The following is a 58,162-nucleotide window of genomic DNA, read 5'->3' on the forward strand; positions in this document are numbered from 1 at the left end:
AACATATGTGGTTCAAGCAATATGTGCATACACAGCAAAATCCCCAGAGTTAAATCAACTCTGCTCACATCACATATGGTCCCTCTATATAGTGTTAAAGTAACACTGAAGCAGAGTGAAAGTTAATGAGATAAATAAGTGATCAAGCTACGATTGAGCATTAATTATGAACACCAAATGTTAACAAGCATAATAATTAAAAAGAAACACAATAACTACAAAGGACTTCCAGCTACAGCCTTAGATGAAATCAACTGAAGATAAAAGTTGTTTAATCTCTCAAGATCTGATTAAACAACTCCACAAACAGCATTATCTTATTGACTTTAACTCTGCTTTGGTGTTATTTTAACTCTATGTACAGAGGGACCATATGTTTTCTGAGCAGAGTTGATTTAACTGTATATAGTCTGCAAACATAAAACACAACCCTGACTCTTTTTGTTAAATGTAAATTTTAATGATCAATAATAGCCATATAAAAGTATAAGCAAAAGGTATAAAAAGCTACAATAAGAAACAAAGCAAAAAATTCAGTCAAATTCGATCACCCATTATACATACAAAAGACTAATTTTATCTCATGTTTAACCACTACAGATACATCAGATCCAGTGGCAAATGTCAGAAGAACTAGCCAAGGTAAGGCTGTTCTCGGTATGGTAGATGAGCGTTGAGCATCCAGTGATTGCCTGGATCTCACAACTCCAAAAACGTCAGATCAAATTTTCAAATAGGCACTATTTCTTTATCAAACCACAGATTTGATCTTTAAACTAGTACATTCTTGTCTTGAAACTATATATCATGATGTACTGTATGTAATATCATAACATATATATAATAACGGTAATATGTTTAAATTATGCAAGTTTTCTAATCTGCTATTGACACTTGCTGGTTAGTGTGAGATGCATTCTGGGATACCTGGCCGTCTCAAGTCCGCAAAAGTCCTTGATAAAAGGGGCGGATCAAGAACACATCCTGGGATTTGAACTGTACTTGGCTAGATGTGAACTTTGAATTGGATCAGTACTCGGCAGCGACTGATGACGTTTTACAAGAACAGACAAGAACGCATATTAAGAAATGGATAACTAATAAATGAATGAATGAGGCAATTATATAGCACTTTACTATGTTCTACTGTATGTACACAATCACATCAGGGGTCGCTTCTCATTCACAACCTGGATAATTCAACAGCGCCAACTATAGGTGGAGAGGAGAGATTTTGCTGTGACTAATTTTCACAGAAGGGATTTTCTTGTTAAGCACATGAAGATGAACTACTTATTGTGGTTTCAGACTGGTGATGTGGTCTCTGCACTGCATGGATCTTCATGTGTATCTTCAGGTGACTTTTAGTAGTGAAACTCTTTCCACACTGATCACACGTGTGCGGCTTCTCTCCAGTGTGGATCCTCTCATGTGTTTTCAGAGATGATGATGTATTGAATCTCTTGTCACACTGTGAACACTTGTAAGGTTTTTCTCCAGTGTGGATCCTCTCATGTGTTTTCAGAGATGCTAACTGAGTGAATCTCTTGTCACAGTGTGAACACTTGTAAGGTTTTTCTCCAGTGTGGATCCTCTGGTGTGTTTTCAGAGATGATGACTGAGTGAATCTCTTGTCACAGTGTGAACACTTGTAAGGTTTTTCTCCAGTGTGAATTCTCTGGTGCTTTTTTAATTGGTCTGCTGTAGTATAAGTCTTCTCACACTCAAAGCACACATGATCTTTTACAGCATTGTGAACTTGCTGATGCGCATGTAAATTTTGCAGCAGTGAAAAACTCTTTCCACACACAGAACATGAATGTGGCTTCTCCTTCGTATGAACTCTCAGGTGTCTCTTCAGGTCTGATGACCCAACAAATGTTTTGCCGCACTGATCACATGTGAACGGCTTCTCTCCGGTGTGGATCCTCATGTGTTCTTTAAGGTGCGATGATTGACTGAAACTCTTTCCACACTGATCACATGAGAACGGCTTCTCTCCAGTGTGAACTTTCATGTGACGCTCAAGACTTTGTTTGGTTGAGAAACTCTTTCCACACTGAGTGCAGGTTGTAGATTTCTCAGCTCTTCTTTCCTTTAAAAATGTATTTTCAGTCTTTGAGCAACTCAGAGGTTTTTCTCCAGGTTTGTCATGATGTTTCTCCTCCACTTCACTCAGTTCTTCATTCTCTTCCTTCACTTCCATCAGCTCTGAAATAATAATAAAAAAAAAGGTTTTCAGTACATCAATATAATTTAAATAGAGAAATATAAAGTTAAAGGTCATAAAATTGAGACTTGCTGTGATAGACAACTGCTATAAAATATCCTGATCATTTTGATGCGTTTGTATTTTCATAAATTAATTGCATAAGTCCCTGAAACATTAACATTAATCTTCCAATTGTACAGACTCACCGGTCATCTCAACGACACAATCCAGGTGAAGATATAATGTGTGCTCCTGTGAAGTTCACTTAAATTGTTTTGAAATTTGTCTCAATTTTACTTTAGCTGCGCGTTTAACACGCTGAAAGTTCACTAAGAATGTCTGTAGACCACATATGATGTTTCTTCTGAATCTCTTTCCACTTACATGTTGAGGGAGAGAGGAGGGGTGCACAGATAAACGAGGAGAAAAGTTTGGGCAAGGTATATCCTGTGTTCTTTGGCAAATATCACTTTTTTAAAAAGACCAGGCTTCTGTGCACATACACACTCAAACATGCAAACCTATAGACTAAACATGTAAAAGAACAGCAAGAGTGCATTAAAGGGGGGTTAATGCCAGTTCATGTATTCTGACTTATTTACACTGTTAAAGAGCTGGATTCTCATGCTAAACGTGGCCAAAGTTTCAAAACACGAGTATTTCTGTGCCAAAAATTCTCTTCCAAATCCTTACAGGATTCGGGGTCTTTTTTCCAAGTATGGGCCTTAGTGACATAAACGGGGGCAGAATATTTTGTACGGGCATTTTATGTTAACTCATTTACGAGTGTTCCTTTAATACCACGTGCTTTAATGCATGTTGCTCTGATTGGTGGTTGTGTCAAAAATTCAGCCCAAACAAGAGAAACGCATCTCAAACCCTTGCACACCGTTTCCAGGAAACATGTTGTTTAACCTGGAAACCGTAGCAAAATGGTCACAGTTTGAGCTTGAACGTGCCCCTGGTTAGAGATGAGTAACTTCCTGGAAGTGATGTCACTGGAATGTACCATTATTTATAGAGGATTCTTTAATGAGGGTAACAGGGCTGACATTATTTAAATTGGGGACACCGGTATACTTATGAAAAAACATTGCTGAACAATAGACTATAGTAACACTTTATGATGACATAACCTTCTTCCTCCAACAGAAGGTCAGAAGTGAATTTCATAAAAAAGTCACTGTTATAAAATAATGGTAACACTTTATTTTAGGGTCTTTTACTAGTTGCATACTATAGCATTATAGCTAAAATATTGGCTGTTTATTAGTACTTATAAAGCACATATTAAGCCTTATTCTGCATGACCTTATTCTACATTCTTAATCCTACCCAATACCTAAACCTAACAATTAACTATAATAAGCAGTAAATTAAGAGTTTATTGACATAGTTAATCGTTTAAATTGTTCCCTATACTGGGACAAATAATGTAATGTAATGTTAACATAAAGCTAAGTAGTTTTTTAAGTTTGATAATCTGCTATGTCATGTTTTATTTATGTTTTGCTATCACGTTTATGACAAAGAAAAGGTTAATGTGTTGGTTTATAATGTCGTAACAAAGACTTTGGTAAAAATGGCATTTGAGCGAATACTTATGTCATAAACATTCATAAAACCTCCTTCAAAAACGTGTCACATTGCTGTCTTATGACCCCTTCAATAGTTACCGACTATACTTAGGACAATATGCAAGTGATTTTTGTATCATTGTGCATTCAATTTGCAAATTAAAAGTCCTGCTGAAAAAGAACAATCATAGCAAGGGAGAGGCCAAAAACCTTACCCTTATGAGAATAAATGCAATTTTAGTTATTTAAAATAATATTTAATTGACTTTACTTTGGTGTAATATTGATTAAACTATACACAGTATTGATATTTTTTTTTAAATCATATATTTATTTGTTGTTATAGCACTTCTATGTCTGGTTATATCTTAGGGACGCAAAAGGCACCGATTTCATGGATCGACCCTTAAATGTCACATGCTCACTGTCAGCCTGCCCATGTCAAAAAATACTATAGTAAAAGTGTTTTTGAACCAATGAATTTCCCAGAGTAAATTGATGCATACTATATAAATTAGAGTATTTACCACCCTTTGTTAATGAATGCTACAGCATACTGTAGTATTAACTATAGTGAACTGATAAACTGTTATAAATACTGTAGTATACTTTAGTTTTTACTACAGTAAACTGTAGTGTATATTGTAGTATAATACCCTATAGTTGTAGAAAATATTGTACAGTATTGGGTAATTTGTTTATATTACTACAGGAACTACAGCAACTATAGAATTACACATTAGTTCAAGTACAAATATGGTTTTAAAAGAAACTATAGTATAAATTACTATAGTATTTTTTCACCTGGGCATGTTTACCCCTCAATATGTTATGAGCATGTTTATTTTACTTGAGTTATTATATTATGCTAGTCACAAATAATTACTCAACATTCAGCTCTTAGCAACCAGGTTGTAAGAATAAAAGTAGTATTTGGGCGTTATAAAGCTTAAAAAAAAAAAAAAACTCTAATTAGTTAGAATTGGGTGGAAATACTGCCTTGGTGGCACTTTTTTCGTTTCTCCAATACTAGGGTCCTGCGGTCCTGGCACTGCTGTTCTCCGATTCGGTAGGTGGCGCTGTCACAAAAAAATAGGGTCCTAGGAATGCGGTCCTGAGCAGTGTTGCCAAGTCCGTGGTTTTCCCGCGGAATTGGGCTACTTTTACACTGTTGCCGCAGGTTGTTTTTCATGTCCGCGGGTTGAATCGACCCCAAATAACATGATATTTAGCCCCTCGAATGCGAATTTTACCAGGGGAGCCCCGCCAAAAAGGCGGACCCCCCTGAAATGCGATTGGGCTAGTTTTGAGGAGCAATTGGGCGGGTTTTGTTGTGAAAACCTGGCAACCCTGGTCCTGAAAGTGCAGCCTGCGGTATTGCAGACGGATAATATTGGGGATACAGCTGCATCTGAGCACAAAGAGGAGAGATCTGAGGAAGATCAGGCTCGACAACAGTGTTCAAAGGTAAAATAACTCGCCTACCGTTTGTAACGCGGTGTTTACGGAGCAAACAGGGATATCAGTTCAGCTCACTTGATGTCAGACCGACTTCACTGAGGCGATTGGCATTTCACAACCGGCGAATGTTGTGCCGTCCACAGCGTTACTTAATAAATAAAATAACTTAAAAGGAGCAACAGAAAAGACAGAAATAACCCGCATATATTCGGTGCTCGAATCACAGGTACAATACAGATCAACCGTTCAACGGGAGCGCGCAGCTCTTAAAGGGGCCACACCATATTTCTTCTCGTTACACGTCAGTGCTTCCCACAGGTTTGAAATATACTTGCGGTGGTAGCCGGGCAAAAAATCCTCCTATTACCCACGGCACAAAAATGGTCTACTACATGTGACAAACAAATAATGTGTGATTTTTAACAGCATTTTTATTTATTGAAATTAATTTTAATTAATAACATATTACATTTAATTACATACTAATATTATGCATTATTATGCATTGTAAATTATGCAAAATTACAGCATTTAAATGGTTTACATTTTCCTATGTTCTCCTAGTAAAATTTATTGTTGTCATATAGTGTCTCTCTCAGTGAATGTATTCAATAGGACACAGATTTTACTAGTAAACTTGCCTATTTATAAAATGAATAATCGTTGGTTGTAAATGTGTCAAATAATGCACATTTATTTCTGAATTTATTAGTGTTTTCTTCCTGTGGGGGAGACTACAATAATTCACTATGAATTAAATGGAAATCAAATTAAATACAATTTATTGTGTAATCAAAATACCAATAATGCCCAAAAGAAAAAGAAAAAAACTTAGCGTGTGACTTTTAATTATAAACAAGCCCGAAATACACCAGGACTCTTATTTTGAAATGTCTGTACTATTGCAGGCAGATCCTTCAGATTCTTACAATCGTCTAAAACATTTTATATAAAGGCCATAAAGTAGACATTGTAATAATTCATCAACTTGAGTTCATTAGCAATCGCTTGGCATAAATCTGCACTTTTCATTGATTGAGAATCACTTTGAAGCAGTCTGAAGCGCTGTTGCGTGAGCTTGTAGAACTCGCAACAGCGCCCCCTTGTGACTTTGCAAAATGCAGTGCCCGTTTGGATGTTAGCGGGAGTAAACAGTTCTGATGCACACATAACGAGCAGGTTCGAAACGACTAGTTAATCGATCGTGGATGGTTTCATTATCTTGCGCGGGTATAAAAGTATAAGAGGATAAAAATAATAAAAGCAAAAATGTGTCTCCGAATATACTTGGGCGGCCGTTATTATATGTGGGCGGCCCACCCAAGTAAAGGCTATGTGTGGGAAGCACTGCAGGTTATTATTAAACTTTATTTAACATACTCATTAATGTACTGAGATATTGTTACATAAACGCTTGATATGTAGTTTAAACTTCGTGCTAAGAAATAAAGATGAAATCACGGAGTCACCCATCAAGTCATGTCCCAATAAAGATATGCTAACTTTAAATTAATTAAACAATAGACGAATGAGTTTATGTTGAAATAAAACTATTGAGTTTGTCTGGGCTCACATTCTGTTCCCGCATGATAACAATATGCAAGATCCACTCATTTCAAACTCCCTAAATTATATTAACATCTACTATACCACCTTTATTTCACTGTTAAACATCTAAATTATTATAGACATGTAGAGATTATAATCTCGTGAGGGAATCGTAAATAAACCCTGTTAGGAAATTCTAATAGAATAAATAGTATTTAATACATATAGCAGTATGTAACTCTATAAATATGTATATATTATATTATATACATTATTTATTTATTAAAATTTTAACATTCAAATTGTAATAATAATATAAAGATACTGAATAATGAAAATAAACTGCACAGTTCTTTTTGGAACCTTATAAAAAGGGGCTCTATTCAGCACCAAAAAGAATTCTACTATTGTTACAAGCCAAAGACCCTAATTTGGTACTGTTTAGAACCATTTTTCTTAAGTTAAAAGTTATTTTTAAAGTCTAATACAGTAAATGTTGAAATTGATCACAGTTATACTGTAATGTGAATGTCTATAATGTAAAAATATAAATTTCATTATTTTTATAGAAACATCAGAACGAGTATTAGTATCAGTGATACTGGCCTTCATTTATATATAAAAAAGATGCAATTAAACAAATATTTAAAATATACTGTCGTTATTCGCAAAAGGGCATTCTCTAGCCATCTGAGCAGAGAATTATTTTGCCACCATGATTGATTGTGATAAGAAACCACATATCTATTTTTTGTGTTCCTCTCCCAAAGGAAATCTGGATTATTTTATTTTTTATTGTTTTGAAACAATATTATGTAGGTGCAGTTCCACACATTAAAGATGGCAAACCATGCAGGACAATGACGGAAAGCTCATCCACCGTTAGAACCTGTTAACACTGGTGTTCCACCCTGTTATGCTACTTTCCACCCTGTTAGACAAGTAATTTTAAATAATAATTTGACAGCAACGTTAAATATTTGGCATACTTTTGTCTTATTTTGTGAGGTGAGGAGCACTAACAGCATATATATGTTTTTGAGCAAAAAAAATATTTGCCATCCTATTGGCAAAAATGGGCACAAAAAAGTACCTGATTTTCATGGCCAGTGTCTGAACAATCTACCTGTCACTATTTTGGTAGAATGCTAAAAACATGAAAATCATGAACCGTTTTTTCACTTATGAAGCCAAAATGTTACCGCATACCAGGAATGACCCTTATGCAAAATTAATAGACTCCTTTTATTTAAGTTCTCCATTTGACCATGCATTTTATTTATTATTTTCACTCTTTTAGACTCCAATTTATTGTTTTGTTTTGAATGCAAGTGAAATTCCAGAAATTACAGCATTGAAAACAAGTTTTAACCCATTTGTTTAGTTCAGTGCTGTTGTTACTTAGTCAAAAACCGAAATAAAACAGTAAATAAATATCAGTTCTGTGTATCAGTTATATCAGTCTGAGACAGGGAGAGTTCTCTATATATCCTAATTATTGTTAATATGTAATTCATTTTTCCAGGAGCTCATTGCTTCTACCTTCAGTTAAACTGCTAACAGTGATTGTAAATGAATTGCCTAAATTATTACATTATTTGCTAACTGCATTTCTTTAAATTGTAATGTTAATCATGCATTCTCTGTAAAGCTGCTTTGAAATATGTATCGTGAAAAGCGCTATACAAATAAATGTGAATTGAATTGAAGTTTTCAGTTTCTGCACATAAAAATATCTAATTACTTGATTACAATGAATGTTGTTATCATAAAATCAAACCATGTTTCATAGTTATAGTTAATTTAGTTATTTAGCAGTAGTGGTTGATAAAGATGAGTGTCATTAGTGTTTGTTTTTGTGTTATTGATGTTTAATCCATGTCATATTGTGAGAAATAACAGTATTGTCTTTCAATAGAGCAGTTTTATAGTCTTTCCTCATCTATCCTGACTCAAATAATCAGTTTCTAACAGCAAACACTCAGAATAAAGTGAGATGATCTGAATGTCTTGTTGAATGAGTGTTGATAGTCTGAAGATCATCAATATTAACAGAGAAACTGCTGAAAACACTCTTTATTTCATGCCAATAGTTCCTGTTTTCACCTCATTTATTATGCTGATCCAGGGCTCCAGACTGTGCCTAAAACGGTCGCATTTGCGACTAAAAATATTAATTTGCGAGTGATATTTTTGCTGAGGTCGCCATTGGCGACAAATTCACACATTATGACTGTAAAATTTGCATGTTATATGCGTCTTCCGTGACCAGTAGCCTATCACATCATTTGCTGCGTTGACGTAATTAAATGGTAGGGAAAAACTTCACACACCAAACAGACGCCAGAGAACTAGAGCTGATAAAGCCAACTGTGTTATTGCCTCGCATCGCCTGCATCGGTGCAAAACAGCTGCATTTGATCACACTATCTACTCCTGCGTAAAGGAGACAACTGCCTATTTCTTCAAATAAATCTGTCTATATTCATCATTCAAAAGGGGAAGCCAGCTCTACAGACTGCAGAGACACACACAATGCAGTGCGTGTTTACCATTTGAATATCACTGATGCTGATCACTTTCATTATTCCACTCTGCTCATGCTCATCAGATAAATTTAAGGTTCATTAAAAGTCTTCAGTACCTTAAACAGTATAACAAGAGGATGAACAATCATTTTAAGGCGTCTTAAAATGAAATCGCGATATTCCCTAATGTGATTATTATTAATTTCATTAAATAAATGCGAGCGCTGCATGTTTTAAAGTCAAAAGATGGCACTGTTGCGCATTCTTCAGAGCAGCTCACATCCAATGATTAGCGCACATTTGTCAACCCATTGCTTATGAACTAATGCTGATCAATTATCACAAAGTTTACTTTATATTATTATAATGTAATGTATTGTAAACGTTTGTAGCATCGTAATTTCTAATCCTCATCTGAATTTGAATGAGCAGCAAAAGTAAAGTACAGACATTTCAAAATAAGAGTCCCGCAGTATTTCAAAGTAATCAAAGTCAATTAGCCTATATCAATTGCCCCTTTAATATGTTTATATATTTATTTCCATTTGATTCAAAGTAAACTGCTGTAGCTTCAGGACGGAAGGACTAAGAACATTATTTGACACACATTATTCAATATAAAGATTTCACTCGCATCAGGGTTATTATAGTTAAAACCATTAAAAAAAAGTATTGCTTGAAATAAATAATGCTAAAATAAAAATCTATACAAACTAAACAGACATGTTTAAAAACAACAAAACAAAACGTATAGATATAAAGTATAGATATTTAATAGTTCTCACCACAGAAACATGGGATTTGTGCCTAAAATGTTTTAAAACCATAATTGAAAGATCAGTGTACCTCATTCATTTTTTTTATAGCAGTTGTTTATTACACTTTCCTGTTCATACTATATTTCTCTCTTTGAATTATTTTGATTTACTGAAAATGAAATTATAGTTCCCTTTCAGTTGGTCACATTCGACGTATGTTAGTAGTGACCGACGATTTAGGATATCGCCAGAGAGACCTATCAGCTTCGAGTGAAACGAAACAAGCCAATGGAATTGGCATGCGATATTTGCATAATGCGCACCGCCCCTGCCAGCTGGGTATAAATACGGAAGCGGATGCAATCGCACTCTGTCTTTCGCTTCGGAGCCAACCTGTGTGTTCCTGATATCAGACTGAGAGTGACTTCTCAAGCCTTTAAAGAGCTTTTTTTGTGCAGTGCTGGTGTTGCCGCAAGCTTTACCAGAGTGAGCTTTTCGAGCTATTTATACAGCTCTCAACTGCTGTATTCACAGCATTGTTGTCCCATTTAGTTTGCGATTTGGGCCGATTCCTTTGCACGTGTGAAACAGGGAGTGGTTTACCTGCAGTCACATCGCAGCTGTTCCCTGTGTGCTTCAGCACAAAGAGCAAGAGCTGAATTTCCCCCTTCTAAAAGAGCTTCACAGATGAATCCTGCATCTTTTTCAAGATGTCATTTCATCTCTGTGTTACTGGATGCGGTCGTTCCCTGGTCCCCGCTGATTGTCACAATCGTTGCGTCACATGTGTGGGCATTCAGCATGCTGAAGCAGTTTTTGTGGATAGTTCATGTTCTCACTGCGGGAACATGACTATCTCAGTGTTGAGGTCTAGACTCTCGTTCCTTGGTTCTCAGGGGGCGGGGGTCCCCTCCCCTATGCCCCGTATGGCCGTTTTCTCCGGCTCCAGCCAGGGGAGCGGCACGTCGGCGTGTAGGCAGGTTCAGCGGGCCCCTATCCCCTCTACAACACTGCAGCCTGTGGTGTTGCCGGAGGATCGTGGTGGTCCCTCTCTCGAGCGACCATCCGTTTCCTTCGGTACGCCGGCGGACGAGCAGATGTACATTGCAGCATCGGAAGGTGAGCTTGAGTCCTCGGGAGATGAAGACTCGGCTGCACTACCTCCCCCCGGGACCGTAGCATTGTCTGAGGCCAATCCCGAGTTGACGGCTATGCTTTCCCGGGCCACCGAGAAGGTCAGGCTCATCTGGAATCTGGACGATTAGTATCTCGGGGCGGCCTGCGGCCTGTGCCCCGCCCCGGTACCTTTCTTTCCGGAGGTGCATGAGGAGGTGACCAAGTCATGGAGAACACCGTATAGCATTCGTGCCAGGACTGGTTCCTCTACCGCCTGGCGAATGATGCAATTGAGCACGGTATGAAGTCAGGGTTCTACAGCCCCTACTTCATTGTACCCAAGAAGGGCTGTGGGCTACGGCCAATCCTTGATTTGCATGTCCTGAATTGGTCCCTTCACAGGCTGTCGTTTAAGATGCTTATGCAGAAATGCATTTTCAAATGCATCTGTCTCCAGGATTGGTTTGCAGCGATTGCATAATTCCATGTCTCGATTCTGCCTCGACACACCCTTTCTACGGTTTGCGTTCGAGGGTTGGGCATATCAGTACAAGGTCCTACCCTTCAGGCTGGCCCTGTCGCCCCGCATCTTTATGAAGGTTGCGGAGGTGGCCATTATTCCGCTCAAGGAACAGGGCGTTCGCATTCTCAACTACCTCGATGACTGGCTCATTCTGGCCAGCTCACAAGAGCAGTTGTGCGAACACAGGGACCTGGTGTTAGTTCACCTCAGCCGGTTGGGTCTTTGGGTCGACTGGGACAAGAGCAAACTCACCACCATGCCGAGGATCTCTTATCTCGGTATGGAACTGGACTCGGTCGCCCAGACAGCGCACCTCAAGCGGATCAGCAGTAGACTCTCTTTGTGTAAGCTGGGTGGCTGGAGCGAGGGTATTTATACCCACCTGGCAGGGGCAGTGCGCATTATGCAAATATCGCATGCCAATTCCATTGGCTTGTTTAGTTTCACGCAAAGCTGATAGGGCTCTCTGGCGATATACTGACGTACGTCTCCATTCCCTCCCCTAGGGAACGAGGGTTCCCTTTCAGTCGGTCACGTTCGACGTACGTCAGTAGTGACCGACGAATTGGGATATCGCTAGAGAGCCCCTATCAGCTTCGAGAGAACTAAAACAAGCCAATGGACATTGGCGTGCGATATTTGCATAATGCGCACCTCCCCTAACAGGTGGATATAAAAAGGGGGGCAGATGCAATCGCACTCTGTCTTTCGCTTCGGAGCCTACCTGGTGTCCTGCGGCTGTGAGAACTTCAAGCCTCTGAAGAAGTTTCGGCGCTTGTGTTGGTGTGACGACGCCTGCAGCGAGGTCGCGAGTTGGAGTGAGCCGGGTGGAAACATCTGCTGTTTCTCAGCGTTCCGCTGTAATTCCACTGGTTGGTCTGCGATTTGGTCCGGTTCCTCCCGTGTTTTTCTAAACACGTCGTGACGCTCCCTGTGTGTCTCGACACAAAAGAGCTGAAGTTTCCCCTTCTAAAAGAGCTTCACAGACAGACACTGCGTCTTTTTCAAGATGTCATTCTGTCTGTGCATTTCTGGAGGCGGTCGTTTCCTATCCTCTCTGACGGCCACGATCACTTTCTCTCATGTCTGCTTAGCGTGCTGAGACTGTGTTTGTGGGTGGTCATATTTTCTTATGAGAATATGTCCACGTCGGCGCGTTGTTTGCTCGCCTTTCTCGTAAGGGCTTGAGCGCTCAGCGCGCCGTGTGCCGTCGAGTTGCCGGCTGACAGCGCGCGTTGCCACGGCAACCCTGCGCGCTGTCTGGCGCTCTAGATGCACGGTCGAGACTCGGCTGCCTTAATGAGGTGGAGTCCCCTCACTTATTCCCCGATCTAGTTATTTTTCTGAATCAGAAAAGTGCTACTTTGGTTAATAAGCCTGGGTGACCAGAGGATCACAGTGGGGCAATACCCGCCGAGCCATTCTCCGTGGGCCCCCCACTCCTCTAGTGCATCGCAAACATGTTGTGACTGTGTTCGTGGGTGGATCATGTTTAGAAACAACATGGCCACGTCGGTGCCCAGTGCGCCGTGTGTCGTCCAGTTGGGCGGCCACGTTCACTGTCCAACATGGCTGGTAGCTTCTGCATGGGTTGCTGGTCCTCCTTAAAAATAAATAAATAAATAAATGGAGGACCTAACATCTTAGTCAGGGCTCCAGCAGAGGATCAGATGTCGACTGCTACATTGGAGAGAGTATTGTTGGGCTCTGAACATGAAGATGAGGCTGAGCGTCCCACGGTTGTGGCGTGCTCATGCCGAATCGGATTCAGACTTGGCAACCATGCTTTCCCGGGCCCCTGGGGGTGTCGTGCGACGCGTACTCGCCTTGCCCCGCCCCCTGGCTTAGCCCGGATGTGCATGAGGAAACTTGGCAGTTTGTGGCCTTTTTTGGTGTCAGTATGGAACGCCAAAAGGGTCATAATCTGCACCACAAGTTTTTTCTCTCTCACTACCCCCTAGGGTGGGGTGGCAGTGCTACAGGCACACCACCTCTGCCCTGCATGAGTCTTGGCCCCCGGAAAGTCTGTGGTAGGTGAAAGCACTCATTGCATGGGGGTAGTTCTGAGTCGGGGTTGAGCTACGCAGGGTGCAAATCATAGCGCAGGCCCCTGGCCAGACAATGTCCACCATGGTGGTCCAGAAACACCCCTGGCGAGTCTTGCTGGGATGTGCCGTCGTCAAAGTATGCTTTCTCGATGCGCTCATCTTACAAACTGGCCTTAAACCCAGCCCGCTCAGCCCGCAGTCACTTGACTAGCGGGAGACGGTCCTGGAGATATGGCGACCTGGAGCTGACGTAAACGGTTCTTTGGGGGACGATGCTCGCATCACTCCCTCCCCCGGAGGAGGGCCGGGTGGAGAATTTGGTCTGTTCCGCCGCTGGCTCTCCGGAGTCCAACGGTACCCACTAAGAACTGTTTTCCGATCCTCTACGTCCCAAGAGTGTGGCTGGCGGTGTGCAGCGCCTCGCGTTGCTACTCCCAGCCCCCTCTCACCTCGCCAGCAGGTGTCAGTGTGTCGGTGCAGGCCGCGCCCCGTGTGCCGTCTCCCATACGCACTGCTACCTCACAGAGTCTGATCACACTCTGGGCCGCTACCATGCCGCCCGAGTCGGGTCCCCGTACTCTGGTTCGCTGCCCCACCCCCGGTACGTCTGTGGTGCGTTTGGTTCTGCTGGCTCGGTGTCTGGAAGCCTGGTTAGTGCCCCCAGCCCGTCCCGCTGGCTCATTCATACTATCAGACTCGGCTATGCGATTCAGTTCGCCCGGTGTCCTCCGGCGTTCAGGGGTGTTCACTTCACTTAGGTGTCGTTGGACATTGCTCCTGTTCTCCGAGTGGAGATTGCTGTCCTCCTGGCGAGGGATACAATCAAGCCGGTCCCTCCAGCCGATTTGAAGTCAGGTTCAGCCCAACTTCATTGTACCCTTAAGGGCGGTGGGTTATGGCCAATCCTGGATCTGCGCGTCTTGAACCGGTACCTTCAGGCTGCCGTTTAAGGCGCTCATGCAGAAGCGCATTTTCGAGTGCGTCCGTCCCGGGGTTTGGTTTGCAGCGTTTGACCTGAAGGATGCGTACTTTCATGTCTCGATTCTGCCTCGCTCGGGTCGAGCGTGTCAGTACAAATTCCTACCCTTCGGGCTGGCCCTGTCGCCCCGCGCCTTTACAAGGTTGCGGAGGTGGCCATTGTTCCCCTCAAGGAACAGGGCGTTCGCATCCTCAACTGCCTCGACGTCTGGTTGTTCCTGGCCAGCTTGCGAAAGCAGTTGTGCGTACACAGGGAGATGGTTTAGCTCACCTCAGCCTGTTGGGTCTTTGGGTCAGCTGGGACAAGAGCAAACTCGCCCCCGGGCAGAGGATCTCTTTTCTCAGTCTCGAGCTAGACTCGGTCGCCTGGATTGTGCGCCTCTCTGAGGAGCGCGTCCAGTCGGTGTTGAACTGCCTGAGTTCGCTCAAGCGCAGGATGGCGGTCCCACTGAAGGACTTTTGAGGCTTCTGGGGCATATGGCATCTGCAGCCGCGTTCCGCCGCTCAGGTTGCTCCATATGAGGCCGCTTCAACACCGGCTCCGCGGCTGGGTCCCGAGATGGCCGTGGCAGCGCAGCACGCTCAGTGTCCTCGTGACACGGAGCTGCCGCCCTACCCTCATCCGGTGGTTGGACCCTTTGTTCCTGCGGGCGGGAGTGCCCCTTGGACGCTGTGGTCCACACAGATGCCTCTACCACCGGATGGGGGGGGGCCACGTACAATGGGCATGCAGTTTCGGGTCTTGGACGGGGCCTCGACTGCATTGGCATATCAATTGCCTCGAGTTGCTAGCAGTATGTCTTGCACTGGGCCGCTTCAAGGAGCTGCTGTCAGGCAAGCACGTACTGGTCCGCTCGGACAAGCACTGCGGCAGTTGCGTACATCAACCATCAGGCTGGTCTACGCTCCCGTCGCATGTCGCAACTCGCCTGCCATCTCTTGCTTGGAGTCAGAAGCATCTGAGGTCGCTTCAGGCCACTCATGTCCCAGGTGTGCTTAACCGTGCAGCCTACGAGCTCTTACGGCAGCCTCCACTTGCGGGCGAGTGGCGGCTCCATCCCCAGGCGGCCCAGCTGGTCTGGCAGTACTTCGGTGAGGCCCAGGTAGTCCTGTTGCCTCCCCAGGAACTGCCCTCGGCCAGTGGTTTTCCCTGACCGGCGACTCGCTCGGCACGGATGCCCTGGCACTCAGCTGGCCCCGTGGCCTACGCAATATGCGTTTTCCCCTAGTGAGCCTTCTCGCACAGTTCCTGTGCTAGGTCAGGGAGGATGAGGAGCAGGTCTTGTTAGTGGCTCCGTATTGGTCACTCGGACCCGGGTTTCGGACCTAATGCTCCTCACGACAGCCCCTCCTTGGCCGATTCCTCTGAGGAAGGACCTCCTGACTCAGAGACGGGGCTTCCTATGGCACCCGCGTCCCGACCTGTGGAAACCTCCACGTGTGGTCCCTGGACGGGATGCGGAGGTTCTGGGTGATCTCCCGCAGGCGGTCGTAGACACCATCACTTCCGCTAGAGCTCCTTTCACGAGAAGCCTCTATGCGTTGAAGTGGAACCTATTCGTTGAATGGTGCTCCTCTCGCAAGACGAGAGGACCCCCGATCATGCTTGGTCAGATCTATGCTTCCTTCCTGCAAGAGGGTTTGGAGCGAAGGCTGTCTCCCTCCACCCTCAAGGTGTATGTTGCCACTTCGCTGCACATCACCATGCAGTTGATGGCAAGCCCTGGGGAAACACGATCTGATCATCAGGTTCCTGAGGGGGGCGAGGGGACTGAATCCTCCTCGCCCACCCTCCTTACCCTCTAGGGATCTCTCCTTAGTTCTTAGCTAACTTCGGCGTCATCCCTTGAGCCTTTGCAATTAGTCGAGTTAAAAGTACTGTCTCTTAGACCGTCCTCCTGGTTGCATTGGCCTTATTTAAGAGGGTAGGGGACCTGCACGCATTTTCGGTCGACGAATCGTGCCTGGAATTTGGGCCTGGGGATTCTCACGTCATCCTGAGACCCCGGCCTGGATATGTGCCCAAGGTTCCTACCACTCCCTTCAGTGATCAGGTAGTGAACCTGCAAGCGCTGCCTTCGGAGGAGGCAGACCCAGCCCTGGCTTCGCTCTGTCCAGTTCGCGCCCTGTGTGTTTTACGTGGATAGAACTTGAAGCTTAGGACCTCAGATCAGCTCTTTGTCTGTTACGGAGACCAGCAGAAGGGAAAGGCTGTCTCCAAGCAGAGGATGGCCCACTGGTTAGTGGATGCCATCGCCCTGGCTTACGTTTCCCAGGGCGTGCCTTGCCCGTTCGGGTTGAGAGCCCACTCCACCTAAAAAAGAGGAGTGGCCTCTTCCTGGGCGCTGGCTCATGGCGCCTCGCTGACAGATCTGTAGAGCTGTGGGCTGGGCGACACCCAACACGTTGGCTAGGGTTTTTAGCTTACGTGTAGAGCCGGTTTCTTCCCGTGTACTCGCTTCCACCAGCCGGTAGACGCGTTGAACCTGTTCTATGTGTCGGCTTGCAATGCCACTCCCGCCCCCTGGGCCGGATATGTGCATCTGTTGACTCCAGTCGTGTTCCCCGTTCGGTGAACCCTGTTGAGTTCCTCCGCCTCCCCCTTCGGCTCGGACATTGCGGAGTGTCTGATGCCAGACCATCATCCATCTTCGATGTTGTCTGTTGGTTGGGGTCCATATGTTGCAATCCCTCTACGTGAGTGATTCCATATGTGTATTGTCCACGGTTACTCCCTACGGTGAGCCTGTGTCTTTCCCTTAGCAGAGCTTCTGCTTCACCTGTCAGATGAGTCTCCCCCTACTCAGGTGGAGCCATCCCAGGGACTCATATGCGTTCTGCCCTGCGGGCCAGTCCATATGTTTCCATGTAAATTCCTTCTCCTCTGGGTAGGTAGTGGTTTCCGCAGCGTTCCTTACGGGTTCGCTTCCCCAGTGTAGTCTAGTTTACTTAGTGGGTATATCGGAACAGCAGTAGACTTCCCGGCGTAAGCTCGCCCCCTTCTCCGTCCCCTTGGTGCGACGGGCGGCTAGAGCCTGCGCTGGGCACTGGAAGGGGTTTCGTAACTGTGGCGTTTTAGTTGGGATCCCAATTCGTCGGTCACTACTGACGTACGTCGAACGTGACCGACTGAAAGGGAACGTCTCGGTTACGTATGTAACCCTCGTTCCCTGAAGGAGGGAACGGAGACGTACGTCCCGTCGCCACAGTTTCTGTACCCTCGCTGCAGTGCGGACACCGGTTGTCTCCTCAGCGAAAAACAGAGTGCGATTGCATCTGCCCCCCTTTTATATCCACCTGTTAGGGGAGGTGCGCATTATGCAAATATCGCACGCCAATGTCCATTGGCTTGTTTTAGTTCTCTCGAAGCTGATAGGGGCTCTCTAGCGATATCCCAATTCGTCGGTCACTACTGACGTACGTCTCCGTTCCCTCCTTCAGGGAACGAGGGTTACATACGTAACCGAGACGTTACATACATAACCAAGATGTTTTTTCTTCTTTCATTTCAGACCTGATGGAAGTGAAGGAGGAGAGTGAAGAACTGAGTGAAGTGGAGGAGGAACATCTTGTCAAATCTGGAGAAAAACCTTTGAGTCGCTCAAAGACTAAAAAGACATTTTTAAAGAATAGAAGAGCCAATAAATCTTTCACTTGCACTAAGTGTGAAAAGAGTTTCACAACCAAACAAAGTCTTGATCGTCACATGAGAGTTCATACTGGAGAGAAGCTGTTCACATGTGATCAGTGTGGAAAGAGATTCAGAACAAAGCAAAGTCTTGAGTATCACATGAGGATCCACACTGGAGAAAGACCATTCTCATGTGATCAGTGTGGGAAAAGTTTCATGAAATCATCTGGCCTCAAAGAACACATGAGAATCCACACCGGAGAAAAGCCGTTCACATGTTATCAATGTGGAAAGAGTATGACAAAATCATCACACCTTAAGAGTCACATGAGGATCCACACCGGAGAGAAGCCATTCACATGTGATCAAGTGTTGCAAATCATTTCTTAGGGCATCACATCTGAAGAGACACCTGATCGTTCATATTAAGGAGAAGCCACATTCATGTTCTGTGTGTGGAAAGAGATTTTCACTGCTGTGCAGTTTAGAAGTACATCAGAAAATACATACTGGTGTAAGAGAGTATGTGTGCTTTGAGTGTGAGAAGACGTTTACTACAGCAAAGTGTTTAAAACTGCACCAGATGATTCACACTGGAGAAAAACCTTACAAATGTTCACACTGTGACAATAGATTCAGTCGGTCATCATCTCTGAAAACACATGAGAGGATTCACACTGGAGAAAAACCTTACAAGTGTTCATACTGTGACAAGAGATTCAGTCGGTCAGGACATCTGAAAAGACATGAGATGATCCACAGCAGAGAGAAGCCACACACTGTGATCAGTGTGGAGTTTCTCTATTAAAAGTCACGAAAATTCACATAAAGATCTCACATGTAATTCTAATATGTATCTATAATTCTCTATTATGCCAGACAAGTAATTTGGTGATGTCACTTTTGTAAAAAAAACATTCAAACGCACATACCTAAAGACTAAACATGTAAATGAATAAAAAAGTACATTAAAAGTCAGTAGGAAAAGAGTCGTTTAAGCATTCAAGATGACTTGACTTGTATTATTACTCCCTGAGGCTGTAACTGTCTGTCACTAACTGTCCAGAGCTGAAGCTCATCATTGAAAGTGTGCTGCAGAGACCGATCCATATAAGAGAGCAGAAGAAACAGTAATGGAGAGAGGTTCACTTCTCCCCTGCTCCAGACTTGTGCTTTAAGAACTCCTTAATTCTGTTGAAATTGCGAACTTGTGTGTTCTTCTGCTGTGAGTTGTGTTACCCAGTATTCATGTTGATTGCCAGTGTTGAAAGATCTTTAATCCTGTTGAATCGGAAAACCTGTGTGTTATCCTGTTAAAAGTAAACTCTGAATTCCCTGTTGTCTGCTGTGATACAGCTAGTGAGTTTCTACCCAAGTCTCTTTCTTTGTTACAGTATATTAAGCCATTGTATCTTTGTTTAATGGTTGGAAGCTGTAGGAAGAGGGTGCCAATTTATTTTCTATCTAATGTTTGTCCCTGTTTTTAGTTGGTCAGGGAGTTGAGGAAAACTTGTGTTGTATATTTCTTTGTTACCTGATTAGGTAATTTATTCCTATCTCTCTATTAGTAAGCTGATGTTTTGTTTGTTGTTTTGGTCTGGCTTTCTCTTGAAGACATTCAATGCTTCCCTTTTCTTGTGTACATTTATTTTATGAAATTCAATAAACTGTTTACTTTTGGCAACTCATGCAATTGTTTTATTTCTGGGGCAGAGGACTGAAGTGAACCCTCCATATTTATTTTTACTTATGTTATCATTTTCAACGCTGCTCGTCCTGTGCTCTGTGTGGTCCCAAAGCTCCAGTATAGTGTAACAAGCACCGTCCTCTGGATGAGACCTTAAGATGAGGTCCAGACTGTCTGTATCAGTAAAAATCCCATGGCACTTCTTGTAAAGTGTAGGGGTGTAACCCGGTGTCCTGGCCTAATTCCCTCCATTGGCCCTTATCAATCATGGTTTTCTAATTATTCCTGTAGTTTTCAAGTAGGGCTGAATGATTCAGAAAAATAATCAAATTTTATTATTATTTTTTTAACCAATATTGCAATTGCGATTTAATATGTGATTGTATTTTAAGCCTTTTATCTTCTCTATTATTCAACAATCGTTTTTGTGAATTGTGGGGTCATTCCATAGGCGTAATGGTTTTTATACTGTACAAACCATATTTTCTCTCCCCCTACCCCTAAACCTACCCATCACAGGAAACTGTGCACGCTTTTACTTTCCCACAAAAACTCATTCTGTATGATTGATAAACCTTTTGAAAAGTGGGGACATGGGTAATGTCCTCATAAGTCACCCTCTCCTTGTAATACCTATGTCATACCCATGTCATTATACACATTTGTGTCCTGATATGTCACAAAAACGTGCGCGCACACACACACACACACACACACACACACACACACACTCTATCTTCCAACTCTCACTCTAAAAACACAGTCACACTCACTCACACATACACACAAGAAACAAACTTACCAATGGCAAGATGTAATCTGTGCCCAAAGCACTGAAGCCTGGTCCATTCATTAAGTTGAGCTGCCTTCACCATATGTGATGCGTTTTCGGTTGCAGAACCTGATTTTGCTGAGTTCAACATGTTCCTCGGTCAACATTTTTGTTGATCCTGGAAGAACATTCAAATCAACCAATCGGATTTGAGGGACAAGTTTAAAGATTATGTCAAGTTTAGGCTTAAAATCATGAATTGGTGCTTCTACATCAGTGCTATTCATCTATCATTTACCTCAGATTTTTGGGATAACTTATGGGTAGGGTTAGAATTAGGGGTAGGAATAGGGTTAAGACTAAATTTTTAGACTAGAATGTTGTTTCAGGATCAACAAAATATGTTGACCCAGGAACGCATCTAACTCAGCAAAATCAGGACATGCGTTTTCGGTTGTAACGCTGACGAGGCTCTCTTCATTGAGATTCCAGTTGGTAAACCCCTCTCTCAGAGACCGTAGAAATCTGGTGAGGCTTGAGAATTACACAACCACATTGATTATCAGGGAAAAGATATGGCAGCGTAGATGAGAAATGACATCCCTTGCTTTAACTTTAAAGATCTCCTTGTTTGCCTACGCAACAAAAGATGAAACCTAAATTGGAATAACATCCCAATTTTATTCTGGTACTCAACAAAGAGCTGTAAATTAATCCTGAATTCTGAGGTAAAGAATTTGCTTTGCTGCAGCAATGTTGCTGAAAAAAACACTGAAAATGGGCAAAGCAAATGGTCATGTTAACTTGTGAATAAATCTTGTGATTTATAAGATGATAAATCTTATATACAACTAAAAGATGACAAGGAAAAAATCCTTTGTGTGTGAAATGTGAAGTTGGACAAAACAAGTGCTGTGAAATGAGATTTTCAAAAGAAATGATCTGTCTAAACTCTCTCTCAGCCCTAGAGAACTGCTGTCATAGAAGAATCTGCAATTAGGAAAATACACTAAATGTTAAAACTACATAATGATAGTGATGATGTCACTGAGAGGTAGCCGAGCCTGAGGGTTTCACCCATTCAGAGGACATGAACAGCTTGTCTTTGTTTCATTAAAGACATGTAACCAATGAACAATGAGAACTAAATCAAATTAATCACTCTGCTCTGAAAATCTTTCAAGATTACTACATTTTATTAAATGCTGAAATAAAATAATTTCAGTACATGCTGTAACGAAGCTGGAGTCAGGCAGGGATCCATGTGCAAAGCTTTTATTAAAAGTGAGCGTGGTCGTACAGGCAGGGTCAAACAGGAACAGCAAGGGACAGGCAGAGTCGCAGTTGGGATACAGGCAAAGATCAGGACAGGCAGATATCTCTCACAGGTCGGGAAACAATATACAGTCCAAAGGCAGGCAGCAGGGAATCGTAAACGGGTAACAGGCAAGATCAATAACAGACAGGCAGACATGATACAAACGCTCAGAATTCCAACACAGGGTAAATAAGACTTTGCAATGAGGTGGTGTGTGAGTGAGTCTTAAATAGTCCAGATAATAGGCTACAGGTGTATGTGGCAAAGGATGATAGGTGTGGAGTGTGCATGTGACAAGGCAGGGAGGATTATGGGAAGTGTAGTCTAGGAACTGACGGTGATCGTGACACATGCATTGATCAATGAGAGTTTTATGTTTTGTTCATGCTTTTATTAAACTGATGAATGGTGATCAGTATTTGCTTTAGCTGGACTCTTGACCCTTGAATTTTTACATTACATTACTTTTGCTCTGGATGCTGTCGCTGTGTGTCTGTACATTTTCTATGGCAAAGGAAGCCACAATCAATATTTGCATTTGCATTGTACACAACGTGTTCAGCTCATGCAGGTCACATGTTAGTGTCTGAAGATGTTTGTTGAGTGTTGTTGGTGAATCAGGCTCCTCCTTCTATTGCAGGTTTAACAGGAAAAATTTAACTAGGGAACAGGAACTAAATACAGTAAATCAACAGCTTCTGTTCTCTCCAGTTTTTCATTTGACCAAATCCTTAACGTTTCATTTAAAGAGTGGTTTATTAACGTTTTGTACTGTATTTGTTTTCTAAGAAGCATTATTCTTTATTTAATTCACTAAAGATGGCAGAAAAACCTTCTTCACCCACAGGTAAGAAAATATCTTCACACAGACTCACCAACTGTATGTTGTTGCCAAATTGATTGTATTCCATGACTATCTGAGATGTTTTAGTTTTGTAGACAATGCAAGTTTATTTATATAATACATTTGGGTAACACTTTAGAATACTGTTTCTTACTTACTGCATAACTAATAAGGAATTACTGAGGAACTAATAGGTAATTCTTCATTAACACTTAAGTCACAACTGTTAACTATTACGGAAGATGTGTTAACTAATCAGTATGTAATATAATTTTATGATTTTGTTACAAGTAACAGTTAGCTAATCAATAACTAATGCATTCTGTCATATCCCCTGAAGAACTAGTATTAATTATCTACTAATTAATGTTCAAGAAAAATAACTATGAAGTAACTACTAATGAACAAACACAATTACATTGAGTTGTGGCCCTTTCTTGTTTACTAAGTTATCTGTAGTAGTATTATGAAAATGCAATATTAATAAAATATACGAGGTTTTTGCCTGTGTGTAAATAATTGTTTTGTGAATGTGTTCTGTAAGAAATCAAGTTTGGAAAGGAACCCAACCCCCACTCTAAATGCCTTCACAGCCAACTTACCTCATATTAGTTTTTATATTGCATAAACAGTACTGTAAGTGTGTCTGTTTTCCTTAGCATATCACATTACCTTTGAGTAAATAAATTCCAGTATGTAAGGCAATGACTGAAGGAAAGTGAACATACAGGGAACCCATTAGTAATTAATATAGAATTATCAAATAATTCTGCAGGACTTACTTAGTATTCCAAAGTGAACAGACAGGGAACCCATTAGTAATTAATGAAGAATTATTAGATAATTCTGCTTTCTTCTGAAGTGAATATTTAAGGAACCCATTAGTAATTACTCAATAATTAATAATTATTTAGTAAAAAAATAATTCTGACTCAAATCAAACTTATACTCTGAAAAAAAAACACTATTAACGTAATAATCTTAAAACCTTTGTAAAATACATGACACAACCACTAGTTTACACAATATTATTTCAGATAAAAAAAAACATCTCTTAATATAATATTTTATTCCATTTTAATTTTAACATGTACACAATACTTACATTTAAACTTAAACATTTGTAACCTTCTTACAATTATGTTCTTTCGCACCAAATATGGCTATAATAAAGATAAACAAATAGCAGACGAAATATCATTTTACACCAAAAGTGCAAGCAGCATCCATTGGACTGAAGAAATGCAAATTTACACCATTCGTGATGACCGAGTGTACCTTCAGCTGCTGTCATCAGGCTGTCAGAAAAACAAGCAGAGCAAGTTCAGCAGTCAAACACAGAAAAAAAAAAAAGAAATACAGCTGTAACATATGTTTATTTAATGAATTATTCATATTCCATAATTTAACCATTGTAGATCAGCTGTGGAAAAACATTAAGTCTGTAACTATATTTGTATTTTAATGTATTACATAATTTTATTGCAAGACTGCATAAAGTTTAGTGTTTGCATTTGACGTTTAGATTAATTCTGTTGAATATGGATTCTGATTTTCTGTGCAAGTGAGATGAGCTGCTGCAATAATCTAGCTGTGTGCGCTCTGAAAATGAAAGCTAAAATAAGAGGAAATAAAATAAAAAGTAAACTTTACATTTTAATTTGAATTGTGCCAGTTTTATTGCATGAGCATTAATAAAAATAAATAAATAAATAAAAAACATTGTAAAATTTACATTCATTTTGGAAAATTGGTACTTAAATGTGGGTACTTTTACTTTAACTTGAGTATATTTCTAATGAAAAATCTGTACTTTTACTTCGCTACGTTAATTTCAATTCATACAGTAAATAGCCTACATTTTACAACAAAACAGGTTATTATTACTCCATGAAAACACCAAAGTATGTAGCATTTCTTTACTGTTTTTTTGGACATATACCTTAAAGTTGGCATGAAATCAAAATTGACCCTATTTACTTTGTTAGTTAGTGCATATTACTACACTGGGGGTTTTGCTGTGGCTGTTTTTTTTTTTTTTTTTTTTTTTTGTCTAATACTTTACTTGCAATAAGAATGACTTGACTGCCTTTTTTATAATATGCATAAATATAATTTTTTTAAGCGTTATACTCCATATGTTCTGTCTCTTTCAGAGATATTTAAGTGTACCTTTAATTCAGATGATCCAGTGATCCGGATTCTTCTGATGGGCAGGAAGGGTTCTGGGAAAAGTTCATCTGGAAACAATATACTGGGAGAAAGAAAGTTTGAAGTGAAGAAACATGAGTCTGAAGTGTGTGAGGGTAAAACACAGATCGGAGAGAAGCAGGTTCATGTGATTGACTGTCCAGATCTACTGGATCCAGATCTGAATAAAGAGAAGCTGGAGATGATGAAAGAGCAGCTGGTCTCTGGATGTTCAGCAGGTCTCAGTTCAGTCCTGCTCACCGTTCCTCTAGAGGAACCTGTGGGAAATGAGGAAGAGATCCTGGATTCCATTAAGAATTTATTTGGTCCTGAAGTTCAGAAGTACATCATGATTCTGTTCACACATGAAGATGAGCTGGAGGATCTTGATGAACCACAGACCATTGATGAATATCTACAAAACCATCCAGATCTACAGAGACTGGTGACAGAATGTGGAGGAAAGTTTCACTGTTTCAATAACAAATGTGAATCAGATGGTCAGAGACAAGAACTACTGCAGAAGATTGAAGAAATAATGGAGAAGGGCAGGACATTTCTCAAGGAACAAATTATAAGGAGTGACAGCATGGAGACTGGTGTTAATTGTAAGATGATTGGTGGTTGTTGTTGTAAATTAATTCAGTAAAGGCTGATTTATAGTTCTGCGTCGAGTGTACCCTGTAGCAAGTGTAAATGAAAAGAGATGCATAGCATACGGAGCAGAGGCTCTAGTGTAGGTCCGACACAAGAATATAAATCAGCCTTGATACATGTAAGCTATTTGTTAAATGCAAGGTACTTATATTTGTCATGATTAATTAATCTACAAATGTATTTAATGTAATAGTATTTTATTGAGACTATTGACATATAAGTAAACAGCACATTGATCTAAGCATCTTGATGGTCATGTTCCCACAGTGAGAACATGAACCAACCACGAAAGCCGCCTCAGCTTGCTGGAAGCCCAAACACATGAGACAGCGATCATGGCCGTCGAGAGGAGCCATATAACGACTGCACCCAGAAACACACGGGCGGTATGACATCTTTAAAAATACGTGACCTTTAAAACCCGTAAGCTCTTTTAGGAAACACTATTTTAGTACTGAAGCGCTCAGGAGAAGCAGGCAAGGCAGGACACTGGAATCCGCTGAAACGCGCCGTCACACCAGTACTGAAGAAACTCGTCTTCAAGAACACTCCGGTGAAGGCAACGATGTGCTTGGCTCCGAAGCGAAAGCTTGAATGCAAGTTGCTTGCGCTGCTACTTATATACCCACAGAGTGGGGTGGAGCTTGCGCATGCAAATTCCGCAGACCAAGATACTCTTCGTATCATTGGCTCGTTTTGTTAACACTCGAAGGTGATTGGGCTCTCGGGCGAGACCCCATTTTGTCAGTCTCTGACGTAATGTCAAAGTGACTGACTGAAAGGGAACTTTAAATTTAACACCCTGCTGGTGCTAACCATATAAACACAGAGTGGTGTTAATTTAACACTGGGGATTTTGCAGTGAGCATAATGCAACACAACATGAAATAAAACAACACACTGGAATGTACTACAAATATATCAGAAACACTGCAGATTAAATAAACTGCTAAACCAAAATGACTACAAGTAGCATCAACTACAAGTAATTTGATCCTGCTTCAATCTGACCTGGACTGAGATGTCTTAATTCCCAGATTCCCAGTTCGTCGGTTCACTTGACATGACGGGAACTAGTAAAACACACTGCTCTTTGAAAAATGCATTTGATTTTACAGCAAAAATAATTTGTTAGATTTTTAAAATAATGTTTTGTTTATTTTTTTATTTTGATACCAGATGCCCTTTTTCCCCTTTAAGGGAATTTATTTGTTCTACAACAGACCAAACTAGCCTTAAAGGTGCCCTTGATTCAAAAATTGAATTTATCTTGGCATAGTTAAATAACAAGAGTTCAGTACATGGAAAAGACATACAGTGAGTTTCAAACCCCATTGTTTCCTCCTTCTTATATAAATCTCGTTTGTTTAAAAGATCTCAGAAGAACAGGCGAATATCAACATAACACCGACTGTTACGCAACAGTCGGGGTGTACGCCCCAATATTTGCATATGCCAGCCCATGTTCCCAACATTATGAAAGGCATTAGACAAGGACAGCCAGTATTAACGTCTGGAGCTGCACACAGCCGAATCATCAGACTAGGTAAGCAAGAACAACAGCGAAAAATGGCAGATGGAGCAATAATAACTGACATAATCCATGATATCATGATATTTTTACTGATATTTGTAAATTGTCTTTCTAAATGTTTCGTTAGCATGTTGCTAATGTACTGTTAAATGTGGTTAAAGTTACCATCGTTTCTTACTGTATTCACGGAGACAAGAGCCGTCGCTATTTTCATTTTTAAACACTTGCAGTCAGTATAATGCATAAACACAACTTCATTCTTTATAAATCTCTCCAACAGTGTAGCATTAGCCGTTAGCCACGGAGCACAGACTCAAATTCACTCAGAATAAAACTTTAACATCAAAATAAATACTTTACTCACATAATTCGAAGCATGCATGCAGCATGCATGACGAACATCTTGTAAAGATCCATTTGAGGGTTATATTAGCTGTGTGAACTTTGTAAATGCGCTGTAATATAGTCGACAGCTCGTGTGGCAGGGAGCACGCGATTTAAGGGGGCGGCGCCGAGTGTAAATCAGTGCATTGTTAATGATGCCCCAAAATAGGCAGTTAAAAAAATTAATTTAAAAAAATCTATGGGGTATTTTGAGCTGAAACTTCACAGACACATTCAGGGGACACCTTAGACTTATATTACATCTTGTGAAAGAACGTTCTTGGGCACCTTTAAACAAAAATATATATGTGTGACTGTGTGTGTGTGTGTAGATGGAATAAATTCACATGGAGATCAGGTGGATGGTCACTCAGGGTTACTTTACAGTATCTGTGATGAGACAAAACTGGGAAAACAGCACCAAAAGGCTTATCAGAATACAGCATACAGCGCATCGATGTCGCATTTAACGTCAGCAGGACGAGCTACGAGATTCTGATTATATACATTTTTGGCAAAGTGATCATGAACATATAGTGGAAAAAAATCTAAATAAAGCATACATCCAAGAAAATAAAATATAAAACACTACAGACAATTCACATTAATACAGTGAAAAATATAAACTCAAGTAACCATCATTTTACATATTTTATATAAATGAAATGAGGAGAGAATAACGCAGCCCTTAGATGGCGCAGTTACACAGCAGAGAACATGTGTTCATTTTATTATTTTTGATTTACATTTAATAATTTTATTTTATTTTGTATTCATTCATGCCTTTTCCTTGATTTTGCAATGTTTGCTACTGTTGTTTGATCTTATGATTGTGTGGTTTGAGTAATTTTAACTTTATATACTTGGAATTACAGTTTTTTAAACATGATTATGAATGTTACCAGTTGCCAAAAAGTTGGGGGCATTTAAGTAGATACAAATTCATGTCCAATATCTAGATATGCTAAAGTTTAAACTTTCACAATCATTTGAAAACCATTTTCTGTTCTAATTAAAAAGTTTCTGCTAATAAATAAACGTAAAAGTGTTCATAGCATCATTCAAAGTTGGTTTCTTGTCATTTTTCACTTTATAAACAATAAATAACAATCAGAGCTGGGTAGATTACCAAGAAATTGTAGTCAGCGGAAGGGCAGCGGAAGTGTATATAAACTGGCTGGTTAGATGGAATGGGGTTTAGAGTCTTCGCCTTTTTCTTCCTGTCACGTTGGTCACCATTCAGGTATGTTGTGTGATGTTGGATGCATCCTGTGGCTGGCATTGGATTGAGGTTGCTCCTCTGCAGGTAGGTGGAAGTCATTTGTAATGTGTATTTAAGAATTTGCTCGTATTGTAGCGGCATCATTGTTTGTGTGTAGTCCAGTGTTTCCCAGACATTTTTCAGTCAGGGCACCTTTTAAAATAGTTTCAAAAATTTTGTGGCACCCCTCGCTAGTGTCGTCACGATACTACTTTGATATGATACCTTGAAAATTATGGATTTTCAATACTATAGGGAAGAACCTCCATATATAGGAGTATCAAACTATATTATCTAATTTATTTGTCCATCCATGGAAAGTCTGTAATTTCTTCTGAAGAGATCACTTTGATGCCAGATTTTAGTTTTTATTCATATATAAATATTGCTCAATTACCATTACAACTATCTCACCTAGCCTAAATGTTTGCTCTCTCAGTGTATTTGTGTTTTTATATTGGGGTAATTTTGATAGCTTGTTTTTTATTTAAGTTCATATATTTTATAATGTAATAATTTTACAGTTACTCTCCAAATGAATGCAGAAACAATGTCTCGGTTACAAAGGTAACCTATTTGACATATTTGACAATTGTTTTGAGCAATAGGATTATATAAAATACATAATATGAAATTCAATTATATGTGGCCTATATAAAATTACAAAATAAACATTCATCAATAAGTACTTTTTTACTTAAGCACATTAAAAATCAAGTACTTTTGTACTTTCACTCAAGTTAAATTGAAAAGGAGCACTAAATACTTTCATTTGAGTAATATTTTATAATACATATCTGTACTTTTACTTGATTTGTGTACTTCATCCACCACTTTGCACATACTTTTTAGAATTGTTCTTATTTTGAGCTTTTTAAAGTTTAATTCTTCTCTGAAGTTATACCCACCCATGCCTCTCCATAAACATTTTTTTTGTAAATTTTCCAGAAGTAAATTATTTCTTGTTTTAAACATGATTGTGCCTGTCACAGTACACACAGAAACAATAGTCGGATCCAATTGCAGCTATTTATTAGGGTAATCCAGAACGTAATCCAAACAGGCAAGGGTCAAAGTCCATGAAATCAGTCCAACACAAACAAGTACAAAAATAACATAAAGAAAACCAAACAAGAGAACCAGAAGTACACGTAACCTTAAACAACGAACCACAACCAAAGACAGAAACAACTCACTATAAATAGACAGACACTAATGACAAAATACAAAACAGCTGAGTGCAATGACGTGAGATGATTAGTCCAGAAAGTGTGTTATGGGTAATGTAGTGAATGCAATGGGTGGAAATGAGAGTCCGGGATGGAGTGCCCTCTAGTGGCTGATAGGCACTCTCACAGGTGATCGTGACATTACCCCCCCCTCAAAGGAGCGGCTACCAGACGCTCCACCAGACAACAAACAAAAACACAAAAAACTCAGGAGGGAGGTGGACCGGAGGAGGATCAGGGGGAGGGATGGTGGGCCAGATCCCGGGTACCTCACTGAACACCAGGGCGGTGCTGGAGGAACTGACCAGGCGGGCGCTGGCAGGCTTGGAGTCCTGGCTGATTGCCAGGGTGGTGCCGGAGGAACTGACCAGGCTGGTTCCGGTGGGTCTGGAGTCCTGGCTGATTGCCAGGGTGGTGCCGGAGGAACTGACCAGGCGGATACTGGCAGGACTGGAGTCCTGGCTGATTTCCAGGGCGGCGCTGGAGGAACCGACCAGGCTGGTTTCAGCGGCTCGGACGGCCCGGGCAGTGGCGGCAAGACAGAAGGCTTGGACGATGGCGGCAGGGCTGAGGGTCTGGGCGGCGGCAGGGCAGAGGGTCTGGGCGGCGGCGGCAGGGCAGAAGGTCTGGGCGGCGGCGGCAGGGCAGAAGGTCTGGGCGGCGGCGGCAGGGCAGAAGGTCTGGGCGGCGCCGGCAGGGCAGAAGGTCTGGGCGGCGCCGGCAGGGCAGAAGGTCTGGGCGGCGCCGGCAGGGCGAGGCGCTTAGTTGGCGCCGGCAGGGCGAGGCGCTTAGTTGGCGCCGGCAGGGCGAGGCGCTTAGTTGGCGCCGGCAGGGCGAGGCGCTTAGTTGGCGCCGGCAGGGCGAGGCGCTTAGTTGGCGCCGGCAGGGCGTGGCGCTTCGTTGACGCCGGCAGGGCGTGGCGCTTCGTTGACGCCGGCAGGGCGTGGCGCTTCGTTGACGCCGGCAGGGCAAGGCGCTTGGAGAACCCACGAACAACCCCTAGAGTGGTCTCCAGGCCTTGTAGGACAGAGGAAGCCCTCTTCCTCCTTCTCCTCCGCCTATGAGGGTGAGGCGGTGGCTCACCCAAAATGGACTCACTGGCTGGAGCGGGCTCTGGAGCGGATTCGCTAGCTGGAACGGGCTCTGGAGCGGACTCACTGGCTGGAGCGGACTCACTGGCTGGAGCGGGCTCTGGAGTGGACTCACTGGCTGGAGCGGGCTCTGGAGTGGACTCACTGGCTGGAGCGGACTCACTGACTGAAGCGGGCTCTGGAGTGAACTCACTGAAGCGGGCTCTGGAGTGGACTCACTGACTGAAGCGGGCTCTGGAGTGGACTCACTGACTGAAGCGGGCTCTGAAGTGGACTCACTGACTGGAACGGGTTCACTAGCTGGAGACTTCTTCCTTTTCCTCCTCCTCCTCCTCCCTTTACCGGGGTGAAGCTGAGGCTCAGTGCCCACCTCCTCAATGCCTTCTGAAACGGAATCATGGGCTGGAGCATGCAAACTGCCTGGCTGACTCAGTGAGGTCCATTCCCTTCGACGGCGAAGATACGTGGCGAACCTCCAGAAATCTAAACTCCGTAGCCCCTCCATCTCACATTGAGGCAGAGGATCGTCGAGACAGCAATTAAAAGTATCCTTCAGCGCCGCGTCGTTGTATCTCAGCCCCACCGCCATCGTCCAAAAGACCTTGGCGAAGCATCCTACCTCTTCTCCCTCCTGGCGTAGAGCCATCACTGCCCCAAGCAGTGCCACACGCTCCCTGCAAGTGGCTGACGGAATAGTCCTCATGCTGCTGGATCCTTATAATGGTGGTTCGTTCTGTCACGGTACTAGTGATGTTACGTATGACACTGAGGCTTCGATGTGCGTATCGCGCATGCGACACAATTTCTAGCGAAGCCCCGTATCGGGGTGTGTATTGGTCACGTGATCGATGACAAATGAAGCCTCACTTTCTATCCAATCACGTGCGCGTTTCGCTTTGCGTGTCAGAAGGTTCGAACCCCAGATCTTACTTAACGAGTCCTCGTTGGCTCAGTCTGGCTCAGTCAATTTTATCCCCTTTCTGCCTTTCCTACAGTTACACAAGCACTATCAAAGTGTCATAAGCACATTTAAAACAGATGATCCTATCACACAATGTCCTTTTTCACTAGTGACTGCGTGTAGAGATAAATAGTACATTACATCATATTAAATCATGTAAGGTCATATTATATTTTATTGTCACACTTTAAAGGGTAAATTAATTTATTTAATGGACAAATGAAACACACACGTGTAAGGCTTTTATTTGTACACACAGGCCCGGCTCCAGATATGAGATGAAAGGTGGGCCAAATGATATTCCAGGTGGGCCGGTCGGATTGGTGGGGGGCTTTAATGCTTTAATCTCACATGTCTATTGATATAGATAAGGCAATTGTTAGGGTTGTTTGTTATTGTTATTGTTATAAACTATTATACTATTTTGAAAAATCACATTACAAAATATAATGTGAGATAACACAAATAATATTTGCAACATTTATTATTTAAATTTTTTTGCATGAGCTGTTTATACTGTACGAAATTAGAACTTTTGTCCAATACCTCCTCTAGGGTGGTCCGGGGGCATGCACCCCCGTAAGAAAATTGTGTACATTTTAAGGTTAAATGCATCAATCTGGTGCACTTTGGAAGCTCAAAATTAAGAGCTTCAACTCATGTACAGTGTGCAAATTGACCAAAAACAACATTGACTTGTACCTGGACATTAAAGAGGGTTCAAACATATTTTTAGTTGTGATATAAAGTCTACATCGTTTTAGGTGTTTTAGGATGCCAAACAATTATAACAATAAAATAATAATACATACATGACAGTAATATCCATATAGGCTATTGTAACAAATGCAATCTAATATATATATATTTTTACACAACGTATAGGAAAATTAAAATACTAGTTTGTAGCCAATTTCTAATCAATTTTGATCACCAAATCGCCAGCTGATCGTGTGAGCAAAGTGCGCACTTCTCTTTAAAACACGCAGCACAAACAGACTAAATAGTATATACTTAATCACTGTATATATTTTGGTGCTTTATTAAGGCACAAAGCCATTACGGTTTCGATTTTAGTTTATTGGCAAAATACAATGTAGAGACCATTTATGTTTTAAATTTTCGGTTCATTATGAAACGGTGGCGGCGCACAGGGTCATTAATGGGAAACACTGAATGAATGAATGCTAAAGTTGTCGTATCAGTTGTTATCATAAAAACGCTTCAACCGGACCGAACGAGAGTCTCGAGGCCTGCCGCTGCGCTGAGTGAGTGACAGGAGGCTGCGATGTGCGTGAACTCGCTGTCATATGGATACTGTAGAGAAGCGGTATTGAACGGTTTAACATATTTTAGAGACATGTTTAGAAAAAATATATATTTTAGCAGCACTACTAAGGGGGAGGTTGCCGCTTGGTCTGGAGCTGAATTGAATATCACACTAATTTTGTGATTGGCTGTTATGTGGTGTGGGGCCAGGGTGGGCCAAGCCTCTGATTGGGTGGGCCAGGCCCACCCTGGCCCCCCCGTGGAGCCGGGCCTGTGTACACATAACATTGAAACTGTGGAGCGTGTGGTGGTTACGTCATCTTACAGAGCTTCTTCCAAAAGCTTCTGGCTGCTATGTTTTAAATAAGCACCAGATGGCGCTGTTCTCGACACTCTTGAAGCTTTGAATCTTTTCCCGGAACAGTCAGGGGAAAGCCTCAGTGCTTCATGAGGCTTCATTTACCCATCCCTACACGGTACACACAGAAACAATAGTCGGATCCAATTGCAGCTATTTATTAGGGTAATCCAGAACGTAATCCAAACAGGCAAGGGTCAAAGTCCATGAAATCAGTCCAACACAAACAAGTACAAAAATAACATAAAGAAAACCAAACAAGAGAACCAGAAGTACACGTAACCTTAAACAACGAACCACAACCAAAGACAGAAACAACTCACTATAAATAGACAGACACTAATGACAAAATACAAAACAGCTGAGTGCAATGACGTGAGATGATTAGTCCAGAAAGTGTGTTATGGGTAATGTAGTGAATGCAATGGGTGGAAATGAGAGTCCGGGATGGAGTGCCCTCTAGTGGCTGATAGGCACTCTCACAGGTGATCGTGACAGTGCCATCTTAAATTTAACCAGATCAATAAACTTTTATTTTGATGGGTGGACTGATTATCAGTGTTCGGGGGGCTCTGCGAGAAAGAGAGGAAAGAAGCGCAGTATTTGAGAGTGTCACAAAAAAAAAGTGAATGTTGTCATGTTTGAGAAGCTCATTCGATAGTGTTAATCGGTGCTTTAGTGGACTAAAGGACGACAGAATCAAATGTTTTTGTGAACTGTATCCCGTATTTCGTCATTGGAGTTTTTGCTTCATGGATTGCATTGCATTGAACCAAAGAATATAGAACCCAAGAGGTGAACCCTTTGATTCTTTTTGGGTAACAGCCACTCTGTGGACTGTTTTTCCCCCAAGTTTTTTTTTTTTTTTTTTTTTTTTTGATATTTTGATCTAATGAACAGTGAACTGTGAGAGTTCATTTGAACTGTGAATGTGATCAGAGTTAAAGTTGAAACAGATTTGAGTTTTGACTATTTTTCATTGTTTTTTTAGAATGTGTAAGACCCCATACACTTTTTAACTTGTTGGATTTGTGTGTGTGTGTGTGAGTGTGTGTGTGAGAGAGAGAGATTTTGATGTTAATAAACTTTATTCGATCATAACAGAAAATGCATAAATATTAAACATAGCTCAAATCCACACCAGATCAAAAAAATAACTCCTCCACCACCGTACAAAAAACTACAAGTCAACCTAGCTATCCAAAATCTTTGTCTGACCTATTACTTTTGCTATTGCTTTTGACCTCTAGGTATCAGTATTTAGTCAGACCTCCCATGGCTGTAGCTAGCACTAGCAGATGATTTATTATGTAAATATAATAGAAAAATACAGTAATCAAATATTCATATTCATTGTTTAGTCAAAAATTCAAGACGGTCCATATTCTAAAACTCTTTCTAACTTGTACTCAGCCTGAAAATAAAAATCCTGTCATTGTCAACTATAGCATTTGTTACAGTAAGGATATAAAGGTAAGACCAGGTTTTCTTTCTTTCTTTTCATAGCATTTGTTATGAGAAATAGCAACACCGATAGAAACTATAGCTACAACATGCCACAGCTGTAATATAAATCTTTAGTGAAAAATCTATTCCCTTAACCAGATTGTCTGTTATAAATTCTACAGCTAGTCAAAATTTGTCACAATAAATAAACAGTCAGACCATGATAAATTCTAGTAAATGTTTAAAGGTGCCCAAGAATGCTTTTTCACAAGATGTAATATAGGTGTCCCCTGAATGTGTCTGTGAAGTTTCAGCTCAAAATACCCCATTTAAATTAATTTTTTTAACTGCCTATTTTGGGGCATCATTAACAATGCACTGATTTACACTCGGCGCCGCCCCTTTAAGACGCGTGCTCCCTGCCACACGAGCTGTCGACTTTATTACAGCGCATTTACAAAGTTCACACAGCTAATATAACCCTCAAATGGATCTTTACAAGATGTTCGTCATGCATGCTGTATGCATGCTTCGAATTATGTGAGTAAAGTATTTATTTTGATGTTAACATTTTATTCTGAGTGAGTTTGAGGCTGTGCTCCGTGGCTAACGGCTAATGCTACACTGTTGGAGAGATTTATAAAGAATGAAGTTGTGTTTATGAATTATACAGACTGCAAGTGTTTAATAATGAAAATAGCGACGGCTCTTGTCTCCGTGAATACAGTAAGAAACGATGGTAACTTTAACCACATTTAACAGTACATTAGCAACATGCTAACGAAACATTTAGAAAGACAATTTACAAATATCACTAAAAATATCATGATATCATGGATCATGTCAGTTATTATTGCTCCATCTGCCATTTTTCACTATTGTTCTTGCTTACCTAGTCTGATGATTCAGCTGTGCACAGATCCAGACGTTACTGGCTTGTCTAATGCCTTGAACATGAGCTGGCATATGCAAATATTGGGGGCGTACATATTAATGATCCCGACTGTTACTTAACAGTCGGTGTTATGTTGAGATTCGCCTGTTCTTCGGAGGTCTTTTAAAGGTCCCGTTTTTCGTGTTTTTTTGAAGCTTTGATTGTGTTTATAGTGTGCAATATAACATGTGTTCATGTTTCGCGTGTAAAAAAACACAGTATTTTTCACATAATTTACTTATCTGTATACCGCTGTTTCCACTGTCATAAAAACGGGCTGATGACTTCCTTGTTCTATGAAGTCCCTCCTTCAGAAATACGTAACGAGTTCTGATTGTGCCAGCGGCTCCTGTGTTGTGATTCGACAGCAGTTTAGCGCATCTTGCCCGGAAAGGTCACGCCTCTTACCATAACGTGGAGATGCACGCGCTCAGTGTTATTGTAAACATGTCTTTAATTTTACCCTATCAATTTGAGCCGGAATCAGACCCGGTGATTGGACTGCGGGATGAAAATAACAGCGTTTCGACGACATGGCGACAAACACACTCTACAAACGCAACTCTTGTGTATTCCTGTGGGCGGAGGTTAGTCAAAAAACTGTTTTAGTGACGTCATTAAAGAAGGAAGTAGAGGGATGTAGTCCAAACTGGCCGTTCGATGTAGGCGACTTCTGTTAAATAAAATATCTCGCTTGGCATTGAACTTTGAGCTTTAACATTTTACAGATTTTATTTATACTCTAACAACAACATTACACACTAACTAAAGTTTGAAACATGGGATCACGAAGAACGGGACCTTTAAACAAATGAGATTTATATAAGAAGGAGGAAACAATGGAGTTTGAGACTCACTGTATGTCTTTTCCATGTACTGAACTCTTGTTATTCAACTATGCCAAGATAAATTCAATTTTTGAATCTAGGGCACCTTTAAAAAGCTTGCAGGATGATGTTTTCCCTCTTTTCATCAGACATTTTAGTGTCTGTTTTACATCATGTTCGACTTTCTCCATAGCGTTTTACTATCCTCAAGAGAATCCAGAAGGGTTGCACTTTTATCATCAGCGTCGCATTGGAACGACTCGGCAAATATTAACACTTTTGGAGGGTGATCACGTGCCTCTTATGCAAAATTAAACAATTGGGCTTCAGTCAGAGTCATATTGCGCAGACAATTGATCCTTTCAATTCGTAAATCTTATAAAAGCTCTGAATGCACGATGTACAATTAATAGTCTGATGATTCTACGTTAAGTTGTGTGCATTCAGAGTACTGGCAACATGTGAGAAGTGCCGCTGTCGTGCCGAAAACTGACTGCCGTCCGTGGGGGTGCGCACAGCATGTTTAAAGGGTATCGCTCCTGTTTCTACACGTCTACAGCTGATTTTATCATGATCAAACTGCCATAACCTGCAAATACATATAACTCTGTGTCCGTGGTGCTAATAGCAAAGAAACTTTTCCTGTAACTGATTCATCAAAATTATTAATTTAATTAATTTGCTGTTTATTGCTGATTATAACAGAAGCATATTTTAGGGCATCCTTTGTGCCAAACAATCCAGTCCTTTTTTACCGGATGAAATACCTTTAAATGATCAATAAAAATGCACTTTTAAAGTTGCCGAAAAGTGATTACGGCCTCTATTTATTGAGTGAACTGTTCTTTCTGCCTCAAAATGACAACTTTTACCCAGTAAAAATAACAGAATAAGCTAGAATCTGTCAAATATAACCCTCATGAATGAAATCAAGTCATTTTGAGGCAGAAAGAACAGTTCACTCAATAAATAGAGGCCGTAATCACTTTTCGGCAACTGCAATTTATTGGTTTTATTTACCATATAAAGGTGTTACAACAGGTAAAAAGGACTGAATGAGCTATAATCTGTCAAATATAACCCTCATGAATGAAATCAAGTCATTTTGAGGCAGAAAGAACAGTTCACTCAATAAATAGAGGCCGTAATCACTTTTCGGCAACTTTAAAAGTGCATTTTATGGGTTTTATTGATCATTTAAAGGTATTTCATCCGGTAAAAAAGGACTGGATTGTTTGGCACAAAGGATGCCCTAAAATATGCTTCTGTTATAATCAGCAATAAACGGCAAATTAATTAAATTAATTATTTTGATGAATCAGTTACAGGAAAAGTTTCTTTGCTATTAGCACCACGGACACAGAGTTATATCATGATAAAATCAGCTGTAGAGTGCGTGGGCCCTTAGAATCATCCTAACTTTCTCCCCCTTTATTTGACAAGCACTTTAAATAAAGACGTAATCTCTTGACCACACCTATTTTTGATTCTGTTCTTCCTTGTTTTATAAATTGCCAGCTTTGCCTGTCCAAACAGAAAATTAATCAGCTGCCATGTGATCTTTTTGCCTCTGATTATGCTCAGCCCCACAAAAATAAAAACATATGGTGTAAACTTTTCCCCACATTTACCACAATCAGAACATTATTATTTTTGTCTCTCACTGTACTTTGCACATCTTCTGTTTTGCTAGTGTCCGTGTAGCTTTCATTGCAAGCCCTAATGCCTTCCCATGACTGATTCCTTTCCTCTCAGCTTCCTTTACTGCGCTTTCTCTCTCTTCAGGGCTCACCACATTCTTCAGGCCTTCACGTATATCTGATACATTTACATTATACAAAACAAGATCTCCGATGAATGTGTCAGAATAAGCCTGTTTAGCTTCCTGTCTTGACTCCTCTACTAAATGCCAGAATATTTTCTGCCATTCGGACTGTTTCTGCTCTTTGACTTTATCAGCCAGTTTCTTCTTCTGAATCTCCTGAATGTGTTTCTCTGTTTCCTCAAACATGTCATTGGTGAAGTGTGTCCCTCCATTCTCTTCCACCATCTTCTCTATTTTACTGAGCAGATCTCTGAACTGTGGGAAACTGGGAGACTCATTATCCAAACAGAAGAATCTGTTTCCACAGCTCTCTACAAGTTCTCTAAGATCTGGATCACTTTCCTGAACAAACTCTTCAATGGGTTTCTTTTCTTTCTCTAACAGATCTTTGTGAGTGAAGAAGATCATAGAATATTTTTCCATCTGTCTTCCAAACACTTCTTTGAGTTGCTTAATGGTGTTTTTCTCCTCCTCCGTGAATCGACCCACTTTAATCACAATAATAAAAGCGTGTGGTCCAGGAGAGGCGTAAGTTATGCATTTCACTATTTCAGAAATAACCTCCTTTTCACTGAGTTTAGTATCATAAAGTCCAGGTGTGTCGATCACTGAGATCTTTTTACCAATCCTCACTGTAGTTTCTGACCGACACTGTTTCGTCTGAGAGATTGCACTGACGGTAGAGTCAAACACGTTTCTGCCGATGATGGTGTTTCCAGTCGCACTTTTCCCAGCTCCAGTTTTTCCCAGCAGAACCAGCCTGATCTGGTCTTTCCTCTCAGGAATCACATCAATTGCATTTGGACCATTATCTGAAACTAAGTCAGAAAAATCAAATCACTGACCTCTTTCCTTTAAATAAATCTCAATATTCTCAATACACTCTCTTTAAAAAAAAAAAACAGTGTTAGATTTACATTGAAAGCATTTGCAGATGCTTTTAATTATTACAGTACTTACAGTTGATTGCAGTTGTCTCTTTGCTGTCTCTCCTCTTCATTTGGTCCATGATAAAATTGCCACTGTTCTCCATCATCACTCCTTCAATCTTCTGCAGTAGTTCTGGGACCACACCTTCCACTTTCTTCTTGTTATTGAAGCAGTGAAACTTTCCTCCACATTCAGTCACCAGTCGCTGTAGATCTGGATGATGTTTTAGATATTCATCAATGGTCTGTTCCAGATCCTCCAGCTCATCTTCATGTGTGAACAGAATCATGATGTACTTCTGAACTTCAGGACCAAATAAATTCTTAATGGAATCCAGGATCTCTTCCTCATTTCCCACAGGTTCCTCTAGAGGAACGGTGAGCAGAACTGAACTGAGACCTGCTGAACATCCAGAGACCAGCTGCCCTTTCATCATCTCCAGCTTCTCTTTACTCAGATCTGGATCCAGTAGATCTGGACAATCAATCACACAAACCTGCTTCTCTCCGATCTGTGTTTTACCCTCACACACTTCAGACTCATGTTTCTTTTTCTGTTTGTGTACTTTAAATCTCTTTTCTCCCAGTATTGTGTTTCCAGATGAGCTTTTCCCAGAACCCTTTCTGCCCATCAGAAGAATCCGGATCACTGGATCTGTACTGAAGCATCTTGCTGACATCTCTGAAAGAGACAGAATAAGATATATGTTGAGATCATTATTCTTATTAGAGGTGGCCAAGATATGAATTGAACAAAATATAGATTGTTTCACAGACAAACATAAGCAGACCATTTTAATTATTAGTATGTAATTGAAATTAAGAACAGGACTGTTTGAACTTCCACTGAAACCATGGAACAAATGCGATTATAAACCTTCCTCCTATGTCCCACATTTTACTCTCAAATTTAATCAGGATTGTATAAAAAACTTAAATTGTACCGCTGACTATACATTATTTAAGGCTTTTTATTAGGGATGCACAATATTTATCAGACAGATAAATTATCAGGCAATATGGGTGAAAATGACGTAATTTTTATTGCTTTAAAAAAAATAAATGAAATCTGATAACTAGATCCAATAAAGTCCACTTGTTGGTAAATCAATCAACCAGTCTGATTTATCCGAGATTCATCCGCTTTCCGAGTGCAAGCGACTCCAGCTTTAAAACTAAAGCTCATTACGATGTCTTGTTTAGTCTGTAAGTTTTTCCTGTGTGGCAGTGGATGACAATGCCAGTTTTAACACAACAAATCTTATATCTCACTTGAAAGGTTGTCATCACGACAAAGCTGAATTAAAAAAATTATGAAGCAGCAGCTACCAGCACTAAGCCTAAAACACAGAGCGTTGATGTCCCCGTTCAGCGAGCATTTGAAAATTGTAAAAAGTTTTCCAGAGATAGAGAAAAGGCTAAAGCCATAAACGACAAAGTAATGCAATTTTTAGTCCTTTTTGACCAGGTTAGTACAGCATTTGGAGCCACATTACACCCTTCTGAGCCGCAGCTTCTTCTCTGGTGTTTCCCTCCCTGCCTTGTACGATTTGGTCGCCACACACATTCATAATTTGATCGAGAAGGGTGGACTTAGCATGAGTTTCACCATGGACATTTGGACATCTGACGTTAACCCGGTCAGACATGCAAAAGGACTTGCTGGACTCACAGGAGTGCTCCAGATCACATACAGGGACAATGATATGCCAAGATTTCGAAATCATGTTCAAACAGAGGAATATAAGAGAAGACAGAGTGCATGTTGTGCTCAGAGATAGTGCATGCAATATGACTAAGGCGATGGAGGAATGTGGGCTTGCAAGCATGGGCCGTATGGCACACACCTTACAGCTCACTGTAAACAAGGCTGTGCTGAGCCAAAAAAGCATCAACAGAGTGTGTTTTCGATCTGCAGGAAAATGGCTGGCCAAGCAATGAAAAGGAAAAATTGCAGGCCAGAGTGAACTGTGCATCAGAGAATGTGGAAGAGCCGAAAGTGAAGACGACCAAGGCAGATAGTGGCAATGTTTCCCTAGTATTGTCCCCAGTGGCGCAAAAATGGGGTATGTAGTATATGCAGTGCATAGGGGCGCTGCACGGAGGGGGACGGCATTGTGCCAAAACTTCTTTGAAAATCTTTTTGAATAAAACGTTTAAAGGTGCCCTAGAATTAAAAATTGAATTTACCTCAGCATAGTTGAATAACAAGAGTTCAGTACATGGAAATGACATACAGTGAGTCTCAAACTCCATTGTTTCCTCCTTCTTGTATAAATCTCATTTGTTTAAAAGACCTCCGAAGAACAGGCGAATCTCAACATAACACCGACTGTTACGCAACAGTCGGGATCATTAATATGTACGCCCACAATATTTGCATATGCCAGCCCATGTTCAAGGCATTACACAAGGGCAGCCAGTATTAACGTCTGGATCTGTGCACAGCTGAATCATCAGACTAGGTAAGCAAGCAAGAACAACAGCGAAAAATGGCAGATGGAGCAATAATAACTGACATGATCCATGATATCATGATATTTTTAGTGATATTTGTAAATTGTCTTTCTAAATGTTTCGTTAGCATGTTGCTAATGTACTGTTAAATGTGGTTAAAGTTACCATCGTTTATTACTGTATTCATGGAGACAAGAGCCGTCGCTATTTTCATTATTAAACACTTGCAGTCTGTATAATTCATAAACACAACTTCATTCTTTATAAATCTCTCCAACAGTGTGTAATGTTAGCTTTAGCCACAGAGCACTATCAAACTCATTCAGAATCAAATGTAAACATCCAAATAAATACTATACTCACATAATCCGATGCATGCATGCAGTATGCATGTCGAACACTTTGTAAAGAACCATTTGAGGGTTATATTAGCTGTGTAAACTTTGTTTATGCACTGTTTAAGGCAAGCGCGAGCTCTGTGGGCATGGAGCACAAGAATTAAAGGGGCCGCAGCCTATATATCGGTGCATAGTTAATGATGCCCTAAAATAGGCAGTTAAAAAAATGAATTAAAAAAAATGTATGGGGTATTTTGAGCTGAAACTTCACAGACACATTCAGGGGACACCTTAGACTTATATTACATCTTTTAAAAAGACGTTCTGGGCACCTTTAAAAATACATTTAAAAATGATGTTTGTTGAAAAATTATGTTTGTTTAGCATTTTAATTAAATTAGTAAAAAATATATATATTTTTATTATATATGGTGCTATCAACTGCTCACCATTTCGACAAGAGCCGTTGCTCTGTTATGGACAGTCACATGTCCAAAATGGACAGAGGAGGGAAGCTGTCTGGGGCGCAGAACAGAAAACGTAAAAAAGAAAATAAAAAAATTGTGTCTTAAAATGAGGACATCGATGTCCAAGTGAATAACAAGAAATTGGTAAGCGTAACCCATCATTATCACTGTAAGTCTTTGATATCATACACCGGTCGGTCTGTGTGTTGCGCCGCTTCAAGTCTTTTATAAATGGTCCGCTGAATCATGGTGTCACTTTTGTAAAACACAGATTCAGAAATGAAACACTGTATTGCGTGGAGATGAACAGTTCTGCTTTGTCTTTATAGTTTCATTGGCAAAACTGAACAAAACAGACAATAATTTGTCTAAAATAACACTGTTGTACTGAAATCCGTTACTTTTGTGATACTATTTTACTCATATGATAAATATGAGACAAAAACTCAATAAGTGGCATTTTTGCTCCAATATCTTGAGTTTTATGGACATAAAACATTTTCAGTTGGTTAAACATAGAAATGAAAGTTCACCTGCTACCTTAAACATGTGAGTTAACTCAACTTGAAGATAACCTTTGTTTCAACTCACAAATAATCAAGACAACACATTACTCTTGACTATATGTCACATATATGTCATATATAAGTCACAATTAGACAAACATAATGCAGTTAACATAATAACATACAAAAATATAATCATGTCTTTATTTAACATCCCATTAATCATTCACAGTGTTTTGAAAAAAGAAAAGATCAGAGTGGGCAGTTTAACTGCTTAAGACAAACAAGGACTCATGAACAACAACCACAACACTAAAAAAAACAGATGTGGGTCAAAAAACAAACAATGTTCACATACTTTTTCTAGCACTGTGAATGCTTAATGGGTTCTGTTCAATAAAGGCATGAAAGAAAATTATTGTTTGTGTCACATTGGTTTTCGTCTATACTTGTGACTGTGATGAAGATCAGACAACAGTTTTATGACAAATTAATGCAGAAAACCAACCAAGTCCAAAAGGTTCATATATGTTTTCTTGCCACTGTACTAGAGAATATAGTGTGTGTGTGTATGCAGTATAACCGGTGTTACCATACCCTTGCAATGTTTACAAAGTACTCTGACAAATATTGCCAGTTTATATTACTGACCACCATAATAATGTTTGTTCAGTAAACCTTATTTGATTGTAATCTCTCATTTACACACACACACACCCATATATATACATACTGTATTATTACTAGCAGGAAATATAATGAAGTTATATTTCTCCCAAAATCTAGTAAACACTAACACATACATTTTTCAAGTCTTTAAATAATCACTTCATTATGTTTCATTAACGTAGTTCAGGAGGAACAAGTCAAATAACCTACCCAATCATTACGTCATCTTAATGATTACGTCATCTCAACCAGCTGTCAACAATCTGTAATCAACGTATCTACCCAATCAGCATGAGTTCAGGCCTGTATATAATCACAGTCAAAACTCACCCAAAGATCCTCGACAGTTTCCAGAATAGGTTCGCCTAAAATGTCGGAAATCGAACTCTTCCCGTCCGATGATGAGTCTCTATATTCACAGACTCTTTCGCCGAACCGCGCCATCCCAAGGAGCAGCCATGCGCCGCCAGGTGCCGTCGCTGAGTCTCCGACTCCATTGCGCGGCCGTCAGCCTATCCGCTCCACTATCCGTAGTCCAAGGCGGCTAGACCAGCCCTCTCCTCCACCGGTGAGACACACACCTTCTTCCTCATCGTCATCATCATCATCATCATCATCCTCCTACTCTATGGCTCAACCAACCATTCCTGCAATCGAGAAATGGACAGTGCTGGGATTAAGGCAAGCTCTGATCAGCGCGGATGTCCATTTCTCGAGACGGATGAATAAACCCGAGTTATATAAATTATATTCAAGCCTGCAGTCAACTTGCGCTCCCTTTAAACCCCTTTCTCCCTCTAAGAAAACGACTTCAAGCAGCAAAGGTAAAAAACCACGTACCTCTCAAACTCAGTCTTCCTCTACAGCAAGACCAGTTCAACGCCGATCGTCTGGTAAGGGCAGCGGGCCTTCAGCGAGCCTGGGCCGAGCCCCAGATTCCGCCGCTGCTACGCCGCACCCTCCTCCTTCTACTCAGCCTCTTTCCGCGGGTTTCTCCAGCACCGCCCCCCGTACGGAATTACCCGCCTCTACCAGTGGTTGTCTTCCCCCTAGCGTGAGGCTGCCTCCGCTAGCGGGGCAGGCTCAACCTGTACTGCTCACTGTCTCGAATTCTCCTCAACGTTCGTGGCCTGCGGCTCCTGACGTGAGGTTGCCTCCGCAAGAATCGCAAGCCCGAACAACTTTTCCTTCTCCTTCCCCTCTCGCTAACACTTTTCCCCAGCTGTGGCCTACAGCAGCCCCTAGCGTGAGGATGCCTCCGTTAGCGGCACAGGCCCAGCCGCTTTATTCTTTACCTCAACCTTCTCTCTCCTTCCCCGTCGCTTCCCAAGGTCCAGGTGCCATCTCAAGCGCGAGGCTGCCTCCGTTTTCAGTGTCGGCCCCGGATTTTCTCCCTCAAAACATTCTCCCTCAAGCAAAATCACAATTTTCTTTGTTCACAGCTACACCGATGCCCATTCCTCCAAACGCCATCGCTTTGGAACCGCCCCCTGTCGCCGGCAATATCAGAGCGCAGATTCTATCAGGTGCAGACATCGATCTATCATCACTCCTTTCCCTGCTTCCCCCACCTGATTCTAATCGCCAGATTAATTGTGGTGACTTTTCAGTCACTTTAAAAAATCCAAATAATTCCTCATCCCGAATCCTTTCATTTTCTGAATTTTGCATCGCATTCAGTAGATTCACCGAAATCATTTGTGCTGTTTTCCCCCATAGGAGACGCGAGCTGAATGACTATCTCGCGATAGTGGCAGAGCTCGCGTTATCCTATGGGGGATCTCATTTTTACACTTACCACAAGCTGTTTTCAGCAAAATGCGCCGTTCGTATCGCTCAGTGGAATCAGTGCCCCTACTGGGGCGCGCTGGACACTGATCTCCACAATAAAATCTTCCTGGGCGTTCGAAATATTTCCTGCGCAGTCTGTAGGTCGCTCGCCCATTCCACCATGACTTGTCCCCAAGTAAATCCGTCAATTCCTCCTATTCCAGTCCCCAACCAAGAGAAATCAACGAGTTACGTTCCACGGCCAGCTACAAACTCCGACTCATTCGGAAGAGGCGCAGCTTTTTCCTCCAGACGTCAGGTCTGCAACCACTTCAATACAGGCGGCTGCCTAAGAAATCGCTGTCGTTTTTTGCATATTTGCAATTACTGCGGCGGCGCCCACGCCCGCACTGTATGCCCTGTACAAAAATCTACCAATAAAAATTCCAAAAATTACTTGTCGACTCCTGTGAATATTTTACGTCTGTCATCTGAATTGTCTCAGCACCCCGATCCCGAATTTACCAAATATTTGCTGTCTGGTCTCGAACATGGTTTTGAACCAGGTCTAGAAAGCATTCCCTCACAAAATATGATTTGTGATAATCTTCAATCTGCTCTTACAGAACCCGACACAGTGGACGAATTGATCAATAAGGAAGTTAATTCTGGCTTCATGATCGGACCTTTTGATATTCCTCCTTTCGAACACTTTCGCATCAGCCCTATTGGAGTGGCTACAAGGAAATTCTCCGGTAAAAAACGTTTAATAATCGACCTCTCAGCCCCGCACAATTCTCCGTCTCCAAGCATAAACAGCCTCATTCCACTCGAAGAATTTTCTCTTCAGTACCATGATATTGACCAAGCAATACTGTTAATCAAAAACGCCGGTCGTGGTTCTTGGCTCGCCAAAGTCGACATTACTTCAGCATTTAAAGTGATGCCCATCCACCCAGACTCCTGGCATTTATTTGGCGTCCGTTGGCATGAAAAATATTACTTCGCCGTCCGCCTAACCTTCGGCTGCAAAAGCAGCCCCAAGATTTTTGACATGCTGTCAGAAGCAATTTGCTGGATTCTTTCCAACAACTACGCAATTCCTTACCTTATTCACCTGCTCGACGACTTCTTAATAATTTCGCCTCCTGATGCCATCCCAGCAGCGCATCTCACTACAGTCCAAAAGGTTTTTTCCGAGCTGGGAGTTCCGATCGCCCAGGACAAAACCAGTGGCCCAGCCACGTCCATCGAATTCCTGGGCATCAGTCTGGACACCGTCAAATTCCAGGCCTCTCTACCGAAAGAGAAAATCGACAGAATAATTCTGGTCTCTTCCACGTTGCTAGACAGCCCAAGTTGCTCAAAGCGCGAACTTCTGTCTCTGCTCGGCCACCTAAACTTCGCTATGCGTATAATCCCGCAAGGCCGCCCTTTCATCTCGCATCTTCTCTCTCTCGCATCCTCCGTCGCTGCGTTAGAAGACCAAATCTCCCTAACTAATCCATGCCGTGACGAACTAAAATTATGGATAACCTTCCTTAAACAGTGGAACGGATTATCTTTTTTCTATAATACGTTGGTGTCCCTTCCAATCGATATTCAGCTCTACACCGACGCAGCTCCCTCCATTGGCTTTGGGGGATTTTATCAAGGCCGTTGGTTCGCATCTACTTGGCCACCTCAGCTCTTAGATGCGACGCATTTCCCAGCCTCTTCAGCGTTGTTTGAACTTTATCCTCTCGTCGTCGCAGCTTTTCTATGGGGGAAAGAATGGTCCACAAACAACATAATCGTCTACTGCGACAATGAAGCAACGGTGCATTGCATTAATAAAACCCGCTCGCATGCACCAGCTATGATGCCACTCCTAAGACGCCTTATTTGGATAGCAGCTTGCGATCAATTTATCATAACAGCTAAGCACGTACCCGGGTCAAAAAATGAAATTGCTGACTCTCTCTCACGCTTTGCTTTCCAGAAATTCAGACAGCTGGCTCCAGAAGCGGACCCCAACCCGACGCCAGTACCTCACTATTCAGAATTAATCTTCCCATAAACCACTCTATGAGACCACTGCTTGACGCTTCTCTCAATTCGATCTTTGAAGCTTTTTCCCCACGAACCCTCCAATCATATTTAACAGCTTGGAGATGTTTTAAAACTTTTCATCTAATTTTTAACTTGCCGTTCCCAGATTTCTCTCTGCTCACCATTACGTCTTTCATCTCTTACCTCAACACAGCCAAGAGCCTCCAGGTTGGTTCCATTAAAGGCTATTTAAGTGGAATCCAGTTTTTTCACAAATTAATTTTCGGCTCACCCTCCTGTGAAATAACAAACTCGCAGACATCACTGCTTATTAAAGGCATCCAAAAAACCCATCCTACCCGCCCAGATGTTAGACAACCTCTAACATTAGACTTACTCACCAGATGTATCCGTACTCTCCGTCTAGGATACCATTCTATTAACACCGCTCGCACTTTGGATGCCATGTTCATTTTGGCTTTTTTCGGTTTCCTCAGATGCTCTGAACTCGCCATTACCTCCAATTTTAATCCTAAAATCCACCCCACCATTTCAGATCTATGCTTGTTAGACAATGAAACCTTCTCCTACTTTATCAAACAGAGTAAAACTGACCAGACCAAAAAAGGCCATTTCATTTACATCTTCAACCTCCAATCACCTATACAACCATACCAAACTCTCCAGTCCTACCTCCATTTCAAGAATTCACAAACCAAATCCCCTTCAGATCCACTCTTTACAGATGATTCAAACCACCCAGTCACACGTTTTTGGTTTCAAAAACATCTCAAATTGATCTTGATCCAATCTGGCATCCCAGCGGAACACTTTTCAAGCCACTCTTTTCGCATAGGAGCGGCGACCACAGCTGCCCAAAAAGGTCTCTCCCAGCAACAGATCCAAGCTCTCGGTCGTTGGTCATCCGAAGCCTTCAAAAGCTACATCAGATCTAACCGCTTCCACATCAAAAAAGCACACCAAACCCTCATCAGTTAAACCAACTCGCTAAAACCTTCTCGTGGGGCTTACCCATCCGATCGCAGTGAGTATTGAACTCCCGTCGGATGCCGCAAGAGCCCCAATCTAAAATTTCTAAACGTCCACCCACCATCAGCAGGGGTTAACCGTCCGATCGCAGTGAGTATTGAACTCCCGTCGGATGCTGCAAGAGCCCCAATCTAAAAATTTCTAAACGTCCACCCACCATCAGCAGGGGTTAACCGTCCGATCGCAGTGAGTATTGAACTCCCGTCGGATGCCGCAAGAGCCCCAATCTAAAATTTCTAAACGTCCACCCACCATCAGCAGGGGTTAACCGTCCGATCGCAGTGAGTATTGAACTCCCGTCGGATGCCGCAAGAGCCCCAATCTAAAATTTCTAAACGTCCACCCACCATCAGCAGGGGTTAACCGTCCGATCGCAGTGAGTATTGAACTCCCGTCGGATGCCGCAAGAGCCCCAATCTAAAATTTCTAAACGTCCACCCACCGTCAGCAGGGGTTAACCGTCCGATCGCAGTGAGTATTGAACTCCCGTCGGATGCTGCAAGAGCCCCAATCCAAAATTTCTAAACGTCCACCCACCATCAGCAGGGGTTAACCGTCCGATCGCAGTGAGTATTGAACTCCCGTCGGATGCCGCAAGAGCCCCAATCTAAAATTTCTAAACGTCCACCCACCATCAGCAGGGGTTAACCGTCCGATCGCAGTGAGTATTGAACTCCCGTCAGATAGAACCTTCTCGATCACGCAGACAGCTTTCTCCTTGCAAACATCAGCCTTATTTCTATTTTTTTTTTTTGGGGGGGGTCACAGTTTCAGTTTTCGGCTGCTGTCCGTAGTTAACTCTCGCTTTTTGGGGGGTACTCTGTGTTCGGGCCGATTACCGAGCTCGGAGCCCTCTCCCCGGACAGCACGCCAAATACGTTTACCAATTTATTTACCTGACTTATTTGTAAGTGTGAACTCGTGAAATTATGTTTCATTAACGTAGTTCAGGAGGAACAAGTCAAATAACCTACCCAATCATTACGTCATCTTAATGATTACGTCATCTCAACCAGCTGTCAACAATCTGTAATCAACGTATCTACCCAATCAGCATGAGTTCAGGCCTGTATATAATCACAGTCAAAACTCACCCAAAGATCCTCGACAGTTTCCAGAATCCCTCCACCACCCCGTCTCCTCACACTCTCTGGGTTACTTCATATAATCTAAAAGGGGGGGGGGGTACTCTGTGTTCGGGCCGATTACCGAGCTCGGAGCCCTCTCCCCGGACAGCACGCCAAATACGTTTACCAATTTATTTACCTGACTTATTTGTAAGTGTGAACTCGTGAACTAGAGACCATCGTACTTTACAGTCTTAAAACAATAGGACACGAGTGTATTAATGTGAAGCATATGTAAAATGCAAATGGTATGGTAAATGGTATAAAAAATCTGGATTATACTGATCCCATCAGAAGGGTGGATTTCAGGAACAAAAATGTAATAAAACTTTAAAATTGGTTAAAATATAAATTTTTATCATGTAATATACATACACATATATATTTTTTATTTACACTTGATTAGTTTAACTGTTGAAGTAATAAATTAGAAGAAGACATTATAATATTTAGCCTTTCAGTAGCCTACTGTAAAGTAAAACAGAGATTTGGTGCCAAAAGATAATCCCCAAACAGCTGTAAATATAAAAAATATTATATTTCATTCAAAGTGTTTTTTTTTTTTTTTTTTTTTTTTTTTTTTATCATAATGTTTGTAAACTACATTGACATAATCATAAGAAATGAACCAGTCAAAAGTTATTTGCATGCGAACACAAAGTTTTTCGGTGGCACACTACGCAGAACTTTTCTGAGAGAACGCAAAATAATTTAATTCCCAATATTTTATTCACAATAGAACATAGATAACATAACAAATGTTTAAACTGAGAAATTTTACACTTTTATCCACTAAATGAGCTCATTTTAAATTTGATACCTGCTACAGGTCTCAAAAAAGTTGGCACGGGGGCAACAAATGGCTGAAAATGCAAGACATTTTGAAAATATTTAGCTGGGAGAACATCTAGAAACTAATTAAGTTAATTGATATCAGGTCTCAGAGTCTCTCAGAAGTAAAGATGGGCAAAGCTGTAAAAGAGTGTGTAAAAAGATTGTGGAATACTTTAAAAACAGTGCTCCTCAACGTCAAAATGCAAAGGCTTTACAAATATCATCATCTAAAGTGCATAATCATCATCAAAAGATTCAGAGTATCTCCCTAGTCTCCCTTTAGGAGACTAAATCCGCCTCGCCTTTCCTCCTCACCCTCTTGGGATCTGACCCTGGTACTTCTCTCCGGGGTCATCCCTTCGAACCTTTGCAATCGGTCGAGTTAAAAGTACTGTCCCTTAAGACCGTCCTCCTGGTTGCATTGGCTTCGCTTAGAGGGTAGGGGACCTGCACGCATTTTCGGTCGACGAATCGTGCCTGGAATTCGGGCCTGGGGATTCTCACGTTATCCTGAGACTCCGGCCCGGATATGTGCCCAAGGTTCCTACCACTCCCTTCAGAGATCAGGTAGTGAACCTGCAAGCGCTGCCCTCGGAGGAGGCAGACCCAGCCCTGGCTTCACTCTGTCCAGTTCGCGCTCTGCGCGTTTACGCAGAACTCGAAGCTTCAGGACCTCAGATCAGCTCTTGTCTGTTATGGAGGCCAGCAGAAGGGAAAGGCTGTCTCCAAGCAGAGGATGGCCCACTGGATAGTGGATGCCATTGCCCTGTCGTACGATTCCCAGGGCATGCCGTGCCCGTTCAGGTTGAGAGCTCACTCCCCTAGAGCAGTGGCTTCTTCCTGGGCGCTGGCTCAAGGCGCCTCGCTGACAGATATCTGTAGAGCTGCGGGCTGGGCGACACCCAACACGTTTGCTAGGTTGTATAGCTTACGTGTAGAGCCGGTATCTTCCCGTGTACTCGCTTCAACCAGCCGGTAGACGCGTTGTACCTGCTCTTTGTGTCGGCTTGCAATGCCATTCCCGCCCTCTGGGCCGGATACGTGCATCTTTGACTCCAGTCGTGTTCCCCGGTTGGCGAACCCTGTTGAGCTCCTCCGCCCCCCTGCGGCGTGTCTGTTGCCAGGCCAACATCCGTTCCTGACGTTGTCTGTTGGCTGGGTACCATATGTCATGACCCCTCTACGTGAGCGGTCCCATATGTGTATCATCCACTGAGATGACTCCCTACGGTCAGCCCGTGTCTTTCCCTGAGCAGGGTTACTCTGCTGTCTCCTGTCAAATGAGTCTCCCCCTACTTAGGTGGGGCCATTCCAGGGACTTCGTATGCGTACTGCCCTAGCGTCAGACCATATGTACAGGTCCTTCTCAAAAAATTAGCATATTGTGATAAAGTTCATTATTTTCCATAATGTAATGAAAAAAATTAAACTTTCATATATTTTAGATTCATTGCACACCAACTGAAATATTTCAGGTCTTTTATTGTTTTAATACTGATGATTTTGGCATACAGCTCATGAAAACCCAAAATTCCTATCTCAAAAAATTAGCATATCATGAAAAGGTTCTCTAAACGAGCTATTAACCTAATCATCTGAATCAACTAATTAACTCTAAACACCTGCAAAAGATTCCTGAGGCTTTTAAAAACTCCCAGCCTGGTTCATTACTCAAAACCGCAATCATGGGTAAGACTGCCGACCTGACTGCTGTCCAGAAGGCCATCATTGACACCCTCAAGCGAGAGGGTAAGACACAGAAAGAAATTTCTGAACGAATAGGCTGTTCCCAGAGTGCTGTATCAAGGCACCTCAGTGGGAAGTCTGTGGGAAGGAAAAAGTGTGGCAAAAAACGCTGCACAACGAGAAGAGGTGACCGGACCTCATGCTCAGTTTTGCATGTCATTCGGAAATCAAGGTGCCAGAGCCTGGAGGAAGACTGGGGAGAAGGAAATGCCAAAATGCCTGAAGTCCAGTGTCAAGTACCCACAGTCAGTGATGGTCTGGGGTGCCATGTCAGCTGCTGGTGTTGGTCCACTGTGTTTTATCAAGGGCAGGGTCAATGCAGCTAGCTATCAGGAGATTTTGGAGCACTTTATGCTTCCATCTGCTGAAAAGCTTTATGGAGATGAAGATTTCGTTTTTCAGCACGACCTGGCACCTGCTCACAGTGCCAAAACCACTGGTAAATGGTTTACTGACCATGGTATTACTGTGCTCAATTGGCCTGCCAACTCTCCTGACCTGAACCCCATAGAGAATCTGTGGGATATTGTGAAGAGAAAGTTGAGAGACGCAAGACCCAACACTCTGGATGAGCTTAAGGCCGCTATCGAAGCATCCTGGGCCTCCATAACACCTCAGCAGTGCCACAGGCTGATTGCCTCCATGCCACGCCGCATTGAAGCAGTCATTTCTGCAAAAGGATTCCCGACCAAGTATTGAGTGCATAACTGAACATAATTATTTGAAGGTTGACTTTTTTTGTATTAAAAACACTTTTCTTTTATTGGTCGGATGAAATATGCTAATTTTTGAGATAGGAATTTTGGGTTTTCATGAGCTGTATGCCAAAATCATCAGTATTAAAACAATAAAAGACCTGAAATATTTCAGTTGGTGTGCAATGAATCTAAAATATATGAAAGTTTAATTTTTATCATTACATTATGGAAAATAATGAACTTTATCACAATATGCTAATTTTTTGAGAAGGACCTGTATTCTCCACGTAATTCCTCCCCAAGGGTAGGTGGTGGCCTCCGCAGCGTCCCCTCGGGTTCGCTTCCCCAGTGTAGTCTAGTTTACTTAGTGGGTATGTCAGAACAGCAGTAAACTCTCTCGGCGATAGCTCGCCCCCTTGACCGTCCCATGGGTGCGACGGGTGGCTTGAGCTTGCGCTGAGCACTGGAAGGGGTTTCGTAACTGTGGCGCTTTAGTTGGGATCCCAATTCGTCGGTCACTACTGACGTACGTCGAACGTGACCGACTGAAAGGGAACGTCTCGGTTACGTATGTAACCCTCGTTCCCTGAAGGAGGGAACGGAGACGTACATCCCGTCGCCACAGTTTCTGTACCCTCACTGCAGTGCGGACACCAGTTGTCTCCTCAGCGAAAAACAGAGTGCAATTGCATCTGCTTCTTATTTATGTCCCCCAGATGTGGGCAGTGCGCATTATGCAAATATCGCACGCCAATGTTCATTGGCTTGTTTTAGTTCTCTCGAAGCTGATAGGGGCTCTCTAGCGATATCCCAATTCGTTGGTCACTACTGACGTACGTCTCCGTTCCCTCCTTCAGGGAACGAGGGTTACATACGTAACCGAGACGTTTTCTTTGTTTGTTTTCTTTTTCTTGTGTTTCCTGTATGTATCCTGTATTTTTTTTTAAAGGGTCAGACCGTTTCTTGTATATTTAAGTTTTTCTTTTGTGGTTTTTCATTTTCTGACATTTTACTGATGTTAATTTGATCATATGAAATATTGTTTGTCATTAATTTGCTTTTGTTTGTGTGATATTGCTCTCCTTTTGTTGTGTGTTACAGTGTGTAGTGGCTTTGTATAGGGCTGGGCCTGCACTGACACTTTACCTCCCCTGGTGTAAGTGACTTGTGTGGCGTGGCACTGCTGTGTGGTGTGTATTACCTAGAAGGGTGGCACTGTAATTGTGATTTAAAGGTTACTCCTCATTTGTAGTGTATGCTGTGGGTTTTCCTCTGCTTTCTTTTTCTGTCCCTTACAGGTTGCAGGCGGTGCATAAGAGCAGGCCGGACCCTCCTATTTTCTACTTCTGTGGATTTTATTAAAATGTTTTTATTTTCTTTTTTTTTAATTTTTGATATCTGTGAATAATAAAATTGTGATATTTGACAAACTACGTTTACTGTTTAGAATCCAGTATTGTGATTTGTGGAGGGCATCTCCTGCCTTAAATAAGGAGGTGGCGTAGTCAGCTTATAGTTTTTTACACTACACTAGCACACATCTTTCTCCCAGTATAGTGTTTCCAGGTGAGCATTTCTGTCCATCATAACAATCCGGATCAATAGGGAGTTTTATTGCAAAATAAGGATATACGATAAAATATTACGATTAACAGAAAAAGCGAAAGCAGAATTGAAAAAGTATCCTAAATGTCGCTAAAAATCATCAGTAGCCTAGCCTACATGAATATATCCATCAGCTCAATGTGAAGCTGGATTGAATGGATTAATACAAACTCAAACAAACTGAATGCATTAGTGTTTTATTATCTGAGTTTTTAGGAAGTGTTTCAGCTCCGGTCTTCATCTTCACTGTACAATCTGAATACAATAAAGCTCATAAAGATGGTTTCTAGAAAACAGATAAACAAAAACAATCTCAGTATATTCTCAAAATCATAGGCAGAGGGTGAACCAACTCCAGGGTAAGGCTACGATATGCATTTTTCCTTTAAGTATTTAAATAGATTACGTACCATCTATAACCATGTTTCAACCAACATGCCGCTCAACAACAGCTCAATTAACTTATTAATGCGGCTATATGTTCACAAACTACTGTTAATTTCAGCAAAAGAAAGCATACTGTATGCGTGATTTGGCCTGGCAGCCAATATAAATAATAAAAAAATAATCGGTAATGTCAGTGCCAACTTGAAACGTTTTTCTAAGTTTGGGTAAAATCAAGTTGAGAGTGCCTCCTTCACGAAGTCAGGAGATGTGTGAGGTGAGTTCAGCTTTAGTAAATTCATCTCGGCAAAGGCCAATTTTGGGTTGATAGAGAGGGTTATTTATTTAAAAGACACTGTGCACCTTCTGGGTCACATTTTAGCACTACATCCACTCTCTTTGCTATCTCCATGGTCTGGGTGGGAAAACCAGGACCGACACTCACCCAATAGAGTATCCAAAACAGGGAAGTAGAGATGTTGGGCCCATTTCTCTTTCATGCTTTGAGTGATATTTCTTTAGAGAAAAACTGTAAATTTAGAAAACAGTATGTATTTATAGAAAGGGGTCTGCGTACCTAGAGTTAGACCGTACAAATCCGGTGAGGCTTGAGAATTACACAACCACATTGATTATCACGGACATGATAGATCTCCTTGTTTGCCTAAGCAACAAAAGATAAAACCTAAATTGGAATGACATCCCAATTTTATTCTGGTACTCAACAGAGGGCTGTAAATTAAACCTGAATTCTGAGGTAAAGAATATCAGTTACATTGGTTTATTTGCTTTGCTGCAGCAATGTTGCAATATTGAACATGGGCAAATGGTCATGTTAACTTGTGAATAAATCTTGTGATTGGATAAACTAAAAGAGGACAAGGAAAAAAAATCTATTACTGGAATCCTTTGTGTGTGAAATGTGCCTGAGGGTTTCACCCATTCAGAGGACATGAATAGCTCTTCCTTGTTTCATTAAAGACGTGTAGCCAATGAACAATGAGAACTAAATCAAATTAATCACTCTGCTCTGAAAATCTTTCAAGATTACTACATTTTATTAAATGCTGAAATAAAATAATTTCAGAGCTGTGTACAGGTCATTATACAAAAACATCTGCAAAGTTTAATTGAAAGGTAGTTTGTTTATAAATATAATAATCTAAAAATAACCATTAGGGAACATTCTGCATAAGCTAATTTTATGCTATTTAAAAAACAACCTTCCTGCAACAATCTGGAAACATTATTTTATTGTTTACATTTATGCATTTGGCAGACGCTTTTATCCAAAGCGACTTACATTGCATTATATTATGCATTTGTATCTGAGTATGTGCAATCCCTGGGATCGAGGCCATGACCTTGGCATTGCTAGTGCCATGCTCTAACCACTGAGCTACAGGAAAGGTAGAAACAGGATCCACATACTAACTTTACGGTATCTGTATCTACACGTATCTGCACAATACTTGGCTTTCAGAACCAACAATTATGAAATTATTCCTGAACCAAGAAGAGATAAAAGCTGTAGATAAAATTTGTATTTTAGTCATACTTCCTAGACTGCAATCTGTGTTTCTAAAGCACAGTTGTTACGCACTGCTCTGAGACACGAAGGCTGAGGATCCACATGCAGTATTTATTGAATGTTAATCCACAAGCATAGTTAAAAACAAGCAAACTTTAAAACCAGCTAACAGTCCAACAGCCTGGGTTCCAGACATGAGCAAATATTCAAATAGTAGGCAGAGATACTAACACAAGACACAGTAGAACAGGCTATAATTGACTTGTTTTACGCCTGCCTCTCTTCCACACCTCAAAGAAATAATTGCGTGCATGAAGCCCACTAGGTCAAGAAGTGGTTAATACAATTGGTACAAGCATCTTAACCATTATGAATAGCAGCTTGACACTTGACAAGTACTGTTATATGTTTTTAAAGCTTTGCATGGTTTAGCACCACGGTATATTTCTGATCTAATCAGTTTTCAGAAATCCAATAAGTCTTTGTGTTTAAATGATCAATTACATCTGATGGTTCCTCAATCTCACTTAAAACACAAAGGTGATCGAGCCTTTTCTGTTGCTGCACCATAGCTTTGGAATGACCTTCCTCTGTTTGTAAAACTTCTCCTACACTTCATGTATTTCAGAGTGTGCTAAAACGTTATTTGCACTTTGGTTTCTACTTTTTTTGTGGTCTAGAAAGTGCTTTATAAATAAAGCTTGACTTGAGTATAACATGTACAAGACCTAACAAAAAAGTGAGTGAGTGAGTGAATCCTGGCTTTTATAGACAGAGATAATGAGAAAACAGGACACAGCTGACAGCAATCAGTGACAATGAAACCAGGCAGAGGATGATGGGAGATGAAGTCCTTGAGGGAGTAACAACAGTCTGTGATGGAGTGCCCTCTGGTGTTAATCATTGGAACTTGGTGACTGTAACATAGTTCCCTTCAGAGACTCCTAACATGGCTAGAAAAGTCCAGGAAGGAGGCCGAGCCGAGGCAGAACAGGGTGTGGGATGGAGAGCCAGGTCCATGAAGAGGGTATGCAGACAGAGACAAAGCAGGCT

General features: G+C 41.6%; 6 protein-coding genes across 7 annotated transcripts in view; 3 read left to right on the forward strand and 3 right to left on the reverse strand.

Moving 5' to 3' along the window:
- Positions 1-479: 479 nt before the first annotated feature.
- On the reverse strand, positions 480-5,538 carry LOC125247475 (gastrula zinc finger protein XlCGF7.1-like). Its single transcript, XM_048158796.1, has 2 exons — positions 5,275-5,538; positions 480-2,211 (listed from the first exon to the last, which is right to left on the reverse strand). The coding sequence occupies exon 2, from the start codon at positions 2,204-2,206 to the stop codon at positions 1,271-1,273; it is 936 nt and encodes a 311-aa protein (XP_048014753.1). The 5' UTR covers positions 2,207-2,211; positions 5,275-5,538; the 3' UTR covers positions 480-1,270.
- Positions 5,118-20,068, forward strand: LOC125248164 (gastrula zinc finger protein XlCGF49.1-like). The gene is made up of 2 exons (XM_048159853.1): positions 5,118-5,256; positions 18,262-20,068. Exon 2 carries the CDS (start codon positions 18,267-18,269, stop codon positions 18,768-18,770), a length of 504 nt encoding a protein of 167 aa, XP_048015810.1. The 5' UTR covers positions 5,118-5,256; positions 18,262-18,266; the 3' UTR covers positions 18,771-20,068.
- A 2,622-nt stretch (positions 20,069-22,690) lies between these two features.
- LOC125247895 (GTPase IMAP family member 4-like) lies at positions 22,691-27,176 on the forward strand. Of its 2 annotated transcripts, XM_048159445.1 has the most exons (3): positions 22,691-23,004; positions 25,158-25,799; positions 26,116-27,176. In XM_048159445.1, the coding sequence occupies exons 1-3, from the start codon at positions 22,977-22,979 to the stop codon at positions 26,124-26,126; spliced, it is 681 nt and encodes a 226-aa protein (XP_048015402.1). In that variant the 5' UTR covers positions 22,691-22,976; the 3' UTR covers positions 26,127-27,176. The 2 variants fall into 2 exon arrangements, with proteins under 2 accessions (XP_048015402.1, XP_048015396.1); XM_048159439.1 differs by having other exon boundaries at positions 25,158-27,176.
- Positions 27,177-38,497: 11,321 nt separating this feature from the next.
- On the reverse strand, positions 38,498-40,663 carry LOC125248641 (immune-associated nucleotide-binding protein 7-like). Its single transcript, XM_048160716.1, has 2 exons — positions 39,928-40,663; positions 38,498-39,779 (listed from the first exon to the last, which is right to left on the reverse strand). The coding sequence occupies exons 1-2, from the start codon at positions 40,574-40,576 to the stop codon at positions 38,803-38,805; spliced, it is 1,626 nt and encodes a 541-aa protein (XP_048016673.1). The 5' UTR covers positions 40,577-40,663; the 3' UTR covers positions 38,498-38,802.
- A 4,040-nt stretch (positions 40,664-44,703) lies between these two features.
- LOC125279608 lies at positions 44,704-48,362 on the forward strand. The gene is made up of 4 exons (XM_048209521.1): positions 44,704-45,670; positions 45,776-45,859; positions 46,328-46,422; positions 46,609-48,362. Exons 1-4 carry the CDS (start codon positions 44,704-44,706, stop codon positions 48,160-48,162), a joined length of 2,700 nt encoding a protein of 899 aa, XP_048065478.1. The 3' UTR covers positions 48,163-48,362.
- Positions 48,363-55,465: 7,103 nt separating this feature from the next.
- Positions 55,466-58,162, reverse strand: part of LOC125279674 (transmembrane protease serine 2-like) — a 6,241-nt gene continuing 3,544 nt past the window's right edge. Inside the window, exon 4 of the mRNA XM_048209643.1 lies at positions 55,466-55,480. Within this exon, the coding sequence (XP_048065600.1) occupies positions 55,466-55,480 (15 nt within the window). The remainder of the gene's footprint in view (positions 55,481-58,162) is intronic.

This window comes from Megalobrama amblycephala, linkage group LG1 (genome assembly GCF_018812025.1).
Source record: "Megalobrama amblycephala isolate DHTTF-2021 linkage group LG1, ASM1881202v1, whole genome shotgun sequence".
Taxonomy (NCBI): Eukaryota; Metazoa; Chordata; class Actinopteri; order Cypriniformes; family Xenocyprididae; genus Megalobrama; species Megalobrama amblycephala.

What these genes read in the sequence shown, in the direction of transcription:
- LOC125247475 (XM_048158796.1), bottom strand. Translation starts at nt 2,206, where the DNA reads ATGGAAGTGAAGGAAGAGAATGAAGAACTGAGTGAAGTGGAGGAGAAA.
- LOC125248164 (XM_048159853.1), top strand. Translation starts at nt 18,267, where the DNA reads ATGGAAGTGAAGGAGGAGAGTGAAGAACTGAGTGAAGTGGAGGAGGAA.
- LOC125247895 (XM_048159439.1), top strand. Translation starts at nt 22,977, where the DNA reads ATGGCAGAAAAACCTTCTTCACCCACAG. An exon ending in AAAACCTTCTTCACCCACAG is followed by an intron (nt 23,005 to 25,157) that starts GTAAGAAAATAT and finishes TGTCTCTTTCAG; the next exon opens with AGATATTTAAGTGTACCTTT.
- LOC125248641 (XM_048160716.1), bottom strand. Translation starts at nt 40,576, where the DNA reads ATGTCAGCAAGATGCTTCAGTACAGATCCAGTGATCCGGATTCTTCTG. An exon ending in AGAGACAACTGCAATCAACT is followed by an intron (nt 39,780 to 39,927) that starts GTAAGTACTGTA and finishes ACTTAGTTTCAG; the next exon opens with ATAATGGTCCAAATGCAATT.
- LOC125279608 (XM_048209521.1), top strand. Translation starts at nt 44,704, where the DNA reads ATGTCGGAAATCGAACTCTTCCCGTCCGATGATGAGTCTCTATATTCA. An exon ending in CGTCGCTTCCCAAGGTCCAG is followed by an intron (nt 45,671 to 45,775) that starts GTGCCATCTCAA and finishes CTTTGTTCACAG; the next exon opens with CTACACCGATGCCCATTCCT. An exon ending in CTTTTTCCTCCAGACGTCAG is followed by an intron (nt 46,423 to 46,608) that starts GTCTGCAACCAC and finishes GAATTGTCTCAG; the next exon opens with CACCCCGATCCCGAATTTAC.